Source organism: Saccoglossus kowalevskii, chromosome 7 (assembly GCF_978046115.1).
Source record: "Saccoglossus kowalevskii chromosome 7, keSacKowa6.1, whole genome shotgun sequence".
In the NCBI taxonomy this organism is placed as follows: Eukaryota; Metazoa; Hemichordata; class Enteropneusta; family Harrimaniidae; genus Saccoglossus; species Saccoglossus kowalevskii.
In genome coordinates this window covers 14,777,910-14,838,857 of record NC_140647.1, presented here as the reverse complement: position 1 = coordinate 14,838,857, position 60,948 = coordinate 14,777,910, and the positions used below count along the sequence as shown (strand labels likewise).

The 60,948-nt window shown below is 35.8% G+C and overlaps 3 protein-coding genes across 6 annotated transcripts; 2 read left to right on the top strand and 1 right to left on the bottom strand.

The window, feature by feature from the left end:
* Positions 1 to 1,414: 1,414 nt before the first annotated feature.
* Positions 1,415 to 7,134, top strand: LOC100377650 (ADP-ribosylation factor 1). 4 transcript variants are annotated; one of them, XM_002740919.4, is made up of 5 exons: positions 1,415 to 1,547; positions 2,462 to 2,665; positions 4,106 to 4,216; positions 5,044 to 5,168; positions 6,732 to 7,134. In XM_002740919.4, exons 2-5 carry the CDS (start codon positions 2,518 to 2,520, stop codon positions 6,891 to 6,893), a joined length of 546 nt encoding a protein of 181 aa, XP_002740965.1. In that variant the 5' UTR covers positions 1,415 to 1,547; positions 2,462 to 2,517; the 3' UTR covers positions 6,894 to 7,134. The 4 variants fall into 4 exon arrangements, with proteins under 4 accessions (XP_002740965.1, XP_006824295.1, XP_006824296.1 ...); XM_006824232.3 differs by having other exon boundaries at positions 1,472 to 1,618; XM_006824233.3 differs by having other exon boundaries at positions 1,490 to 1,618; positions 2,480 to 2,665.
* Positions 7,135 to 12,354: 5,220 nt separating this feature from the next.
* On the bottom strand, positions 12,355 to 20,498 carry LOC100370812 (uncharacterized). The gene is made up of 7 exons (XM_002736309.4): positions 20,317 to 20,498; positions 15,110 to 15,260; positions 14,390 to 14,435; positions 14,069 to 14,151; positions 13,674 to 13,805; positions 13,128 to 13,259; positions 12,355 to 12,897 (listed from the first exon to the last, which is right to left on the bottom strand). The coding sequence occupies exons 1-7, from the start codon at positions 20,408 to 20,410 to the stop codon at positions 12,384 to 12,386; spliced, it is 1,152 nt and encodes a 383-aa protein (XP_002736355.2). The 5' UTR covers positions 20,411 to 20,498; the 3' UTR covers positions 12,355 to 12,383.
* Positions 20,499 to 20,712: 214 nt separating this feature from the next.
* Positions 20,713 to 27,810, top strand: LOC100370665 (26S proteasome non-ATPase regulatory subunit 11A-like). The gene is made up of 11 exons (XM_002736308.3): positions 20,713 to 20,820; positions 21,377 to 21,478; positions 22,340 to 22,464; positions 22,635 to 22,764; positions 22,998 to 23,109; positions 23,213 to 23,295; positions 23,484 to 23,628; positions 24,103 to 24,226; positions 24,709 to 24,870; positions 25,653 to 25,704; positions 27,149 to 27,810. Exons 1-11 carry the CDS (start codon positions 20,727 to 20,729, stop codon positions 27,289 to 27,291), a joined length of 1,272 nt encoding a protein of 423 aa, XP_002736354.1. The 5' UTR covers positions 20,713 to 20,726; the 3' UTR covers positions 27,292 to 27,810.
* The last annotated feature ends 33,138 nt before the right edge of the window (positions 27,811 to 60,948 follow it).

Below are 60,948 nucleotides of genomic sequence, written 5' to 3'. Positions count from 1 at the left end.
GAACTTTGCAAAACACTTGGGTCTTTTCCAATCTAGACTTGATGGCGCCATTGTATTGGCACGCCCACAGTTGGGATCATTCCATTATCTTGCTAGATGCTACGAAGATGCGGGTAAAACGCTGTTTTCAAAACGACACGCGTTGGTTACCATACATTAACAGGTTGTATGTTAATTAAAAAGGGAAATTGTTTCACAAAAGTGAATGCGTGAAAAATTGACATTTTGTATTCGTGAAACCATTTCCCAGTACAATATAGAACATTTCATCACACACAAGAACAAAATCCACATATAAGCTTGCCATTGAAAAATGCCGTTGAACAGTAAACGAAGGACAGGCTATGATCCCACTGTAATGAAGTTGAAGATGAGGAACATCATTTAATATATTAACAATTATATACTAAACAAATAAATACAATGTTTTACATTATCAACAGTTCAAATGCAAATTTCGTGGATCTGGATAAAGAATTTAAATACATACATTTACTACAAACAAAACACGACGGACGATTATCATTCTCGATGTGTACTTAAATAACTAACTGAACAGGTATAAATACCTCCATGCTAACAGTAAATGAACAAAGAATAGAACGAGACTTCATATCATTATTGTTTTTTTTTTTAGTTTTGCCTTTTGTATATATTGAAGTTAATTACTAGTACATTGTATTAACCTTTTTACATTACCCATGCTGAAATATAGCTTTTCAAATAAGCTTCTAAACACGTACTTACTTTTATGAAATTATATCCTTTTCAAGTGCATAAACTTAAAATAGATACCCAATATACAAACTAAAATCACACTGTTTCCAAGTTGAGGTAACATGAATTCATGAGATTCATTTTTTTTCACACTTTATCACTATATTCTAAGTTACATCTAAAATATTCGACCCTAAATATGGTACACACATACGCGTCAAATGACTAAATAACACCCCATTTACGCGTTTTTTTTTTACTTCAGCTTGAGTACTGTATTTTATTCAGAGAACCCCCACCCCCGGGGTGGAATCACGTTTTTATCATCATTTATCTCTAGCCAGTTGCAAACAATTTGAAAAAAATAGGGTCTAATGCAACCTTATATAAAGTGTAGACAAAACAAAAAGTGTTACTTTTCGATTGTTTGTTCTAGAGACCCCCAGGTCGGCCCGGGCTCCCCCTGGTTCGACTCAAAATGTTGTCCTTCGAGGCTCAATTGTGCTTACTATTTGGGGTTTATGCGACCCTAATTATATTTGTATTGGTTGCATAGTACTAGTAAGACACGTGTTTATCTTAGTAATTGGAATTTAAGTGGGATTAATACACGTCACTTTCCCCGAACACAGTCCTTTTGTAGTGGAACAGGGCGACATACTGTGACGTCACTATGTTAATGAGGTTCAAAGGTTTGGATGACATCACTACGTGGACAAGGGAGGGTGCCTCATTTGAACATTAGTCAGTACCCAATTGCCTAGACATTGACGTGGCACATGTAACGTTACTGCTTCCACGTCCGCCATTTTGAAGTCATCGAGTGTGAGGTCAGTACCGAAAACACCATTGTATTTAGACTTTCACTCTGCCTAGACTCAAACATAAACATCTTGGACAGGTAAGACAACTCTTGTCGGTATTTATATACCCACAAATACTGACTTGTTTGTCGCGTTATAGGTGCTGACTGGAAAACCGGCTTTACAAATTTTAGTTCGTCGCCATTTTGTTTCCTGTGTACTTATCTGCCGAGATTCCGTATCGTGAAGTGACTATTTTCTGTGATATAACACTCTCATATTGTACCAAAACAACCGATCTGTGACATATTCCGAAAGGACATATACTGTATTAACGGTATTAAATTTTTTCTGCAATAAGTTATTTTAATAAGTACGTTTATAATGATACATTTGCCGGAGTGATTACCGCCATACGTACGAAGCTTATTTTTTCGGCTCGTGCACTTCCTACTACTGCGACTTTGAAGTCTAGCTGAGAGTTACACGGGTCATAATGTTGACGGGTTCATTTGGCAACAAATACAACCGTGTATTAAGCTAGTGAACGTACGACTGAAAAATGTCCAACATTGTAGCCCAGAAAGCGGTTCAAGTTGTTGGTCCAGTGTCTGAATTGGTCGCCGGCATATTCGGATTTCTATAAAGCCAACGCCTAGATTTTGTTTGGTTCAATCATAGCAAGAAATATCGTCACAAGTGAAAGTTACGTTGAACAGTTTGACAATAAGTTGAAATCTCCGCGGATCTTCACATTCTACCTTGAATATAAAAGCGAAATTCGTATCTTAAATGTGTATGCCACCAAAGCCGGAAACTCGTTCAATGGTTTCAAGAGAATAATTCTATAGTTGTATATTTGATAGACCCTTTGCATGTAATTTTTTTACTGGAGCTTTTTCAATGTTGGCTGATCTTGTGTTTTTTTTATATTTTTACAGGTCTAATTTTTGATTTAGTTTTTAGTGCCACAGTTAACACGAATACATAATTCATCATGGGGAGTACGTTTAGTAGCTTATTTAAAAGCCTATTTGGCAAAAAAGAGATGCGTATTTTGATGGTAGGACTTGATGCTGCTGGTAAAACGACAATTTTATACAAACTCAAATTGGGTGAAATTGTCACGACGATTCCTACAATTGGTAAGTACTAGTAGCATTATTTTTGTTAAACCACTTGCTAGAGTCAACTCAAAAATTTGAAATTTTACATTTAAAATGATCCTAAATTCTCTTTTACTCTCGTTTCAAAGTGACCCACAAGTTCAAGTATGTGGAAACCAGTTTCACTTTTATTGGCAAAAAACACACCGTTTTGTATTGATTACAAATTTTTTCATTATGACTGGTAGTTGGTAGGGTTTTTATAACCTCATGCTCATAAGCTGAGGATTATATTCTTTTTTATATGCCAGCTGTGCCGGATATAGTGGTAGTGGTTTCTGTTCATTTGCTTGTTTTGGCCCCATCATTTAGGGTGTTAATGTGTTGTACATTAGGCACCTGATTAAAAAAAATAGTTCCATTTATATGAATCAGTCTGGTGGTGAATTGATTTTAGGTCTAAAATATTGAAATTAGTTTAGTGGAAAAAGGTGCATTTTTGACATTAAGGTTGTCATGTTGAAATTTCCTATCAGCAGGTTAAACTTAATTGATAAGGAGTGTATTGCAGTTTACTTTTTGTTTGAAGTGTTATTACCACAGCTACATGTAGTAAGTAGTTTACAAACTGCAAGTTGCATGGACTATATTGCAATTGCAGCTAAATTGTGAGTGGTTAGGATAGTTGTCAGGGCACACTAGCATCCACACTTTGTATGTTAGTTTGATTTGGTCAAAACTATCCCATACCAGTGATTCACTTGTATTATATGCATAACAATTTGATAAATAGTCTTGCTCTAGAAAATCAATTTCTTCATGAATGTGTAAGGTGCATGCATAGAAGAAAATTTATTGTACATAACACTAATGTGCTTGGAATTGTTCATGCGATAAAACTGAACTGTTTAAATTAGTTTTTCAAAGTTGAACTTGAAAGTTTTGATTTAAATGCATCAAATTTCTAAGAACCCAAAATGGTCCAGAGTAATTTTTTTTTGTCTACCTTAACGATTTGATGAAGTGGTGAAACAAATGTAAAGTAGTGATTGGTTCAGTTCATCTCTAGGTATGTCAGGTAGAAAATAAAATTTTCGTATTCAGTTGTAAAATAGGGGCATAAAAAGCAAATAATTTATGATAGAAGCCTATTACTCCTAAATAAAAAATGGTGTACTTTGATATAAAGCTACATTATTGTATTCTTTTCAATATAGTTATGAACCTTTCATAAAAAAAATTTCAGTTTTGTTATCCCTCGTAGTGGTAAGAATTATATCTGACCAGAGTGAAAACAGTGGGAGGTACTGCACTTAAAAACTAGAATTTCATGTTGAAGCACTTGTCCAGATGTGTACTTAGTGTAATCCCCTACTAACAAATTTGATGATATAATCTGAAAAATTAACTTGAATCTGGTGTATGTTTTTCATGTGTTTATAACGCCTAATATGAATTGTTCTTTGCCATCGTTTGCAGGTTTTAATGTAGAAACAGTTGAATACAAAAATATCAGTTTTACGGTCTGGGATGTAGGTGGTCAAGACAAAATCAGGCCGCTATGGCGTCATTATTTCCAGAACACACAAGGTAAGTGAAAATCTTACTTCATGCTAACATTTCATCATCTCGTGCGTTAGTGGGATGCAACTCGCTTCAAGTGATTATGACAGTTGGTTTCTCAAAGAAAGCCAATTTCCTAGTTTGTCCAGTTGGTCCATGTTCACCATGTCCGGTTAACGTTGTGTGAACACTACCATTATTTATAATTCTTTTGTTATGGGTTGTGTGCAGACAACAGCTGTGACTGCAGTAAAGTGGCTCGGCACCACGTTGGAGTGTATTTAAATTAATAATTAACGTCCCATGATCAGGACGTTTGTGCACCAAATCAAGTAAACTAGAATTGAACTTCGCATGCCACGAGAGGGGAAAGTTGAAGCCCTATAAAAGAAACGTCTAAATCTATTAAAGTAAATTTTCTTTTTGTTTCATTTTCACTCAAATAGCAAATAGGATGTACATGTATTCCATATTTGCTTCGGGGATACATTTGGTCAAACTTTAGGCATTTGTGTGTAGCAGGTGTAACGGTTTGGTGCATTATTTTTGCAACTAGCACCACGATTGCCTTAGTATTTTCGTATAGCGAGTTCAGATGAATAATAAATGGAAAGGAAGAATATATTCTGTTTTGGAATGGGACCCTCCTCCTTGTACTAAAATAGGGGTTAATCGAACCCCTCCTGACTTTGTCAATCTTCACAATCTTGTAATAACAACTTTCTCTTATTTTTTCATCAAATTGTTCAATAACCATATTATGAATATGCCACATCATTCCTATTACTGGAGATGAATGTCAATCACTGGGAAACACAACATGGTAGTGAAAATATTCATGCTTTTGGTTTCAGGTTTAATTTTCGTAGTAGACAGTAATGACAGAGAACGTATCACAGAAGCAAGGGAAGAACTCATGAGGATGTTAGCTGAAGACGAACTTAGAGACGCAGTATTGCTTATCTTTGCAAACAAACAGGTACCACTTTACTTTCTTTGAGGTTTCTGCTTAAAGTTCGGCGGTGGTCGGGCCCGACCAGCACTCAAAACTAGCGACCCCCATGGGAATGCTTCCGACCAGGACTATTGTCAGATTGTTATAATTATGTACCGACCCACACGAATCCTGCCAGTCGTGGATTATAATTTGTAAACAATAGACCTAGTCGCACGATACGTAGCGACTAGTCAATTTTGTGAAATTAGCACCTCTTTGTTTGTAAGTAAATACTTTCTGTGATAGACAGTCTTTAGATTGAAAGCTAAAATTCTTTCAAAATCAATTCTTCCTCGATATAACATGGTCAAAGCGGAGTTCACGATCGGTTTACGCTACTCAAGAAAAAAATCAACGTGTTTATTGCGTGATTTGGTAAAGTACATTTGAACTGTTATCATCGCGAATCATGTAAAAACTCGTTTTTCAAGAACTATTTTACCTTTTAAAAATTGCTAATCTCCTCTTTCGAAAACCATCGTGCAGTTTTCAACTGAAATCGATGTCAACACATCGTGCTACAACATCGCTTTACTTCCGCAATGTAATCACAACCATTCGGAAAACTTTGGTTTCTATCGGCATTACCATGCGACATTCTGATTGGTTAATGGAATTATTGACCCGTCGGGTCAAAGAACACGTTCCGGTCAACTAATACATCACAAACATCATGGCGGGCTGTGTTTTTTACCGAAGCGATCGTGTAATAAAAAATATTCAATAAAATAAGTCAAATTTTACTTTTATTTCAAATAAAAAAAAGAAGTAAATTTTTTTGCTTGGCATCATGACTAAGAAGAATTATTGGTATAATCGGTGTATAACATCGTGAAGTAAGTTATGTCACGTCGTAACTTTGAGTGTTCGGAAGTTTTATTTGTTCGTTCATTACTGTGAATATATACGTTTTAGAAGTTGATGGTACGAATAATAAATTACAACAATACTTTTTTTGAAGGAGAATGCATTTAGAGTAAATAGGACCGTGAACATATTCCTGGCTGAAACGTTTCAAATGCGTTTTATTTAACTTTTTACAATAGACATTAATATTGCAACAATAATTTATTTGTTTCTGTTTTATAGTCTGCACCTTTCGCATTTCGAATATATTCAATTTTTAAATTAAAACTCTTGTGAATTGTGAAACATGTCTTAATTTCAAAAATATTTTGCACTGCGACCGAACTCATTAATATTCATTGCTAATTAATATTCATATAGCTAATTAATATTCATGACTGACAGGCACTCACGTTGGGCTGGCGAGATCCCTGGTAACAACTAATCATTAATGGTGTGCTCAAAATAGCAAGATTGCAATATGTCATTTGTGATTTCTACCCGATAAACATGTATGGGTTATGTATTTAGGTTAATGTGCTAAAGATAGTGTGCTCAGTTGTCTCAATAGTGAGAAAAATTGGACAGTTGGAATGTTCTTATGGTATTGCGAAAACTGACGAAAACTTGTTCTGCTTCCTCGAACACAAATTGTGTGTACTTGCTCTTCGATAATCAATTGCTCTCCATTTTTTATAGGATCTGCCAAATGCCATGAATGCAGCTGAAATCACAGACAAACTAGGTCTTCATTCACTTCGCCAGCGTAACTGGTATATCCAGGCAACTTGTGCCACCAGTGGAGATGGCCTTTATGAAGGACTTGACTGGTTATCAAATCAATTGAAAAATGCAAAGTAGAAAATGTTATAAGAAGGGAAAAAAAGCAATTTTGCCTGGCCTGCACCTACGTAAACCAAAATACTCCAGAGAAGAAATAGGTCTGTGTGAGAAGGTTCCTGAGATCCACCTGTTGTAGCTGTAGACACAAAACCTATCTAAAACATTACACACCACTCAAGCTTCTGTTTTTATTATTTTTTAAGTGATAATTTAATATTAATCTTTATGGAATTATATGTACAACAATGATTAAGCTACAGTCAGGAACTGCCTGGAGTCTCCCTGGGGGGAGGGTGGGAATGGGAGGAAATGTCCTGTGGGTGGGGGTGATTGCTTAAATGGGGGATAGGGAAACGCTCGGATGGCTATTCTGGTTCAACCAATTTGAGCACCTCTTTATTGTTACAGTATTTAAAATGGGGTGTAATCAATTGTATAAAGACTGAAGAAAGGCCCTGTTTAGTGAAACTTTTTTCAATGTACCATGTTAGTAGTCCATATAACTTGAGGAAGTGGGGTGGGGCTCTTAAAGTTAACTTTTGAGAACCTGCCGTATTTTGTGGGTTTTCAGTCCAATTTTATTGCATGTGTGGTGGCAATTTGGTACATTCCTTTGTGTAAAGTGTATTTTTAGGTAAACCAAAACAAACAAAAAACAAAGTTGGGCAGAAAGATTGACACAGCTTATTAACTTCATAAAAAAAATCGCTGTTCATGCAACAGCATTGTAGATAATTTAACGTTTGTTACTGTAGCCGTATTATTATATGGATGGCTATGTAAATTTTATGATTAGCATGTCTGGTCCACGTTCTTATTTGTTTTGGTTGCTTCGCAGTTTACGTGAACAAGCATGTAGCAATATATTGATAGTGTTTCAATATTGATTGTAGGCAGATTTAAACTCTGAATTGATTTTGATAGTACCCTGACTTTGTTTTATATGAAGCAGGTTAAATTTGGAAGACTAAAAACAGATGCAAGTGCAGTTGCGTTTAATGATCCTAATAAAATAATATACATTTAAACTTCATAGTTGGCTGTGTTAATTGTAGATTTGCTGGTGACATGAATTTCAGAGTTGATTCTTGGGAAAGTATTACAATAGACAGCAGAATAAACTGATAATGGAAACTACCATCTTTTTATTCAATTTTTTGGAATATATCCATTTGAATCTTATCTGCATTTGGAGTTACAATCTGGAAAGCTAGTTACCATTGTCATACTTTCCTTTGTTTACTTTCGAAGCAGTAACTACAAGTGCGAGATTGATGTACACAAATGTTCTTGTTAATTTATTACTAAGTTAAAAGATGTACAAATATGGTTATCCAAGAATGCTGCAAAGCATGCACTTGGGCATACAGGGACAAGCCTTTGACTTTGTGGCGTTCCTGTAATGACCCAAGATGTTTGTATTACAACTATCAACTAGACCTGTTCGGAGATTGATTTTAATGTCTTTCTGTGAAAACTGTTTGAAATCAGATTTTGAGCACAGGAATTGCATGAACAATTACTGAAATAGGGAATCTATTCATTACAAGTGTACAATTTAATTTCAAACTCCCTATCAAATACATTGGCATTGTAAATGTACAAAGGGAAATTGATTGGAATAGTTTTCATGATCAGTTTATTTTGGCTCTCACTTTAAAATGATGTGGCACTTCTGATTTTGTAAATGCATTAATTATTCACTGGGTTTTAATTTTGCTATTTTCGCTGATAAGTAAAATCTGCTAAATTAAATCTTTGTGAACATATAAAACTCATTGTTTCCTTGACAAATTTGTGAAATTAAAACGCTGAATATGCCCAAAACATCAAAATAGTGAAATTAAATGTCGTTGAAAATAAATGATTTTACAGTACCGGTAATGCGTATTTAATAGTGAACGATATCTCATTGTAATTCAGAGTCTAGGATAAAATCTTGCACTATTGGGTGTATCGGGTCAAGATGAAATTGTGGTCGCAAATCCTTTTATAAGAATTTATTTGAATTAAATTCCACTCTCCTAAATCTACAGAAAATTCTTTTAATTGCATTTAGAGAATCCAGTCAATTCTGCATGAGATTTGTAATTGATAGAGGGTCCATGCCCCCATTTTTAAATGCATTATGCTTTTACAATCCTAGCACGTTCAGTAAGGAATGCATCACATGAGAGCGTTGATTTTTTTTTTTGAATTTGCATCTTAAATTTGAATAATTGTGGCAGGTAATCTGTATAATGATCAAATTATAAAAATTAAAGTGGCAATAGCTGTAACTGATCTTTTTTTTTGATATGATCATCACCGAAACTGACAAAAAGCATAGCATGTATGCTATATACCGGCGTACATTAAATCACAAGTGAAAAAATATGGCTGTGGTGTTGAGCCCAGTTCGCCATCTATTGAATTCCAGTTTTGTCAGTGAACCTCTGAGATTACGGTAGATTACCGGCAATTAGTTTTAAAATTGTATATTATATGTGACAGGCCTTGTGTAGGGTCATTTTGCCCTAAATCCCAGCTATTGCTGCTTTAAGATCTAACTCTAAATATTGTATCCTCGGGGGCGGAGCTACGTCATGAGACGTTCCACGTTGCTAAGACGCGTACCACTGTACATGCATTACTATGGGCTCTGTGCACGCTGCTGTGGAACGCCGGTCGAGCCGGTGAAAATTCGAGAAAACAACACAAACTCAACTTTGAAGTAATCCTGAACAACCAAATTTATATATGTTACACACGTAGGGCTAATCTTGTTACACTGTTCAGAGGAGTCTCAACAATCATCCCAAAGTACCGTTTTCTGCGACTTTTGGGCCTTTGTTTTCACCGCCGCTGGTTGCCAGGCGGTGAAAATACCCGGATGTCCGCCCCCGAGGATAGCCCAAAAATCAATGATTTGACATTGTGTAGCAGATATTTTAATGAGCAGTCTGTTGTATGAACTCAGTTTGAACCCAAATCTTTGTCAGTGTTTCATCTTTGATGTCATGTGATCTATATAAAAGTCAGACAATGTGCGAGAAAGAAGATTCAGAAACAGAAAATTTAGTGTATAAAATATAGTGTATATGGATCTTTCTGATTGGTCGAGAAGCATGAGGTGGCTAGATCTACCGGTAGTACCGAGTACACCTAAAAACAAGATTTTTGTAGGGCTGATGAATGTAATAAGGATCACATCAAGTTCCCTAAAGGTGCCAGATTGTAGATTCTTATTTAATTGTGGTTGTAAACTCAAAGAGAGTGGAAACGCATCATACCATTCCAACTAGTCTTGCCTCCAATCAATGAAGTTCTTTTATTGGTGTAAGGGATTGACAATACCCTTCTGATTTGTTGTTATCCTTCAATCAAATTACCTTTGATGGTTTGGTATATATTCTGACTGACTACTGGAATTGTCAATTGACTTAATACCTGTTCAAGTTTTTTTGACATCGCAACACAGAATCGCTCCAACACTGGAGGGCATAACTTGCAGAAAAGGTACATTACCAGTCCTGCTAATAAATAGCCAATCTGCTTGCTGTTTCAACCTAAAAAGGGATCTAAATCGCCGAGTTTTAAAACAAGACAGATGAATCTGTCAGTGATGTTCACTCTGCATTCTACCCTTGAATCTATCCCTAGTGACAGTGATTCACACCTTCAAACAGTAGCCAACGTGCTTGCTGTGCAACCTAAGAATCTAAATCAATTATTTTGAAAAAAAACTAAAACTGAAGTACAATCATATTTATTTGATATATAACTACATATATAACTGTGATGACAGAAGTGTATTACTTGAAAATCAGCTCTCCTTCCAGAATAAACAATAGCAGATAAGTCTCTGAAACCGTCTTGAACAAGACATTGAGAATGTCACAGCCCCTCTGTTCTTGTACTTTAATATATGACAAATGAAACGACAGCATTTATATGCTCCTTCGTTTATGTACCAGTTTTACACTCAACTAATGGACTGTCAGACAATTTATATGTCAGTTTCTAATGTCTGTTGGCAAAAATGTAATGCAATTCCAATTTATAGTGCATTGTGGGATATTATGTCAGATAGTGGGAGCAGACGTGCTTTATGACTGGCATACCGGGTAGTTGTGTTTGTCACCCCACAATAATTTTGAATTGCAATATGGTCTATGGCTGCCAAGTCAACCATCTTGGATTGTATTGTAACACAAATCAATTGTTGATACGCTATAACACAATTGTCTGTAAACCAAGTTGCGACTTGCAACAAATTTGAGAGCTTGAATATGGAATATAAGCAGAAATGAGCAAAAAAAGACGAAAATTTTGATTTTCATCAGCCATATTTCATAGAATCTCGACAGAAAATCAACCTTCATCTTTGTAAAATAATATACTGGTACCTACTTCCTCTGAACGAAATCTGAATTAACATTAAGAAATGTATTTTTAAAACAAACAAAGTAGCTGCCAGTTTGTCAATTTCGAAAAAAATCAGAAAGACAATGGAAATGCCTCAGTATGCCAACAAGTGTTACCCATATTCTAAGTTTGAACAGGAATGGCACAACTTGGAAATAATGCTCTACACATATACCGGTGAAAAAAAAGGGGGCATATGTATATCATCATGTATCAAGTTTGGGGAATATCATTTCCATGAACAAATGGTTGGGTGAACAGATGGAACAAAGTCGATGGGTCCCCCCGACAGGACACAAAAGAATGAAGAGGAATGATTATATATGATTAATGATTTCACTTGCCACATTGCCATTGTTTTTCAGAAAAAGCTGCTGGCAGCAAGTATCATCAAAACTGTAATATAGTAATCAACTGTCACACATGTGAAAATGATTTGACAAATTTTAATATGGATGAGTGCATTAAATTTTATTAATAATATAGAGCATGTAGAAGTTACATCTACATGGCTATACTGATTCATTTGTTAAAACCAATGGTAATAATCCAGTCATACGCAGTTTGTTCACCTTTTAAAATGTAATATTTTTATTTTTATTTTCTCGCACTTGTATATATATATAAAGCATGTTGCGAATGAAAATTAAAAACAAAATTTTAAAAATGCAATTAGAATTAAACACAAGACATACTCAAAAAACTATATAATATTTTCAGAAACAAATTTTCACGAGTCATGAAAAATCATGATATTTTAGGAGTCAATGTGAAGCTGTTTACAGGATTGTACCTGATTGGCTACCCAACCCTAACAATCAGACCAATCAGAGAGCAGCTTGTTTGTCAACAGGTTTTTTCAACGTATCAAATTTTGCCTAGTATATATGCTTTGAATTTTATAGCAGTGACTCTCATGAAATTTCATTGTTACAAATGCTATGAAACTGTAAGATGGTGAAATTTTTCGTGACAAAAACCAAATGGGTTACTGTCACAGAACATCATGGTGTTGGTTCGTGCCAATTAACCAAAAGTCAAAGTTATCTCACAGCAAATGGTGGTTGATGCATTTTGTTGGATTAAAAACATTTGTGCACATCAAGAGTCATGTCTCGTTCTCTTTCTATGAGGCTCCTTTTTTTTGTATAATTTTGAGCGTTTTTCATTGCCAGATGAATCACTGTCACGCCTCCTCCTATGTTGCCTATGCGAGTCAGATCTTCTATAGGATTGAAAGTCTCTCCTGTCATTATCAAGCATGTCATTCGCATGTCTACCTCTGTCTCTACCACTACTTTGCAATTTATGCTTTTCCCGTCTCCGTAACTCTAGGCTTTCTTCTGAATCACTATCATGACGCCTATCTCTTTCTCGTTCCCTCATATTTTTAGTCTCTGCTGCCTTGTCTGTGTTATGCTGCCTCTGTGCATATCCCTGTCTGTCGGGGTGGTTGGTCCTACTACTATGGTCAACAGCATCTGACCCAGAATCGGAAGAATCAGAGTCATGTCGTGTTCGTTTCAATACAGTGTGTCTTTCCATTTCTGGTGCAGCATGCTTTGACTGGTGTTTCGATCTTCTAAAATTGTCATCTGAATCACTGTTGTGTCTTCTGTAACAAAACATAAAAATAGCACAGCATTCCTGATGAAACTGTTTACAAATCAGTTGTTTTTAAAGCATAATTAAAGTATATACTGAAAGAAATCAAGTTACATGTCTCATATGCTCAATGAAAGCCATGAATAAACAATTGGTCTGAACATTGACAGGAACAAAATGTATTGTAATTTCTTCTGTCTAGATTCACTTGACAATATAACACAAAAAAAAGGTTATTACCTCCTCCTTGAGCTGGATGGTGAATCAGTATCTGACGAACTTGACTCGTATTTCTTTTTCTTCTTCTTTTCCTTCCTCCTCTTCTTTTCCTTTTTTGACTTTTTGTCTTTCTTCTTTTTCTTTGATTTCTCCCTTGGGAAGCAAAAAGTGGGATATTTTGGTTGATGCAAATACATTCAGTTTTCTTGTATTCTACATAAGCATGTAGATTTGCTAAAGTTGAAACAGATGTATTTAATCAAGTAAAAATGTCATTGGTTGTAAATTGAAGTGTCATTGGTCAGATGTTATTTGGTGAACCAATGACAGGCAAACTTGTAAGTCACTGCTAAATCACTCACTCAAATATCATTAGTAAATGATAGTCTCGCCATCATTCAGGGGTGAAATGAAATGGGGGGGGGGGGTTATAGAAGTTGTAATAAATACTGGCTAGTTGCTGTTCAATATAATTTGTTACAAGGTCTTTCCATCATAAAAATTTAATGGCTCATCCCTTCATCCCACCACAGTCCCTCAACACTGTGATCCCACATATACAAGTACCTGTGAGTTTCATCTTCTGAGGAGTGCTTTCTTTTGTTTTCTTCTCTTCTGACATGTTCGAACACCGTGCTTCCACTTTTCTCAGCTTCCTTTATATTCGTTCTATTCACACCCATAGTTTGCATACGGGAACTGATCAAAATAAAAGAAATACCGTATAGAAAACCACTACACATGTTATCATACATGTACTTATTCAATCAACAATGCGACATGATTACGAGTTATAGACATGAATGAACTTTGACCTTCCATGATTTAATCTTAGATTACAATTACAAGTAATGAATTGAAAAAAAACACTCAAGTAATCCGAAGTTCAAGTTGTTTCAATTGCAAATCGGTAAATCTCAGACATAGCGAGCAATTGCCAAGATAATCTTTTATAAACATACCTTCCATATCCCATACCTTCCTTTCTCTCAATATCCCGGTCATCCCTCTCTGTTGTGCCTCGATGACAAACCTCTGCAAGTTCCTAGCCAGACATAAATAACGCATATGATTCAGTATTATTATTTCATTATTGATTCGCTTGTAGTGCATCAGACTTAATAACAGCTTATATAAAATATAATACGAGTGAAAGAAATTCAAGATTTTGACAAATCGTGTTTAAAATTTGATCAACAATAACACATGAGTCAGGGTGCGCTGAAGTACCTTCCATCTGTTTAGCAATATCAACATACAACAGGTAGCAATTGATGCAATACCTGTTTTGAGAGTCCACTTGCTTGTTTCTTAACAACTTTGTGTCCCCTTTAAAATAAACATAAAGAGAACTGAGGCAAATATCTCTACATAGCTGTAGATTGTGAATACATTACTACTAGTAGGACAAGTGTCAATTTCACATACTTTCTTATTTGTTGAAGCAGCACTTCTATGTAATTACATCTTGTTTCCATGTTGATCTTGACAAATGTCTATTCTGTGCGACCGTAAATAAGACGAATGGAAACGTTTTGCATTGTTTTGTTTTTTTTGAGTGAAAAAGATACATTTATGCATATCTTTGCATGAGAGTTCAGTCCACCAGAATGTGGGATTGCATGCTCCGATTCCCCCACTATTTCTTAATGTGTGCAAAATTTTAACACATTGTTACTAATTTTGAGTAATCAATCATAGTATTCGCAATTTTTCATGCAATTTGTGGTTTATTTCACATGTAAATGCTCTATTTATAACCAGAAATCATTGTTAACAGTCTTTGCCATCTAATCTGCAAAAATATGAGAGCTGGGACACTTGCAAAGATTAACAAGGTGAAAATATGATACATGTACAATCAAATCATGTTTTAAACTGTCCAATGAGTGATGAGGAAAATTCACTCTGTTTTTTTCAAATCTTAGATGAGACAGTGGGAGTTACTGCCAGGCCTAATTAAATAATGCTGCAATGTTGTGATAATCATTGAATTTACTTACAAGGCTGCCATCATGGCGTCTTTTTCAGCTTGTTTTATCAATGCTAATTCTTCTTCCTTTGTCAAAGGAGGGCCATCTTTTTTACCCTTAGCATACCAAGTCAAATCTTTACCTTTCTGCCATCTTCCTATAGGTGCTTTAACGGAATGACCTGGAATGACAAAATGCTTCGCTTAGGTTTCAGGTCACAATCTCAGAACATTCTTCATTGGAAATATAAATAATAATGTCAAAAGAACACTGAAATAGACTTAGTTACGAATAACAGCGAAAAGCATCATGTAATGTATAATTATTCATTAAAAAAAAAAAGATTGAAAAAAGACAAAATACATTAGGACTTCAGATTTATATTTTAATGGTGGGGACCTCAAACTATTCTTGACTTGCTCCGAGTTGATGGCTCTAAGTTACTATGCTCTCGCTGGCACAGTAGATGCAAACTACATGCCAGTCTGCCAGTGAGGGCGCACTAATTCATGCGGTCTATGTCTATGTTTATTACCAAACGCTTCAGCGTGGTATTAAAAGTTTGTTTTCAGGGGTGGGTGATACCAAGGTGGGAAATGGATGCACATATGGGGTTAATTCCTTGAATTGCAATATAGAGGGTTCAGGCTGAAATACAATATATAGTGTTTTCATGTTTCGTCTGATAATTCTGTGGTATTCTGCTGCTGTAAGTAATGCACGATTTGTTCCGAAATTCAGTATATTGTGTGTATTCCAGGGTTATTAGTTTTTTGCTGAAAACACCAGTATTTTTTTTAGTGGCAGAGTCGAATAGTTTCACTCCCACTGGGAAATCTGCATTGTTGCTTGAATGTGAGCTAATTAAACACATTTTCCAATTTTCCAGACCGGCGAAAGAGTATGCAACAGCCAATTCTAACAGCCTGTCACATGATTTTACTCTGAATGTCAATATGAAAAGAGACTAGTCCATTTTACGCAGGAGTAATTGGGAGTAGAATATGTGAGGGATAGTATCAACAGAGATGTGTATAGTGAAAAGTAATATCTATCCTTTTTTTGTATCTCTGAGCATTTCTGTTTTAGTATATTGGTTTGAAAATGTTGAACTTGCATGATTTGCAATGTGTTTTTTTACTGGAACTCCCCTATTTGATCGAATCCCGGGTTTGAACGAGAACGGCACACCACGTGATTCGTTTGAATACAATGCTGATGGCAAACATGCCGTGCTACTGCTGTACTCCACTGACGGGATGACTTACTAGTACTGCATGCTACAACTTTGCTTGTGATGTTGCTTGTTAGCCATGGATTAAATGAATCTTGATTACCAGTCAAATGTTGCTCATTTGACGTTGGTAATCTTTATTTGGAACTGAGTAACTGAGAACATACATCAAGTTCTCTCAATCGTAGTATTCCATGTGCTGTACACCTAATATGCCAAAAATGTTGCTGAACGATTTGAACTGAATAAAAATAGCAGACGAAAATTTGTTTACAAAATAAAAATACTTCGGTTGCCAATGAAAACCGGTAAAAAACAAGCAATATGTTTTCGGCTGTTATCATGGAAGGGACATGAACGTGAAGCTAACGTCTGTTTATAACTAAAACCGGGCACCTTATACGAGGTTCGCAAAACAACATTCAGTCATTAGAAGTTACTTTATTTTATTGTTAGGATGTATTCAGCCGTTAAATGTATTATTTCCAACCGTTTTGCAATAGTATTTTCTAGATTGGAGGCAGCATTTACATTTTATTCAAAGTTCAAAACTGCGTTGGGATTACGTTGACAGTGGTAACAATGTTGGCGCCGGTGATCTCTTACCAGTGTGCAACGTAGCCAGAATAAAAGGCATGATCATTTGGGCACTGCTATTACAAGACTGGTAGAAGGTAATAAATTTGGCGAAAGTATTCAAAAAACAGATTTTGGCTGTTGCCATGGTAGCGGTGGGTCAGGATTGTTTTTCCAATGAGTGATGGTACGACCTGCCTGTCAAGTATGAACAAAATCAGCCAAGCCAAAAAAAATCACAGAAGAGTTAAAAAGCCATTCCTGCTGAACAGTTACTCTAACTTCGGGGTCAACTTTCTCATTAATGAAAAAAGATATCAAAAATTCAAATAGTAACTTTGTGCCCACACTCAAGCCGAGTACAATGAGCTATGTCTGAGGTGTTGTATCACAGGGAATTGGACAAACTTATGTATTTTAATAAATTATTGAATAATATAATGTTATATAACTTTTTTTTACCCCCTCCTTTTCCTGGTATCTATTTCAAGTAATTACTATTTTTATTTTGTAAACACATTTCCGTCTGCTATTTTTGTCAGGTTCAAATCATTCACCAGCATTTTTGGCATGTTAGATGTGCATCACATAGAATACTAGGATTGGGAGAACTTAATGTATGTTGACTACCTGGAAACTGAGTTTTATAAATCTTGAAGGGCTCTCGGAAGATCCACCCGCAGTCTGGACCTGCAGTAAAATCTCTGATTAATATGGAGCCGCAACTATCAACATCGATATACCATGTGGTTTCTGCTGGCGACGTTACTCGGTTCCAAATAAAGATTACCAACGCCAAATTAGCATTTAACCGGTAACCAAGACTCAGTCTATCCACGACCAGCAAGCAACATCACAAACGAAGTTGTAGTGTGCAGCTCACGAGTCAGTGACGATCGATGTCAACGAAAGTCATTCCGTCAGTGGAGTACCGCAGTTACACGGCATGTTTGCCAATGCACAGATCTGTGGAGGAACTTTTAACTTCAACATAAACCGTGTATCGTAGTCGCCCAGTTTAAGTTCTGGTTCTGTCGTGGTCCCAACTAAAGGGCGACAGTCGTCGTGTCGCGTCCTGTTCGATTTGGTACTCATAGCGACGTATATAACGCGTGTAAAATACATTGTTTATTTACATAAAATTCGAACACGCGCTGCGCTACTAGGTCGCAGCACTGTCTTGGAGCATATTAATGGGCAATTTGGTTCCCCGACCTAAATTTCTATCCCGGTTTGTTGCACATTCTTTTTTTAATATGAAATAATCAAATATGGGACATATGTATAATAACAGAACCCCACACCCTCCCCGTGGCTTCGCTCGTGAAAGTATGGCAGCAGGATACACCACATCACTTGTAAAAATAACTTCCATACGCAATGAAAGCCACAGGGAGGGTATCTGTCATAATACTTCATTATCACTGAAAACATTTTTCCCCTGAAATAAATTCCAGTGAAAATGCCATTTCTCTCATACTCTATTGAGACACAGTGCAGTGAAAATTGGATTCACATGTAATGCTTGAAAACATGTCAGCAAAAATAAATTAAGTGAAATTCTACGTGACTTCATAATAGTTGGAAATGAACACATTACACCAACCCTACCACTCCATATACAATGTAAACTACACCCCAAAACATCCTTTCACCCACAGTTACTACCGTGTTTCACCAGTGTATTCTATTTGACGTCAGGAGAAATTGAAATAAACAAATTAATTATAATTTCAGCCTCTAGTTGACCACTGATTAAATAAACTACCTCGTCTTTATGTCAACTTGCAGTTATTCGTTGCCTACATCAGTGACTTCAAAATATATGTTTCAATCCCAGGAATTTCACTCGCTGTTAATTGCATGGGAGTGCCAGTTTTTAATGAATTTCTATTGTCATGTCAATTTCTTGCGATTACTCGGAACATTAAGCTGTAACCACATACCGCCTAGGTGCTGTAATTAAATCCTGGTGTAAGCACCATATGAACTATGCATGTGAAGCCAGCTGTGGGGTATATTCAATCCTATAGATTTCTCATTGTTGGTAACTATTTGCTGCAAATGCAACAAAAATCAATATAAAAAATATTACCCACACAGTATTCTACAGGTTACTTGTTCTTTTAAGGATGTACCCGGTACATACATTTCAAATCTGTAGAAAACAGATATTATGCTAAAATTGGAATACTGATTCTAATTAATTTTTAGAGACTAAAAGTATTAAGTCATGTGTTCTTGTCTCATAAACTTCATACATGTATAACTTGGTTTTTAAAACATTGTTTTTTTATTTTATTATCAGTTTTAAGCATTATATATGACTAGGTGGTTAGAAGCATGAAAAGCAACTGCATTGTAAACGAGTAAAATTATAGCGTTTCCAATATCCAAAATTACAACTTTAGATACACCAATTGTATCATAAATCACTAAAATACCACCACAAAGACTGAATATTGAAATGCGATGCCCCCACAGCTATTATTTGAGACACAGGACTAAGCGAGCAATCATAGAATTTCTGTGTTGATAAAATCCCAGAATTGAAAAATAAATGCCAAATGTATTAGTAATTACAAAAATACTGATATGAGAAGAGACCCACAGTCCTGAGATGTTCTGTTTCCAGAAAATCATTATTTTTTCATGATGACGTAATAAAGAGGTTGCTGTTAATCAATGTTTTTATATGTCTGCCTTAATATGCCTTATACCGGTAGATGTTGGAAATCTGGTGTTTTTCAGTCGTTGTGATCGGAAAAATACATCTTTATTACATCTCCAATAAAAGCGTTTTGGCTTAAATTTTCTGTAAATGGATAGGTTTTCTACCATAAACCTTCTACACCTCAGGTCACACGCCAGCTGAGTATTAATATGCAAGCTGCAACTCAAAAACACAAACTATAGGCTGTTGTTTAGGGTTATTAAAATCGAAAAAAAAAAGTATATATTTCGCAAAATAATAAGATAAATGCAAAATATCTGCTTCTCAATTTCTTTTGTGAATCTCACTGACAAATCTGCACCCTATTATACATGATGAAATTCAGAATTTCGGGGAACCCTCTAGCAAATTAGGGTTGGCTTTAGGATATGTTTTAATCTGAGTGCCCTCAGGCTGTGTATGGACCCACAGCTATTTACACATGATCCAACATTTATTTTTGGAGGTTAGGACAATTGCTATCGAATAAATTCAAATATAAATATGTCATAAAACTGCAATGCACCATTCATTTACAAATACGCGCCACAGTCAGCTGGCATGTGTACCACTGCGACACCACAGTCCCTATCATCATGGAGGGATTGTTATTTTTTGCAAAACAGTTGACAGTGATAGCACCGTTCACCGGCATTTTCTTAGCGCTTGTCGAATTGTTTGTCTTTGACATACCATTGTGCTATTAACGCTTACCAAGATAATTTTCTCTGTATTTATCAGCCTTGACGTCTTCCCAACTGAACTGATCTGTCCCTCCCCTCACGCCGCCACGAGATGGATGATGCATAACTCTAAAACGTTAGTAATCGTCAGTAATGGTACAGCGACCACAGTATATTTTTGTTGCCCGAGTTGTCAGGTCAGGTCAGGTCAGCCTAGCCTCGTTGTACAGTTTATTCTAAAAGGAAACTAATTATCTTTCAAAATAACTTGTATATAATATAATGATTAAATTATTGTTTAATAGATTCTTTTAAAACTACAAAATAAAAAATCTTAACTTTTTAAATGAAATTACTATTAACTATCTGAATATTTAAATGAGTCGTAAGTGAACGAGGATGGGGTCAAAGTAAAATTTGTAAAGCATTCTGGGAATACACATGGTGAACAAAATGGCGGCTGCTGATTTTGAGAAAGCCCAAGCTTTGTCAGCAACTGATCCTAATGCAGCAGTCGGTATTTTACATTCAATTGGTAAGTATGAGTAAACTGGTTTAGGGGAAAATAGAAACACCCCTGATACTAAATTTCTTGTGCAAAATTATGTACGGTTCGCGAACTTGTCAGTAGTTCTACCAGCAGAAGACTTCTCAAAAGTGGCTGACTCACTATGGTAAAATCGTACGGTGACACAGCAATGAGGATTGTTTGTACGGCATCTTTATTGTTTTGTTCTATTCTATATTTGACACAATTTTTTTTCGCATGTCTTAATACTTTTCATCACTTAATTAAGTTTGTCATCGAATTCTTCAGTTTGATTAACCTGCAATTAGTGCATACACCGATCCCACGAATCATTGTGTACAACATTGAAAACTCATGAAATAAAAACACACACACAGGCGAAACTGTGTGATGCTTGTAGAGTCTCAGTAATGCCATAACAATCACTGGGGCATGAGATCTAAGTATGATTAATACTAGGATCAACTTTGTAACGCATCTCAACTGAAATTAAATCTGAATTCTTAAGCTACTTAGTTTGTTCCGAAACACTGTTTCATCTTTTGATTGGTTGATTTTTCAGTGAAAAGAAATGTGGCAACTGATGACGATGAAGGAATACGTATCAAAGAGCAAGGTATCTTAGAGTTGGGATCACTGCTGAAGAAGACTGGGCAGCCTGAAGGTATTACTATATTAGAATCTGGCATCTTTAGTATAACATGCCTCTCTCCATAAACACTCATTGGGGCCTGCACTCTTGTCCCACAAATTTGTAAGTTATACAGCAGAAAAGCAAACAAACAATCTGGCACTGGCAAAATGAACACTGCAAGACGAGTGTGAAGACAGCATACAATTTGATTCGAGTGTGATTCAAGTTTGATTGATACTCCCATTGAAATGCATATAAATCACACAAATGTTTATAATTTGAGCCAATGTAACAATATTTTTCTGGGGGGGGGAATGGCTGGGTTGATAACATTTGCAGGATCGTATGCGGTCTTCATACTCATACACTCCTTAGCAAGTCATCAAATATGATATTTAAGGTTTTCATCAGTGCATACATTTTTGGCACTCTTTAAAACTGAACAGAGTAAAATCCATACTCAATCCCAAACTTCTATTCATTGAAATTGTTTTGTTTATTCAATTTTATGCAAATTAGCCATGTTCCAATCACAAAGATGTGTTCATTTTAATATTTTCTTTTGTATAGTGAATAACCATATTATGACTGTAAGGAAATTCACTATTATGATTAACTGGTTGGTCATTTGTAATATTATATAATGTCTGTAATAAATTCATGACTGTGATAGAAATAACTTAAATAAATGGGCAAAGTAAATTAAAGAAACCTATCTGCCATCCACATTATTTTGTTAGCTCGTTCCTTGTAACACAGACATTTTTTACTTGGTCTTTGTTATTTTCTTTGGTTCCCCTACATAATATATAAACCTCAAATATTTTGTTACCATTGGATCCTATTTCAATGTGTACGGTAGTATTAACTACATTTCAATGTTTCTCATAGAACTGGCTGGCTTGATAAAATTCACTAGACCATTCCTGAATTTAGTCAGTAAAGCAAAAGCAGCTAAAATGGTGCGAGCCTTGGTTGATATGTTCTTAGATATGGAGGCTAGTACAGGAAAAGAGGTAAGAATGCTGTGTTTTTTTTTGTTGTTGATCATATTCATATTTTTCATTGTCACTCCGTCAGATATTTCATGTTTTGTCGTCCTGTTTGCTTACATCACTGAAGAAATTTCAGTCTTCTACATATTTTTGCTTAGCCTTTCCTGTCTAATGCATTTTCTTTTCTTTAGGTTCAACTTTGTAATGAATGCATAGATTGGGCCAAAGATGAAAAGAGAACATTCCTTAGACAAGCACTTGAAGCTAGATTACTAGCTTTATATTATGATACAAAACAGTTCCAAGAAGCACTGTTGATAGGTAAAGTCCATTCACATTCTTATTTCAAATTACTGTGTACAATGTTTTTCTGTTGGAACAGCATTTAAAAAAACAAACATTTCATTTGCCTTGTGTTGACTATTCTAGAGAATTATATCGAGTATCATCATATGACAGCAGTTCATGTTCATTGACAGTTGTGAAATATCACTGTTAAAATGGTCGCCATGTTATTGTTGTCATTTTATGTAATATATATTGTTTATTTTCAGGTTCAGCATTGTTAAAAGAACTCAAGAAAATGGATGATAAAGCTCTATTAGTGGAAGTACAATTGTTAGAAAGTAAAGTATATCATGGCCTAAGTAATCTCCCAAAATCTAGGTATGTAATAGTATTTTGATAAATTTTTATGTCGTCAATGATTCATCAACTTTGATAAAGAATAAAAGACCAGAATGGATGCTTTACTGTTTTTATCTGACAGGGCGGCATTGACGTCAGCACGTACCACTGCAAATGCTATCTATTGCCCACCTAAATTACAAGCTGCTCTAGACATGCAATCAGGTGAGCTTTGAATCATTTGTGTACACTTACATCATACTGAGATTACAGTTCATAAAATTTACATCAATTGTAGCAAAGTGTACAGAAAATACAGTAACAATCTCCTATGTGTACTCTTTCTGTCTTCATTGCTTTTTTTCCTTGTATCACGCTACAGCTTTTTTAACTTAATGTTTGTCCCTTTCTAGGTATTCTGCATGCGGCAGATGATAAAGATTTCAAGACTGCTTTCTCTTATTTCTATGAAGCGTTTGAAGGTTACGATTCAATAGATAGTCCCAAAGCTGTTGTTGCCCTCAAATATATGTTGCTTTGTAAAATTTTACTCAATAAGTAAGTATGCAATGTTGAAAAATTTTGATTTGAAAAAAAAAATGCCCGTTTCCTATATAAATTGAGAATATTCAAAAAATATTGCTGTAGCAGTCTCGTCTGGAAAAGAAACTATTACATCATCTAATTGTTTTGAAGTATCTTGGGAATGATATTGAGTATTTAAAAAAATAAACTGAGGATTTTTAATCATGTTATACAATTGTGTTTATTCATCTAGTCTGTGTGACAACTTTATGCAATGTACTTCAGGAATTGTCAACAGCTCCTCCTCTATACTATAATACTCTGCTGTTAATTTCATTTAATTGGAATGTAATCTTCTTAACATCCTGCACAATTAGTAATAATGATTGCAAGGTATAGAGTCTAAAATGTCTGATGGTGACGATGTCAGTAACATTTTTATTGTCGAATATGTTTTCCTGTCTTCAAAATAAAATCTTCATGTTCAATTTTGTTGTTGATTTTCAGTCCTGATGATGTGCAGTCTATCATAAGCGGTAAATTAGCCTTGCGTTATGCAGGACCTGAAGTAGAAGCTATGAAAAGTATCGCATCAGCTTACCAAAAAAGATCACTATCTGAATTTAAAAAGGTACTTACAGATGCACATTGATCAACAATGTGTAAATTGAAATGTTTATCCATTGACAAATGTATAAATATTTGTAAAATGAGAACAAGGTAGAGTGAACCAAGTGAGTATTGGTCACCAAATCCGAGAGGAGAATAACACACTGGAGAGGAGCACTTGTAGCCAAGGTGTTTATTGCTCAACTGCTAGGCCTGGAACTGAGTCTAAATACTCACGAGATGTTCCATGACAATGTGGTCAATATCATTATGCAAATAACTAAAATAAACGTCATAGCCTCAAATCATTACAATATTCTTCTTGAAATTATCCTCGACTGTTGTTCTTGTTAGTGTTCTGATCAGAACTTTCATGCATTCTTGAGATGTGAACAAGATCTAGTCAGTGCTAAAGATGCTCTGGATAGCTTTAATGCTTCAGTGAATTCAGAATTCAGTATCCATGGTTGACAATTTATAATCAATTTTATTGTTACAATACAGACTTTGGCAGTATATAAAGTGCAGCTCATAGATGATCCCATTATCAAAGCTCATTTAGACTCCTGTTACGACAATTTATTGGAACAAAACCTTTGTCGAATTATAGAACCATTCTCTAAAGTACAAGTACAACATATAGCAAATATAATCAAGCTACCTCTGGTAAGTTTACTTATGTTATGACAAAACAGCTCTGGACTTTTAACAGCACCATTGCCCTTTTCAAAACACACATACAGTGTATTTTTAGTCCCCGTTCATACACATTTTTTGTGTTTCGAAAGCTACCACTCAAAGCAATGGATTACTTCAGTATTGCAACATTGGGATTCATCCTGAGTAAATAACGGAATAGAAAGAGTGCAAACCATGTTGCGTACGTTGGTCATGCACTCAGAAATGAATGCAAGTTTTCTCTTAAAATCACGTACCAAACTACTGAAACAATCGCGATTTTTATGCAATGTAATAAAATTCATTGACGCCCAGTGAAAACACCCTTGGCCTATAATTGGGGATGCACTCAACTCGTTAAATGTCAAAAAATAGAGAGGTGGGCTTATACTCGGGGAGTGGGGTGGGTTTCGCTTATGATCAGGGAAGTATGGTACCATGTTTACATTGAGCAATTGGGCTCATTTACCTGCACATGTTTACAATGGGAGCACCCCCAAAAAAGTTCACTAAAATATGGCTCGATCTGACTATCTGAGGTTTATACCATTAACATTTTGGCTACCTGACTCGTTCAAATATGTCTTTTTAACGTGTTTACAGTAAGCACATCAATTGATAATCTACATTTAAGGTGGTTTTATCTCACTGTAAATTCCCCCTGCATCGTGAAATGTTGGGAGTTGCAAACTTTAAGTTGTATTTTAGAGAAGGCCATATAGTAGGCTGCAATTACAGACACGGACATTTTATCTCTTCTATCTTTGCAGAATTTAGTAGAAAAGAAACTTTCCCAGATGATTCTCGACAAGAAGTTTCATGGTAAGTGTCGCTGTCTAAGACATTTATTACATAGCAAACATAAGAACAAACCTAATATATCCTGCAAATAAATAACATTTTTGCAGGTCACCAGTTACATATTTGTTGATTTAAAACTCCAGTTCTTGTGCATTTTATAATGTAAATACTGTAATTATACTGTAATGCATTAATTATTCACTGGGTTTTAATTTTGCTAATAAGTAAAATCCCCAAAATTAAATCTATGTAAAATAACAATAAACTCATTGTTTCCTTGACAAAATCAAGAAATTAAAACACAGTGAATGCGCTCAAATCAATTAAATAGTGAAATTAAATGGTTTTACAGTAATGTATTTACACCATTCTATGTTGCATAAGATTTGTATCAAACCCAACTCGGCACGTTCCAATGATTGTCTCTTTAATTAGTCCCCGTTCGAACACAGTCCGAAAACGGGGACTTATGTTTTGACCTCCGTGTGTCCGTGCGTGCATGCGTGTGTGCGTCTGTGCGTCCGGACCTGTATCTTAGAAATGCCTGTACAAATTGCAATCAAACTTCACTCATACATCATACATGATATTATACATATGCACGTCAATTTGTTCCACGATCTGATCCAAGATGGTCGAATGGCGGCCATTTTTGTGCTAAAAATCATAAAAATCAAGCATTTCTTGGCTGTTTACAGATGGATTTTGTTCGAACTTGAGATTACATTAGACATTATGGGACCTTGATGCAAATAATTTTGTTTTTCAGATAAGATTCAAAATGGCCAACTGGCGGCCATTTTGTATTAATGAATGTGGTTCTCGTGTCATATCTCTGACTTGCTTTCACTGATTATGTTCAAATTTTAAATATTCATTATACATCATGTCATAGATAAACAGATATATTGGTTTGACTATCCTATTCAAAATGGCCAAATGGTGGTCATTTTTGTGCTAAAAAATCATCAAATATCAAGCATTTATGGGTGGATTTCGTTCAAACTTGGTACATACATTAGACATTATGGGTTCCTGATGCTAGTCATTTTATTTTTCAGATTGGATTCAAAATGGCTGACTGGAGGCCATTTTGTTTTAATGATTGGGTTTCTAGAGCCATATCTCTTAAATGCTTTGACTTATTATATTTAAATTTTATATATTCGTTATACATCATGTTATATATATACATGTATTCACAATGGCTGATGTTGAATGCTGTTCCAGAGCAATATCTCTCAAGTACTTGTTTGACGATCAGATACAAATGTCAATCATTTTAATGTTAAAAAATCATATTCCTGACATGGTTATATTCCAGCTATATTACTATAAACAAAACTATATATCTTAAATTTGATAACTAACGGGGACTGTGCCATGCATGGCTTGTTATATAAATTGTCCAAGTTATGCTTTCATTCCCATTCATTCGTGAACTATGCATTGTTATCACCAACAGGTATTTTGGACCAAGGAATGGGTGTGCTTGTGGTGTTTGATGAACCAGTGGTGGACAAGACATATGAAAATGCTCTAGAAACTATCCAGAACATGGGGAAAGTGGTGGACTCTCTATATAACAAAGCCAAAAAATTGTACTAGAAACCACCAATAATGAACAGTGCCCTCACTTTTGATTCATATAAAACTTTCGTTTTGTACAGTTTCTCTTAATATTCTACAGAGGGCGCTTTAACCCTCATCTGTAGTAGGTTTTTTCCAGTCGCCTGAAACCTGTTCATGAACAACAGTGATAATGATGAATAAAATTCCAGCACGTTTTTGAGCATTGGGGTGTTGACATATAGCGGTCAATCTTAGACTTTTAGAGTCTAATAACACGTCATCATATTTTAAAGTAATTATACCATGTCATCAACACTAACATTTTTGCCATCAAGTGTAAGGCTATAAAATAATATTTTATATTTTCTCTGAAATCATCAACTGTTTGTGAGGTATTTTTGTATATTCATTTTTTGTTTCCCTTGCTTCCTGATTGTTTAGCATTGTTATCTAGCCTGCCATGTCAGTCAACTGTTTTGTTATCCACACTATAGTATTACAATTTATGTTACTTGTAATATTAAAAATCATATTAATTAAAAAAAAATTAATGCACATTTTGCACTATGGTTTTGGAGTGTTTCTTTATTCCTTTTTATTATTACTTTGGTCAGCTGTTCATAACTCTGCAAAATGGCTAGTGCTTTTTGAATTTGCTGAGAATCACCACCTGGCTCACTCACAAACATACTGTAAAAAACAGAACTGTTGACCATTGTTCTGGAGCATGATCTTACTGCCATATTTTTTTACATTCCTACAAATCTTGTATCCATCTCCGCAGCTGACAATGAAACAAATAGCGCCATCTGTGTTTGTGTCGTGACAGGTAACTTTCTGTAAATTATTTTTTCACCCAAACACAATGACGAAGTGTGATTCGCATTTAGAAGGAAAGGAAACAATAATAAATTCACACTATTACAGCTGGTTGTCCCTTTCAAAAGATCGGCTATTTTTAGTCCCCGTTCAGACTTGGTCTGAAAACGGGGACTTGTGTTTTGTCCTGCGTGCGTGCGTCCGTCCATCCGTGATCACCTGTATCTCGAACATGCATGGACCGATTAAGTTCAAACTTCACTCATACATCACACATTATATGGGACATATGCACATGCATTTTTTTCATGATCCGATTAACGATAGCCAAATGCATGCAAATGCATCAAAATTGCACATTTTCACCATTCCGGACCCGGATCTCAGTTATGCATGGACGGATTTTGTTTAAATTTGGTACATACATTAAACATAATAGGACCTTGATGCACGTCGTTTTTTTTTCCGGATCAAGTTCGAAATGGCCGACTGGCGGCCATTTTGTTTTAAAAAATTCAGTTCTGGATCCGTATCCGAGACATGTCTGGATTGATCAAGTTCAAACTTCACACACACAAGGTACATCATGTCACAAATAGATATGTGCAATTGCTTCATGATCCGCTTAACAATAGCTGAATGATGGCCATTTTAAGGCCGAAAATGCATCAAAATCATGTATTTTCACAATTCCGGATCTCAGTCATGCATGGATGGATTTTGTTCAGTACAATGTGTTGTACATATGCAGGTGCATTTCGGATTAGACCACTGAAAGTGGTCTGAGATTTCGGTCATGATCTGCTTTGAATGTATATGTCACTCAAATATGAACGGAACGGGACGTGTCATTGACAATGACTTGTTAATTTAATGTTTCACCTTAAATGAAGCAGTCGTCAGGAACTGGTAATCGGTGACACGCCCTTTGAAGGGTCTTATATGGAGTGAATTTATCAAACTTTTACAGCATTTAGAAAACGTTTATATGTAAAACATAAATCCAAAACCTTTCAGAGTTAGGTGTTCTAGAACTCCTTATATGGATTTGAGAATACATCTATTTGTTAAAACCACACACTCCTAAATTATATTTTTTGTGTGAAAATATGGATTTTATAATTCAAGATAAAGAATGCACAAAGAAATTATAACTGGACCGCTGTTGGACAACTGGTGTATACATTAACACGCTTGTTTCTCTACTTCCTAATAAGAATATTCATAATAGCATCAAATATATTGTCATGCCATTCGTAGTCTACAAATTACTGGCCACGTTTGACAAGAAATTAATGACCATGCTCATTCAGAAATTCAATGTTTTATTAATACGTTTATCTGCTGAATATGTGACTTGCATTATAAAAAAGATCAATAAAATTATTTGACATATTTAGGAATTCCTTTCTCAAATTCGAGGGAACTGCCTGGGACATAGCCTGACAATTTGGCGTAGGTGGCGCCCTAAACTGCTGCGAACCCTACCCAGCAGTTCGCAGCAGTCGAGGGCACCACCTGCGCCAACTTGACAGGCTACCTGGGACACCATTTGCACCTCTCCTTGTAATTGGGTATTAGCTTTCCGGAAATTCTGACCCAGTCACGTTTGGTGAATAAATCAAATGGACCCACGGTTACTAAAAAATCCGTTGTGGACCACAATATCTTTGATTAACGTTGCAGTCCTAGATATTAGAATGTCCTTTTCTGAATGTACATACTGTAAAATGACCAACTTTCACTGGGTTTAAATTTCGCTGATTTACCATTTCAGACATATTCAGTTGGTTTTAAATTCACGGTTTTATCATTTAGATAATGAGTTCTATGCTAAATTTTACATATTCACTGGGTTTTAATTTAGCGCATTTTCCAGTCAGCGAAATAAGCAAAATTAAAACCCAGTCAATAATTAACCCTTTTACAGTATTAGAATGTCCTTTTCTGAATGTGCTCATCTTGGCTAGATATTGTAAATAAAGTTATCGTTCTTTCTACCGGCAGTAGTTCATCTACTTGTTCCAGCTCTAGGATAGCGTCTCTTTGTCACTTTATATCGGCTTATGAAATGTACAAATAAACAGAGATCAGTGCGTGTCAGTCAATGCGTGCCAAACATTGATTTTCTCGATTTAAAATTTGTCGCTATTTGCAAAACGTGCGATGGGATAACCTATTAAGCTGGCTGGTTAGTTCAATACATTTCTGTACATTATGCGAATTCGTGGGCATTCACAGCCTTGAGAGAAAATATCACATTCACGCTATTAAAATTTCGTAGCACTGTCACAAGTGGAACGTCCTAAAAAAGAAAAAAAAAATGCATTTTTTTAACGCTTTGTATCAAACATGGTGTTAATTACGCCTACTCTATAAAAAATGTAAACTTCAAATTCAATGGAAACAAACTCATAGGTTCAAGATTGAGATCATCCCACTAATTAAATAACCAACCAACACATCACGTGTGCCTTATCTTAAAATGCAGACGTTTTTTGTAACTAACTGTCTTCAAAATTATATATTCAATCAGCCAATTTTAACACACTTTGAACTTTCGGAAATGAAATGGATTTTACATTTTAGTTTTTTTTTTCAATATGTGCCACATGTGGCAGAGCTCCGTGTGTCCCAGACCTGCATATATACCTCAATGCACAATGCTAGTGAATGGCATGATGATGTGATATGACTGTTACGTGGTCTTTCATTGTTGTGTACAGTATCAATCCAAGTTCAGCAGCGCCCTCACGATACTCCATGCCTTCAGTTGCATCATAGTATCCTCGGAGGCGGACATCCGGGCATTTTAACCGCCTGGCAACCCTCGCGGTAAAAACAAAGGCACAAAACTCGCAGAAAACGGTACTTTGGGATGGTTGTTGAGACTCCCCTGAACAGTGTAACAAGATTAGCCCTACGTGTGTAACATATATAAATTTGGTTGTTCAGGATTACTTCAAAGTTGAGTTTGTGTTGTTTCCTCGAATTTTCACCGGCGTTCCATAGCAGCGCGCACAGAGCCCGTAGAAATGCATGTACAGTGATGCGCGTCTTAGCAACGTGGAACGTCTTTTGACGTAACTCCGCCCCCGAGGATTGAGCAATAATATTGGGATGAGATGTCTATCGGAGCAGGATCAATTCCGACGAGACGTATAAACTGTCTAGGAAGTCTGGCGTCATCGCACTACATGGAACATGCAATTCACAAAATGTGAAGTTAAATTTATTGAACTCAAATACAGGACGGGTTAACCCAAAGCAAATCCCAATACTACGAATATATGAAAAGTAGAAAGACCATACCTAAACGATATCAAATTAAATTCACAAATCATATGGAATCCCATGACATCATAAATTTTCACCGCAGACCCTGTTATTCCAAACGACCCTGACATGACTGTCCGAGATCTTTAGAAAAAGGTATTTACTGAAAAATATACATATACGTTTCGGCTATGCGTAAGCCCCTTACTAATTTTAACACATGGTCTTATATAGTGCGACACGAACACGTCTTCGTATAAGTCTTAATCAGGTTAAAAAACAAGGTTATGTAATTGAAACAATATATCACCTTTTCTCGTGGAAGTATCAATAAATTTAACATCCTAAGATTAGTAAGAAGCTAGAAATTTAACTGTAAATCATGTTAACAGCGGTCGTCGCTGCACTGCAATGCTTACGTATAGAACGATTCATATTTTACAGTGAATGTTTTTTCTCCACATGTCGGACAGTCAGTACTATGGTGTGTAGGCATATTCCTGAAAATATATAAGTAGCCGCAGATTAATGTGGCCCTAATAATTACACAGAGTATCACCCACAGTCCATCTGTCACGTGACTGTAATTTGACAATGCCTTTCCCCATATCGTGCGCATGACGTTCCATGTTTCTGGCAAATGTGCCAGTCCAGAGATTTTAAAGTTTCTGAGCAATGTTGAGAGGTGGTAAGGCTGTGGAAGTGCGCCCACACGCGACACAAAATAGATATAAATAAAAGTCAATGCTTTGCAGATAATGCCAATATATTAATATGCAACACTATTAAAATCACGGTGATCACGTGTAATTAAAGTCAATCTTTATACAGTGATTTACGCAGTAATTACTTGTTTTGTTGAACACCATATCAACTGAACGTCAAAAGTTATTATATTTCCCTTTGGTTTTCAAAGTTTCTGTACTTCTATTCTCGAACCATATTTGTAATCTTTCGCATATGTCTGCATTGCTGTAATCAGATTGTTCATTTTCTGCAATCTCTCCGTTTCAAGTTGCACGCCCACGCGACCTATCCCGCTTGCTCACGTAGCGGTATTCACTGTAAATACGAGAACATCTTCTCTATAGGATGTACGGTTTCAGCTTCTCTCAACTTACAAATTGGAGAAGTGCTTCTATTATCGAATGGAGTTGCAGCTAATTTAATTTCACTCGGTCTGTGTGGGTTTAGTATTCTGAAAAGGCAGAGTACTAAGTCACTTAACTGTGCAGAGTCGATGTGCCCCAGTTGTCTGGGCATCCACGATATACTAAAGCAATATTAATTGTATCCTTTAGTGTAAGATGTTTATTATTTCATCTAACGGTTACATGTGTGACGTTGCTGATATGTATAGCTGGTACATGCTATACGGAAGTCCTGCCAGTTAGGCAAAATCAAGACTCCAAAATGCAATTGATCTAAATATAAGCGAAAATAGAAAATAACAACATACCCAGTGGATATCAAAAGAAATTCTCAAATAATATGAAATCCCATGACATTACAAAGTTTCACCGCAGATCCAGTACATAGCACAACGGCTATATGACCCTGAAACGAAGATCTTCAGAAAAAAGGTTAAAAAAGGTATTTACTGATAAAATGTGAAAATGCACTTACGCTTCACATATGCGTCTATTTTGACGTTAGATTTTCGTGGCAGACGTTAGGTCCGCGTTTTTCAAGTAATACGCAAGATTATGCAGTGAAAGAAAAATGACATATCACACCGGTCATGTGATGATTTCTTGCAATAATGAGAAACGAACCACGGTGTTTCTGGCCATAATCCTCCACTGCAAACTTAAAATCAGCGAGCCTGAAGGTTTCAGGTGTGTGTTATTAATTGGGTGGGGTTTATTTTATAAGCAGTGAAGTCGTAAAGCAGGTGTGGTCATACTAATTCAAATTAAATTAAAATAGCAAGTGTATAAGTACCTAAACCCACGGGTCGTCGGGACAATTGTTTCGGGCTAAGCCCTCACAACAAATCTGTTCCACGGTGTTTCCGACTCTTAATCTTAATTGATTTGGTTAACTGCATTATGGCATTTTTTGTGAAAATAAATAAAAATAACAGGAAGCGAAATGTCGCTTCGTGAAAAGTGTCAAAACGATGATGAATATCATTCGTAAGCTGGAATGTTATTGTATTCCTGCGATTGAGATACGAAAATTGAGATTATGCGGGGGGGGGGGTGATACTCTCTAGAAAAATGACACCCGAGTTATTGAACATACGTCTGTTAGGCCATTAAAAAGGTACGATCCCAAAATCTTATCGGAGTATGTCGATCTAAAACCTGGAAGAAACGATTTGACACACTTGGCAAATGAGACTTAGCGATCACAAGCATTGTAAAATCGATTTAGCGACTTTGCATAGGGGAAACATTGATTATAATATTGGGTTCGTTATACTATAGACTACGTCATAACTGTCCTTCAATTCACCCTAAGTAGGGACAGGTTGGTGATACCATTGTCAGCTTCGAAACAAGAGAGGAGTGATCTAATGAGGAAAGTTCCCCCACACAATTATTGCAATCTTCATATTTCTGACAGCTCTGATGCTCCAACGAAGGATATTCTGTAATATAGTTTCGTCATGTTCCATATTGGTTTCACCGTAGGCCCACCCTACCACATCGTATGGTATATGTTCTCGCGCGGCGTAAGCAAAGTGTGCTATGTTTACATGAAAATCTAACGCGTATGGCGTCAGTGACGTGTTACGTAAAACAACGTGTTGAAATGCTACATATTTACCCAATGGTTAACGTAACAGTTGTGGATGACGTCATCTGAGAATCAATGGCGATCATTGGCATGTCATGGAAGTCGAACGACCTTAAATTGGAAATATGAAAATGACAATGTAGATGAATAGTGATTGAGTGCAAAGGTCTCAAAAAAGCCAGTAAAGTTATTGAGAACACGAATATGTCACGCAATTTACTATGTATCTGGGGGAAACCGGACGAGGCGAAGATTTAGTCTGACGTACCTTGGATAGTTAGAGTTCATTTCAAGATTTGTTATTCATACACTTTCCCTGAAAGATTTGAAATGTGAAATTATTTATAGTTTGGGGATATTGTTTTAAAACGTATATATGTACGTATATATGTATCGAGTAATAATCATGGAATGAGGAGATGTCTATCGGGGGAGAGTCAATTCAGACGAGACGTATGAACCATGTAGGAACTTCCGAAGCCTGACGTCATCGCCACCACATGGAACATGCAATTCACAGAATGTCAAGATAAAATAAAAACGAGGAAATAAGGAGGTCAATGCAAAGTAATACCGGCGGGTATTGAACTCGACACAGAATTGGGTTGACCCAAAACAAATCCCAATACTACGGATATATGAAAACAAGAAAGAACAACATACTCAAACGATATCAAATGAAACTTCCAAATCATGTGAAATCCAATGACATCCTAAAGTAACACCGCAGACTCGGCCAAACGACGGACTCTGACATAACTGTCTGAGATCTTTAGAAAAAAAGTATTTACTGAAAAAATGTACATACATCTAAATGTGCGGCTCAACGAATGCCTAATTTTAACAGATAGTCTTCTATAGTGCGACACGAACACGTCTTCGTATAAGTTAAAAAACAAGGCTATGTAATTGAAACAAATATATCACCTTTTCTCGTGGAAGTATCAGTAAATTTAACATCCTACAAAGCTAGAAATTAACTGTAAATCATGTTAACAGTGCTTACGTATAGAACGATTCATATTTTACAGTGAATGTTTGTTCTCCACATGTCGGACAGTCAGTACTATGGTGTGTAAGCACGAATATACCGTACGGAAAATATATAAGTAGTGAGAGGTGGAAAGTGTGCTGTGGAAGTGCGCCCACACGCGACACAAAAGAGATAAAAATGAAAATCGATTCGCGAAACTTTGCAGATAATGCCATTATTAATATATTAATTCGAAGTTTTCATATTGATTGCAGCTTTAAGTGTCACTAATTTAATTTCACTCGGCCTCTTATTTAGTACTCTAAAAAGCTTTGCAAAATAGGTAGTTTTTCAATAATTTCATGAAATGTGATTTAAATATCAGTAAAAAATAACGCAATATTGTGTATTACACTTAGTTAATAATTAATACTGCACACCTGTGGGGTTTCTATGAACACTTCTTTCCCACTATCCTCTCAACTATCTGTCTTTTTTCAGACTTCCATTTATGTCACGACAGAGTACTAAGCCTACTAATTAACTGTGTAAAGTCAATGTGCTCACTTGTCTGGACAAAGACATCCTTTATCGTAAGATGTTTATTGTTGCACTCAACGGTTACATACTTGTATGTGACGTTACTGATATGCATAGCTAGTACACATACGACAGTCCTGTCCACAACGGGACATAACAATTAGACAAAATCAAGACTCTGAAATGTAATTGATCTAAAAATATGCGTTGTTACCAACATAGATGGGATGGGCAAAAAGACGATTTTTTGTAATCATTTTACTTTAAATGGGTCACTGTGATGTCTTAAAAAGACGAGACTTATAAAATATTTAACAGCTTAAGTCTGACGTCATCGCCACTACGTGGAATGTGTATTCCCAGAATGGCAAGATACTGAGATCTAAATTACAAGAAAGACAAAATGATGAAAGTAAATTCGCAATGCAATGTATTGCTGATGGGCGTTCATGTAGACATATGTAGGGCGGGTTGAAATCTTCTTTCTTCTCTTTTTTTCGTAGATATATTTATTTGGTAATCATCTTAGTAGAACGATCACTATTTCTCAATGTTCTAATTCCTAACTGCTTACAACACGCATTTTCTAGGTTATGAGTTCGCTGGAATCTCGCTTTTACGTGTTTATGTGTTCATAATATATCCTAATGCTTGCAGGACAAACATTAACACAAGTTTCAGCGTCCTAGTGGTGTCAAAACATCGCGTGGGATTCGGCAAAGTATTTTCGGATATTTCGCTATACAAAATTGACCATGATTCATTTTGATGAAGTAAGGTCATCACAAAGCCATACTTCCCTCTACAAGATTGGTATTTCGACATTGAGATATAAGTTTAAGTTCAAAAACAAATCATTCAATTCTCATGGTAGACGTACGTTCGGTCCGTGCTTTTCAAACAATACGCAAGATTTTGCATTGATCGGAAAATCAACGATTACACCGGTCATGTGATTGACAGTGTGAGCAGCCAATCAAAAAGCATGTTGCAGCCGAGCTGATGAATTCTTATATTAATGATTGACGAACCTCGGTGTTACTGGCCATAATTCACCTACTGCAAACTTAACAGCAGCGGGTCTGAATGTTTTGAATGTGCGGGGTTATCATTGTAAACAGTGAAGTGGTAAAGCAGGTGTACCTGCGACACCCTCACAGCACTCCTCTGTTCCGTGTTGTTTCCTACATATATTTGTTTTTTTCTAGTTCTTATATGTCATTTTAGTGAAAATAAATGAAATTAACAAAATGTGAAATGACGCTACAAAGCGTAAATTTTTTCAAAACGACGATGAACATCATTCGTAAGCTGGAATGCCATTGTCAGTGAATTTCTGTGGTTGAGATACGAAAGTTGAGATCATGCGAGGGTTGATACTCTCTAGAAAAAATGATACCCGAGTTATTGAACATACGTCTGTTAGGCCATTAAAATGTATGATCGCAAAATCTTATCGGGGTATGTCGATCTAAACCCTGGAAGAAACGATTTGGCACACTTGGCAAATGAAACTTAGCGATCACAAGAATTTTTCTGGATTGTAAAATCGATTTTAGCGACTTTGCGTCGATAAACGTTGATTATAATCTGGGGTTCGTTATACTAAAACCTACGTCATCACTGACCTTCGTTTCACTGTGAGGAGGGACAACTCGGTGACAGCTTTGTCAGTAATCGAAACAAGAGAGGAGTGATCTAATCGGAAAGTTCACCGCACAATTATTGCAATGTTCATATCTTCTGACAACTAAACATATTTGGTAATATTGTTTCGTCTTGTTCCATAACGGCTTCACCGTAGGCCCACCCTACAACATTATACGGTTTATGTTCCCACGCGGCGTAATCAAAGTGTGCAAATCAATCATTTGTTTACATGAAATTCTAACGCGTATGACGTCAGTGACGTGTTACGTAAAACAACGCGTTGAAATACTACATATTTACCCAATGGTTATCGTAACAGTGGATGATGTCACCTGAGAATCAATGTCGATCATTCGCATGTCTTGAAAGTTGAACGACCTTACATTGAAAATATAAAAATGGCAACGTAGATGAATAGTGATTGAGTGCAAAGGTCTCAAGGAAAACCAGTTAAGTTATTTAGAACACGAATCTGTCACGAAAAAAACGGACGAGGCGAAGATTTAGTCTGACGTACCCTGGATAGTTCATTTCAGGATTCGTTATACATGCACTATCGTGCAAAGATTTGAAATGCTAGATTATTTATAATTCGGCGAGATTTCTTTAAAAACTTACGTATGTAGTTACAATATTTGTGCTACACAAGTTGATAATATTTAGGAGTCACACTGTTATTTAATATGACGTGTTTGCTAGCATATGGTCATTGATGGTGACTTTTTTATCTATGTTCATAGAACATATTAAAACCTTGCCCACTGTGAATTATGAATTTCATAGTGATTGATGAGAATTCAAACTTGGTCGAGATCCCAAACTGGCTAATTTAATAAGTTTGAAAGAAATTTGATAAAAACTGTTACTGTAACGACAAGAATAAGTTTCACGACGGAGTCATCAACAAAAATAACAACGAGGTCAGACATTTCCTCCTTATATACTTCAACCTTCATTTATGATGATAAGGTAAACATGATTAGAAAATGGAGAAATGTGAAGATGGTTAGCAGGTTCTTTTTATTTACTTATTTAAAAAAACACAAAGACAAAAAACTCCATATGATTACTCCAAACTGATTTTAATTGCGAGAAAGTCGCAAAAAAATGGCTAATTTACATATGTAAATTACCCAATAGTAATATTGCCTGCAGATATAAGTATTCATATTTCTTTTCAAATGTCTCCCGTTTATCTTTCTTTTAGGCAACCTCAGAAAGTGAAGTTTGGGTGTAAAACGCCTGCATTTGCGGTGAGCAGGCAGTAACATGAATTACATATGCTAAACTTCTGTTCATTGGGACATGTGTGCTTTTTAAACGTAAGAACCCTTTGAACTCTTAACAAACGTCTTAGCGTATTCTCATCGCCGTATGCCACGGCCTCTACATGGCAAGCTTTTACGGTAAGCCTACAAAGAGGTATCGAGGCGGAAATTATATGTAGCTTTGACAGCAAGAATGTAAAATCTGGGGGGTTCTACAATGGATACCATAGATCACTTAAGGAAACACAATGTCACTGCAGAAAAAAAATATCATGTACATATGTATGTTTATAACCACTTTCAACGTTTCTAACCATCACTACGGGTATTACCATGCACGTGTTCAAGTAGCTTGCTTGTAGCCATAACGTTCGTCAAGGCAGAATAGTTCACCATTTGTGATGTTACGTTTAACGCAGGGCCATCAACTTGTTTACAAAAGTTAAAAGTATTTTAACTTTTATCCAAACAAGATGACACATGAATAAAAAAACTCTAGGACTACTGTATTTCAAAAGAATTGATTGAAATCTGACATCTTGGCGTATTTAGGGGATAATGAACGCCTCGCATGACGCAAATCTCAGACCCCTTGCAACTGATGTGACGTCAGTTGATGTGAAATCGACAGCTGCAAACGACATACAACTCTAACTACAACCCTATTTACATGCAGTATACATAACGGAAAGTGGAATAAACTGGAATGTGTTCAAAATATGACTAAATAATGGAAACACTTGTCAATGTGTGTTAATTCTTAAAGTCAGTTGTCAAGCAGCGCTCATTCGAATTTTATGCAAACTATGTATTTTACGTTGTATGAGACCCACATCTAACACTGTTTATTTATTTCAAGAGTGACACGTATTTAATACCTATTATGTTTTATTTGCCATTTTCTATTTTGTGATTATTTCAAGTTAAGACGGTCCAAGTCGCTGTGATATTGATTATAGTGTTTGGAAAGGTCGAGAATGAGAGTGCGGCAAAATCGCCAAAATCGAATGGTAACTAATTTTTAGGACTGATGTACTTAACTGACGACTGCAACAATTAGTTAGAACTCTGTTAAAACATGCACAATATCGAATATTCTTGTGCCGTGACCCGGGCCTTGACATGCAACACTCGTGACGTGTATACCTGACAAAGTTTCTTGGTATTTATAACTTGTACATTACTTCCTGCTACTGTCTGCGTCATTCTCCTCCTCGTGGGGTTGGACTCGGTTGTCATGACAATCACCAATTCCTCCTTTATACTCCGGGATGTAAGATTTTCATATAACGTCGTCAAACATTTAAGTTTGTATGCATACACTCGTTAGATGGGTATTGTTAATATAGGATACTTTATCGAATTATTGAAACTTCCCAATTCTCATTATCCTCTGATTCAATTTATATTCACGTAAACGTATACATTATCACCCACGGGGATTCGATTAATGATCCTGTGTCTCTTTGCAAATATACTTCGAGGTTTAACCACAGAAAGGTGCCTGAACAAAAATCAAGTTAAAATCTGTCTAAACATAGTAATTTTCTATTATCTTTGCCGACACATCCGATACTGTCGTCATTGAGTAATATTTGTGGAGGATTCGTGCTTTCTTGAAGTAGAGTAACATTGCGCTATCTTCTATCTATGAGTAAGTCGTTGCTAGGAATAGATAGTTCATTGCCCACTGTAAAATATCTTATAGTGTTAATAAGTATGGGATTATTCACCGGTTAATGTAAGACGTGACTAGTTTCGTTCAAGTTCAAGTGACTATACTGTCATAACAACAACAAAATATTGTGCTACCACGTAATGGTCAGCTATATATGTTTTTATTATGCCACTTTGGAACAAAATGCATTCTTTTGGGTATCAACGCCGTAAAAATGTCAAGTATATTCAGACAAGAAAACATATAAATACAAATACAAATATCCATTAAATATACACTAGATATTTGAAAAAAAAAGTTTCAGTTAATTGTCACATATGCTGTGTGACGTATTAAGTAGTTTGAACAAATGCCTCTCAAGTTGCGGCGCTCTGAGAAGAAGTGGAAAACAACCAAAATGCGACATTTAGCTTCATTTTTGGATTTAGATTTATTCAATTATTTTATTTATTCATGTATTAGGCTTGGTTTAGAGGCTTGGCCGAATAAACTTAGACCTTGGCTAGCGAAGATGACCGCTAGCGTGCATATTGTGTCCGATGCCACCTAGTGTTGTATTGTGAATTACATGTGCTGCAGTAAGTCATGCACAGCGATAGACGAGACAGGGGACATCCAAGGAAATATGCATCTAGGTCTTTTATAAATAGTACAGTTTTATTCCATAGAAAATAAATTTACAAAAAACAGAATATTTTGATTAATTATTTCTATCTTTAAAATAATTAATTTATTTTAACAGATAGTCTTCTATAGTACGACACGAACACGTCTTTGTATAAATCTTAATCAGGTTAAAAAACAAGGTTATGTAATTGAAACAATATATCAATTTTTCTCGAGGAAGTATCAATAAATTTAACATCCTAAGAAGCTAGAAATTAACTGTAAATCATGTTAACAGTGGTCGTCGCTACACTGCAATGCTTACATATAGAACGATCCATATTTTTCAGTGAATGTTTTTTCTCCACAAGTCGGACAGTTAGTACTGTGGTGTGTAGACATATTCCAGAAAATATACCGTACCGAAAATATACATGTAGCCGTAGATTAGTGTGGCCCTAATAATTACGCAGAGTATCGCCTACAGTCCCTCTGTCACATGACTGTAATCATGCAGATGCGTTCCATTTTCCGACAAATGTGCCAATCCAGACGTTTCTGGACAATGTTGAGAGGTGGTAAGCGTGGAAGTGCGCCCACGCGCGACACAAAATAGATATAAATAAAAACCGATGCTTTGCAGATAATGCCAATATAAATATGCAACACTATTAAAATCACGGTTATCACGTGTAACTAAAGTCAATCTTTATACAGATTTACGCAGTAATTACTCGTTTTGTTGAACACCATAACATCTGAACGTCACAAGTTATTATATTTCCCTGTGGTTACAAATTTTCTTTACTGTTACTCTCGAACCATATCTGTAACCTTTCACATATGTCTGCATTGATGTAATCAGATTGTTCATTTTCTGCAATCTCCCCGTTTCACGTTGCAACACGCCCACGCGACCTATCCCGTCAAAACGACGATGAATAGCATTCGTAAACTGGAAAATACCCATTGGAATGAATTCCTGCGGTTGAAATAGAAAAATTGAGATAATGCGGGGGTTAATACTCTTCAGAAAAATGACACCCGAGTTATTGAACATACGCCTGTTAAGCCATTAAAAATGTACGATCACAAAATCTTATCGGAGTATGTCGATCTAAAACATCGTTTTACCTGGAAGAAACCATTTGACGCACTTGGCAAATGAGACCTAGCGATTACAAGCATTGTAAAATCGATTTTAGAGGTTATGCATCGGGAAACATAGATTATAATCCGGGGTTCGTTATACTATAGAATACGTCATCACTATCCTTTGTTTCACCCTAAAGGGACAGGAATGTGACAGCTTTGTCAGAAATCGACGCAAGACGGGAGTAATCCAATTTAGAAAGTCCAACGCACAAGTATTGTAATGTTCATATCTTCTGACAGCTTTGATGCTCCAAATAAGCTTATTCTGTAATATAGTTTCGTCGCGTTTCAGATTTGCTACAACATTGTAGGGTATATGGTCCAACGCGGCGTAAGCAAAGTGTGCAAATCAATCATTTGTTTACATTAAATTCTAACGCGTATGACGTCAGTGACGTGTTACGTAAAACAACGCGTTGAAATGCTACATAATTACCCAATTGTTAACGTAGCAGTTGTGGATGACGTCACCTGAGAATCAATGAAGATCATTCGCATGTCTTGAAAGTTGAACGATCTTACATTGGGAATGATGAAAATGGCAACGTAGATGAATATTGATATAACGAAAGGTCTCAAGGAAAGCCTGTGAAGTTATTGAAAATACGAATCTGTCACGTAATGTACTATGTATCCGGGAAAAAACGGACGTGGCGAATATTTAATCTGACGTACCCTGGATAGTTAGAGTTCATTTCAAGATTTGTTATTCATACACTTTCCCTGAAAGATTTGAAATGTGAGATTATTTATAATTTGGAGAGGTTGCTTTAAAAACGTATGTATGTAGGTAGTTATTTGTGCTACCCAAGTTGATAATATTGGGAAGTGTCATACTGTTTTTTAATATGACGTGTTTCATAGCATATGGTCAATGATTGTGACTTTGTTATCTATGTTTATAGAAATAGTGTAACTATTAAAACCTTGCCCACCATAAATTATTAATTTCACAGTGATTGATGAGAATTAGAAAAAGATGATCAGATGAAAATTGTTTGAATAACCTCAAAAATAGCACATATAGAACACGTATCAAAATCGAACTTGGTCGAGATCCCAAACTGGCTAATTTAATATAGAATTGTTACTATAGCGACAAGAATAAGTTTCACGACGGAGTCATCAACAACAAAACAACAACAACCAGATCAGACATTTTCTCCTTATTTACTTTGACCTTCATCTACGATGCTAAGGTAAACATGATTAGAAAATGAAGAGTTGTGATGAATGGTTAGCAGGTTCTTTGTATTTACTTATTTAAAAAACAAAAAAAGATAAAACAACTGATTTTAATTGCGAGAAAATCGCAAAAAGTACATAAATGTATAACAATGACGGCGGTACTGTAGAGCTGATAGAACATTGGCATCTTAGCGTATTCTCATCGCCGTACACCACGGCCTCTTCACGGCAAGCTTTAACGGTAAGCCTACAAAGTAAATAAGCTCTGACAGAGCTTGCTAGTCATCAAAACGTTCGTCAAGACAAAACATTTAACCATCTGTGATCAACTGAAAGCAGGATCATGAAGTGTTATACAAAAGTTAAAAGTATTTATTTCAAAAACCTATTATCCAAACAAGATAACAAATGAATAAAAAAAACCTCTAGGACTATTGTATTTTAAAAACAGCCAGAATGTGAAACAAACACGACGTGTGATTGAAATCCGACATCTTAGCGTATTTAAGGGATAATGGACGCCTCACGTGACGCAAATTTCGGCACCCCTTGCAACTGATCAACTGGTCATTAGCTGTGACGTCAATTGGCGTGAAATCGACAGCTGCAAACGGCATACAACTCTAACTACAGTCCCATTTACATGCAGTATATATCGGCAGTGGGATAAACTATAAATTATATAAAAATCACTTGTGTTTTCACGTTTCAAATACTCACTTTAATTATGTGAGTTGTCATACATAACGGACAGTGGAATAAACTGGAATGTGTTCAAAATATGACTAAATAATGGAAACACTTGTCAATGTGTGTTAATTCTTAAAGTCAGTCGTCAAGCAGCGCTCATTCGAAGTTTATGCAAACTATGTATTTTACGTTATATGGGACCCACATCAAACACTGTTTATTTATTTCAAGAGTGACACGTATTTAATACATATTATGTTTTATTTGCCATTTCTTTTGCCATTTCTATTTTGTGATTATTTCAAATTCTGACGGTCCAAGTCGCTGTAATATTGATTTTAGTGTTTGGAAAGATCGTGAATGTGATCGTGTGGTAAAAATCTCCAAAATCAAACGGTAACTAATTTTTAGGACTAATGTACTTATCTGACGACTGCAAAATTTAGACAGAACTCGGTTAAAACATGCACAATATCGAATACTCTTGTGCCGTGACCCGGGCCTTGACATTCAACACTCGTGACGTGTATACCTGACAAAGTTTATTGGTATTTATAACTTGTACATTACTTCCTGCTACTGTCTGCGTCATTCTCCTCCTCGTGGGGTTGGACTCGGTTGTCATGGCGATAACGAATTTTTCCTTTATACTTCGGGGACGTAAGTTTTTCTTCCGACTTTGGTAAAAACGTGACGCTTACCTAGCATGTCTCATTATCTTCAGACATTTAAGATTGTATACATACACTCACCAGATGGGTATCCTTAATAAGGATACTTTACAAACTTATTAAAACCTTCCGCCCAGTTCTCATCATCCTGTGCCTCTTTGCAAATATACATCGAGGTTTAACCACAGCAAGGCGCCTGAACAAAAATCGAGTTAAAATCTGTCTAAACATAGTAATTTTCTGTTATCTTTGCCGACACATCCGATACTGTCGTCATTAGTGGTATTTGTCGAGGATTCGTGCTTCCTTGAAGTATAGTAACGAGGCGTTATCTTCTCTCCATGTGTAAGTCGCTGCTAAGAATAGATAGTTCATTGCCCACTGTGAAATATCTTATAGTGGTAATAAGTATGGGGTTATTTACCGGTGAATGCAATACGTGACTAGTTCAATTGACTATACTGTCATTACAAAACAATTCTATTGTGCTATCACGTAATTGTCACTTATATATGTTTTATGCCACTTTAGAACAAAATCATTTTGTTTTTGAGCATCATGTTTATACAGACAAGAAAACATACGAATACAAATATAAGTATCCATTAAAAATATACTAGATGTTTGAAAAATGTTTCGGTTAATTGTCACATATGCTGTATGACGTATTGAAATAGTTGAAACTAATGCCTTTCAAGTTGCGGGAGAAGAAGTGGGAAATGAACCAAAAATGCGATATTTAGCATCATTGTCGGATTCAGATTCATTCAATTTATTTAGTTTTTCATTCACTGCGCACAATGACAGATTTAGAGGGTGTTCGTTTCAATATGCGTACCTTATGTTCATTTACGTATTGTAAATTGTTATTACTTGCACAAAATGCGAATGATAATGTGAAAAATTAAAAACTCTATCCTTAGTAATACAATTTCCTATTAACAATAACTTGTATTCATTGTTTATGCATTTCGATTTGTAAGACTAACGCACATGATCGTCTCCTTCGTGTATTCCCATGAACGTAACGGACACCATGGACAGAATCGCGCAGTTTCACGAACTCGTTGTAAACGAACCATGTGTGGTATGCGTATTATTTACCATGGGGAAATGCGCCACCACGAGTTGAAAAGTTGACTATACAAACCGCTAGCGTGCATATTGAGTCCGGTGCCACCTAGTATTGTATTGTGAATTATATGTGCTGCAGTAAATCATTATGTATGCACAGCGATAGACGAGACAAGGGACATCCAAGGAAATATGCATCTATGTCTTTTATAAATAATACAGTTCTATTTCTTAGAAAATACATTTCCAAATAAAAGGATGATGATGATGAACATAACGCTATAACAACTCATAAACGATATGTTTCTGTTCAAACCAATATATATTTCTGAATGTGCTGATGGGACAGGAAATGCATTCAGATAATTATTTTTTCCAATGATGATTGTTAAATTATTACGGCTCATCACTATGCAAGTATGTAATTATTCGAAGAATTTGTACAATTAAACTACCTTGCCAATATCAAATGGGTTGTTCTAATTATCAAATACATTTCACTATTTGACAATGTCTTTTCCGGTATCGTGCAGATGACGTTCCATTTTACGACAAATGTGCCAATCCAGAGATTTTAAAGTTTCTGGATAGTAATTTCTGGTCAAAATTCTCGATGTGGTTCCCAGAATGCATTTCAACGTAGAGTCTCCCTCGTGTTCAAGATACTCGGTTCAATGGAATTGTCCCAACTCACAAATCATCTTCTCATTCTTGGTAAAATACACTTATATAAATGAAAACTGCAACTAATCATTCCAAATTTGAATATTTACATAACCATGGTCAAAGATATAAAAGAGATTGAGGAACATATTGCAACGAAGAATAATAAAATCGAGGTACATAACAAAAATAAGTCAATCTTACAAAAGACTCAGGCTTAATAAATTTAAAATAAAATAGTCCAATGGCATATTCATTTATGTATTTATTTACTATTTAGCTAGATCTTACCACACACAGTTTCTTTTGAAATCATATCTTGAGATTAAGCCTTCTGTAGTGTACATGTTTTGTTTTTCCATGTTTGTTATATACATAAAAGTAAATAAATAAATAAAAAAAGTTTCTACATAGATAGTGTTGATTGAGAGGTGGTAAGCGCGCTCACACGCGACAGAAAAGAGGTAGAAATGAAAATCGAATCGCAAAGGTTTGTAGATAATACCAATACATAACTAAGTTAAATCGGCGCTTTCATACTGATAGTAATTGTAAGTTTCTTTTCCAGTGCCTTTCCAAATGTGTAATATTATTACAATCGCAATGGTCACTTGTAACTAAAATCAATCTTTATACAGAGATTCACGCAGGAATTACTCGTTTTGTTGATTATCTTATCAGCTGAGCGTCAAAAGTTATTATATTTCCCTGTGGTTTCAAATTTTCTTTACTTTTACTCTCGAACCATATCTGTAACCTTTCACATATGTCTACATTGCTGTAATCAGATTGTTCATTTTCTGCAATCTCCCCGTTTCACGTTGCCTCACGCCCACGCGACCTATCCCGCTTGCTCACGTAGCGGTATTCACTGTAAATACAAAAACATCTTCACTAAGATGTACGGTAGTTCGCTCTCCGATTCTCTCAATATACAAATTGGAAAAGTGCTTCTATTATTCAACGAGATGCCGCTAATTTAATTTCACTTGGTTTGTGGTTTAGTATTCTGAATTGTTTGAAAATATTTAAACGTCGTATTCAAAAGGTGTGTCGGTAAAAATAGATCATTTTTCAGTCATATTGTAAAATGTGATTTAAATGTCAGGAAAAATAACGCAATCTTGTGAATCACACTTAGTTAATCGTTAATGCTGTACACCTGTGGGGTTTCTATGAACACTTCTTTCCCACTATCCCCCAACTTTCTGTCTTTTTCCAGACTTCCATTTATGTCTAGACAGTGTACTAAGCCTACTAATTAACTGTGTAAAGTCAATGTGCTCACTTGTCTGGACATCGACATCCTTTATGCAAGTTGTTTATTGTTGCACCCAACTGTTACATACATGTATGTGACGTTACTGATATGTACAGCTGGCACACATACGGCAGTCCTGCCCACAAAATCAAGACTCTGAAATGTAATTGATCAAAAAATAAGCGTTGTTACCAACATAGATGGGATGGGGCGAAAAGACGATTTTTGTTAATCATTTTACATTAAATGGGTCACTGTGATTTCTTAAAAAGACGAGACTTATAAAATATTTAACAGTTTAAGTCTGACGTCATCGCCACTACGTGGAATGTGTATTCCCAGAATGGCAAGGCAAATCTCCATTACAAGAAAGACAAAATGATGAAAGTAAATCCGCCATGCTATGTATTGCTGACGGGCGTTCAGGTTATGAGTTCGCTGGAATCTCGCTTTTACGTGTTTATGTGTTCATAATATACCATAATGCTTGCAGGACAAACATTAACACAAGTTTCAGCGTCGTAGCGATGTAAAAACATCGCGTGGGATTCGGCAAAGTGTTTTCGGAAATTTCCACGCTATACAAAATTGTACATGATCCATTTCGATGAAGTAAAGTCATCTCCAAGTCATACCTTCCTCTGAAAGATTGGTATTTCGACATTGAAATATAAAACAGAAGTTTATTAAGTCCAAAATCAAATCATTCCATTTTCATGGTAGACGTACGTTCTGTTCGTGCTTTTCAAACAATACGCAAGATTTTGCATTGAATGGAAAATCACATATTATACACCGGTCATATGATTGACAATGTGAGCAGCCAATCAAAAAGCATGTCACAGCTGAGCTGATGAATTCTTATATTAATGAGAGACGAACCAATGTGTTACTGGCTATAGTTCACCTACTGCAAACTGCGGGTGTGAAGGTTTCAGGTGTGTTATTGAGTGGGCAGTGTTATTTTAAGCAGTGAAGTCGTAAAGCAGGTGTACTTGCTACGCCCTCACAGCACCCTTCTGTTCCGTGTTGTTTTCTACATATATTCTTAAGTGATTTGGTTAACTCTAGACTATTTCTTTTATGTCATTTTTAGTGAAAATAAATAAAATTAGTAGCATATGAAATGAAGCTCTAAAGCGTAAATATTTTCAAAACGACGATTAACATCATTCGTAAGCTGAAATGCCCATTGTCAGTGAATTCCTGCGGTTGAGATACGAACTTTGAGATCGTGCGGGGGTTGATATTTTCTACAAAAATTATTGAGCATACGTCTGTTAAGTCATTAAAAGGGAACGATCGCAAAATCTTATCGGAATATGTCAATCTAAAACATCGTTTTACCTGGAAGAAACAATTTGACACACTTGGCAAATGAGACTTAGCAATTACAAGCATTGTTCTGCATTGATAAATCGATTTTAGATTTGATTATAATCTGGGGTTCGTTATACTATAGACTACGTCATCACTGTCCTTCACTTCACTCTAAGTACAGGTCGGTGACATCTTTGTCAGAAATCGACACAAGAGACTGATCTAATTTGGAAAGCTGACCACATAATTATTGCAATATTCATATCTTCTGACAACTGTGATGCTCCAAATAAGCTTATTCGGTGATATAGTTTCGTATTATTCCATATTGGTTTCACCGTAGGCCCACCCAACAACATTGTAGGGTCCATGTTCCAACGCGGCGTAAATAAAATGTGCAAATCGATCATTTGTTTACATGAAATTCTAACGCTTTGACGACAGTGACGTGTTACGTAAAACAACGCGTTGAAATGCTACATATTTTACCCAATGGTTAACGTAACAGTTGTGGATAACGTCACCTGAGAATCAATGACGGCCATTGACATGTCTTGAAAGTCGAACGACCTTACATTGGAAATACACAAACGTATTTACGAATCTGTCACATAGTGTACTATGTATGTTAGATTATTTATAATTTGGAGAGATTGCTTTAAAACGTATGTTTGTATGTACGTAGTTACAATATTTGTGCTACACAAGTTGATAATATTGAAAGGTGTCATGCTGTTATTTAATATGACGTGTTTGCTAGCATATGGTCATTGATTGTGCTTTTTTTATTTATGTTTATAGAACATAGTATAACTATTAAAACCTTGCCCACTGTGAATTATGGATTTCATAGTGATTGATGAGAATTAGAAAAATATGATCAGATAAAAATTGTTTGAATAACCACAAAAATAGAACATATAGAACACGTATCAAAATCGAACTTGGTCGAGATCCCAAACTGGCTAATTTAATATCCAAGTTTGAAAGAAATTTGATAAAAACTGTTACTGTAATGACAAGAATAAGTTTCACGACGGAGTCATCATCAACAATAACAACGAGGTCAGACATTTCCTCCTTATATACTTACTTCATTTTGGTAAGGTAAACATGATTGGAAAATGAAGAAATGTGATGAATGGTCAGCAGGTTCTTTTTATTTACTCATCTAAAAAACAAAGACAAAACAACTCTATATAAATACTCCAAACTAATTTTAATTGCGAGAAAATCGCAAAAAATACATAAATGTATAACAACGACGGCGGTACTGTAGAACTGATTGCAGAACATTGACATCTTAGCGTATTCTCAGTGTCGTCATCACGACAAGTTTTTACGGTAAACCTATATAAGGAGGTATCGATGCGGAAATAAGCTTTGACAGCGAGAATGTAAATTCGTTGGTGTTCTACAATGGATACCATGTATCAATTAAGGAAACACAATGTCACTGCAGAAAAAAGACATAAACATTTTAAATTGTCCTGTACACATGTATGATTATAACCACTTTAAACTTGTCAACCACCACTACGGGTGTTATCAAACACGTGTTCAAGTAGCTTGCTAGTCACCATAACGTTCGTCAGGACAGAATATTTCACCATCTGTGATCATACCATGTTGAACCCAGGGCCATCAACTTGTATAGGAAAGTATTTATCCAATCTTGGCGTATTTAGGGGATAATGAACGTCTGGCATGACGCAAATCTCGGTGCCCCTTGCAACTGATCAACTGGTCATTAACTTTCGCTGTGACGTCAATTGGTGTGAAATCCACAGCTGCAAACGGCATACAACTCTGACTACAGTCCCATTTACATGCAGTATGTATCGGCAGCGGGATGAACTATAAATTATATAAATATCACTTGTGTTTTCACGTGCCAAATACTCACTTTAACTATGTGAGCTGTCATACATAACGGAAGGTGGAATAAATCGGAATGTGTTCAAAATACGACTAAATAATGGAAGCACTTGTCAATGTGTGTTCATTTTTAAAGTCAGTTGTCAAGCAGCGCTCATTCGAATATTATGCAAACTATGTATTTTACACGTGATATATACGTTGCATGGGACCCACATCAAACACTGTTTATTTATTTCAAGTGTGACACGTATTTACATGTACTACCAATATCATGTTTTATTTGCCATTTTCTATTTTGTGATTATTTCAAATTCTGACGGTCCAAGTCGCTGTAATATTGATTGTGTTTGATAAGGTCGTGAATGAGTACGGCAATAATCGTCAAAATCGAACGGTAACTAATTTTTAGGACTAATGTTGTCGTAAATGCTTATCCACTTGTGTTTTTCCTCATTGATTCTATTTGTTGTTGTTTATTCAGATTTATTCATTCTTGCTCGATCATGTTAGATCATATTTTGCTTTATCTATTCGTCTTTATTTTGTTCAATTACAAGCAGTATTAGCTGAGATATAACCAGTAGAAGTTATTACATGTCAAGATTTCACACTTCAATACATGTATCTCTATTATAAATTAACACAGATTCAATTTATACAAGTCAATTAATAATAATCAATAGACAGCACGAACGCAATAGGAATCAGTTGCAAGGTCGATTTTAAGACGATGTATCAATATTGAAAACCTATCATTGTGTTTCCCTCCTATTTTAATCCATAGGTGTGAAGCCTACTGAACCCTATAAAAGGGGCATTCTATCGTGTATTCATCAGTTGCCTTCTTGTTACATTGTACATTCTTTGTTGTAACATCGCCATAATAAACAGTGTATTGTTTAAATGTACATGACGCTTCCTTTATTGTAACTCTACGATCCAATGCATGCAGTTTGAACCTGATCGAATGTGAGCGAATATCGACCACAAATGTACTTATCTGACGACTGCAAAATTTAGACAGAACTCGGTTAAAACATGTACAATATCGAATACTCTTGTGCCGTGACCCGGGCCTTGACATGCAACACTCGTGACGTGTATACCTGACAAAGTTTATTGGTATTTATAACTTGTACATTACTTCGTACTACTGTCTGTGTCATTCTCATCCTCGTGGGGTTGGACTCGGTTGTCATGGCAATCACCAATTCGTCCTTTATACTCCGGGGACGTAAGATTTTCATCCGACTTTGGTGTCTCATTATCTTTAAATATTTAAATTTGTATGTATACGCTCACCTGATGGGTATCGTTAATAAGGATACTTCATCGACTTATTGAAACCTCCCAATTCTCATCATCCTCTGATTCGATTTATATTCACGCAAACGTATACATTATCACTCATGGGGGATTCAATTAATGATCCTGTGCCTCTTTGCAAATATACTTCGAAGTTTAAACACAGCAAGGTGCCTGAACAAAAATCAAGTTAAAATTTGTCTAAACATAGTAATTTTCTATTATCTTTGCCGATACATTCGATGCTGTCGTCATTAAGTGGTATTTGTGGAGGATTTGTGCTTCCTTGAAGTAGAGTAACGAGGCGTATCTTTTCTCCAAGAGTAAGTCGTTGCTAAAAATAGATAGTTCATTGCCTACTGTAAAATATCTTATAGTGATAATAAGTATGGGGTTATTCACCGGTGAATGCAAGACGTGACTAGGTTCGTTCAAGTTTAAGTGACTATAATACTGCCTTTACAAAACAATTATATTGTGCTGCCACATAATGGTCACTTATATATGTTTTTATTATGCCACTTTGGAACAAAATGCATTCTTTTGAGTATCAACGCAGTCAAAAACGACAAGTATATTCAGACAAGGAAACATATACATACAAACACAAGTATCTATTAAATATGTACTATATGTTTGAAAAAAGTTTCAGTTAATTTTCACATATGCTCCATGACGTATTGAAGTAGTGAAACAAATGCCTCGCATTCCCATAAAGGGACAGAATCGCGTCGTTTCACGAACTCGGTGTAAACGAACCTTGTGTGGTAAGTGTATTATTTACTTTGTGGCAATGCGCCACCACGAGTTCATTATGATGATGATCATATCATATATGATTTTGTATTTATTTTATTCAATATATTTCACTTCTAATTCGCCCTCACTTTTTTTGTTGTCGCCCATGGACTATAGAAATATAACTTAAGACATTGAGTTTTGTTTCGTGCCATAATACAGCTATCCCGGATGGATAACTGCTTCGGGAAGTTTTGTAAATTAAGTTTAAATTTGCGGGAAAGTCGGATCCATTCACATCTTGGTGAACATAACGCTATAACAACTCATAAACGATATGTTTCTGTTCAAACCAATATATATTTCTGAATGTGCTGATGGGACAGGAAATGCATTCAGATAATTATCTTTTCCAATGATGAATGTTAAATTATTACGGCTCATCACTATACAAGTATGTAATTATTCGAGGGATTTGTACAATTAAACTATCTTGCAAATTTCAATCGGGTTGTTCTAATCATCAAACACATTTCACAATTTGACAATGTCTTTTCCGGTATCGTGCAGCTGACGTTCCATTTTACGACAAATGTGCCAATCCAGAGATTTTAAAGTTTCTGGATAGTAATTTCTGGTAAACATTCTCGAGGTGGTTCCCAGAATGCATTCCAACAGATGGCCCACCTAATTTTCTAATTAATTGTAAGTTTTTTCCCCGTGCCTTTCCATATGTGCAATTATTTTATTACAATCGCAATGGTCACGTGTAACTAAAATCAATCTTTATACAGAGATTTACGTAGGAATTACTCGTTTTGTTGATCATCTTATCAACTGAAGGTCAAAAGGTATTATATTTCCCTGTGGTTTCAAAGTTTCTATACTTTTATTCTTGAACCATATCTGTAACCTTTCACATATGTCTGCATTGATGTAATCAGATTGTTCATCTTCTGCAATCTCCCCGTTTCATGTCGCACCACGCCCATGCAACCTATCCCGCTTGCTCCTGTAGCGGTATTCACTGTAAATACAAGAACATCTTCTCTAGGATATTCGGTAGTACACTCTCCGATTCTCTTAATATACAAATTGGAAAAGTGCTTATATTATTCAACGAGACACCGCCGCTAATTTAATTTCACTCGGTTTGTGGTTTAGTATTCTGATTTGCTTTGCAAATATTTAAACGTCATTAATGCAGCACACCTGTTGGGTTTCTATGAACACTTATCTCCCGCTATCCTCCCAATTGCAACTATCTATCTAAACTTCCGGATATGTCTAGACAGAGTACTAAGTCACTTATAACTGTGCAGAGTCAATATGCCCCAGTTGTCTGGACATCGACGTTATACTAAACCAATTGTATCATTGAGCGTAAGATGTTTATTAATGCACCCGATGGTTACATATGTGACGTTGCTGATATGTATAGATGGTACATTTACGACAGTCCAGTCAACAACGGAACATAACAGATAGGCAAAATCAAGACCTTATAATTTCACTTCAAATTAGCCACAGTGGTAACGTAGAATGACGAGATGTATGTGTGGGGGTGAATTTTTAACCACGAGTTCATGATGATGATGATCATGTATTATATGATTTTGTATTTATTTTATTCAATATATTTCACTTCTAATTCGCCCTCACTTTTTTTGTTGTCGTCCATGGACTATAGAAATATAACTTAAGACATTGAGTTTTGTTTCGTGCCATAATACAGCTATCCTGGATGGATAACTGCTTCGGGAAGTTTTGTAAATTAAGTTTAAATTTGCGGGAAATTCGGATCCATTCACGTCTTGGTGAACATAACGCTATAACAACTCATAAACGATATGTTTCTGTTCAAACCAATATATATTTCTGAATGTGCTGATGGGACAGGAAATGCATTCAGATAATTATCTTTTCCAATGATGATTGTTAAATTATTACGGCTCATCACTATACAAGTATGTAATTATTTGAGGGATTTGTACAATTAAACTATCTTGCAGATTTCAATCGGGTTGTTCTAATCATCAAACACATTTCACAATTTGACAATGTCTTTTCCGGTATCGTGCAGATGACGTTCCATTTTACGACAAATGTGCCAATCAAATAATTATCTTTTCCAATAATGATTGTTAAATTATTACGGCTCATCACTATACAAGTATGTAATTATTTGAAAGATTTGTACAATTAAACTACCTTGCAAATTTCAAACGGGTTGTTCTAATCATCAAACACATTTCACAATTTGACAATGTCTTTTCCGGTATTGTGCAGATGACGTTCCATTTTATGACAAATGTGCCAATCCAGAGATTTTAAAGTTTCTGGATAGTAATTTCTGGTAAAAATTCTCGAGGTGGTTCCCAGAATGCATTCCAACAGATGGTCCCCCTAATTTTCTAATTAATTGTAAGTTTTTACCCCGTGCCTTTCCATATGAGCAATTATTTTATTACAATCGCAATGGTCACGTGTAACTAAAATCAATCTTTATACAGAGATTTACGTAGGAATTACTCGTTTTGTTGATCATCTTATCAACTGAAGGTCAAAAGGTATTATATTTCCCTGTGGTTTCAAAGCTTCTATACATTTATTCTTGAACCATATCTGTAACCTTTCACATATGTCTGCATTGATGTAATCAGATTGTTCATTTTCTGCAATCTCCCCGTTTCATGTCGCACCACGCCCATGCAACCTATCCCGCTTGCTCCTGTAGCGGTATTCACTGTAAATACAAGAACATCTTCTCTAGGATATTCGGTAGTACACTCTCCGATTCTCTTAATATACAAATTGGAAAAGTGCTTATATTATTCAACGAGACACCGCCGCTAATTTAATTTCACTCGGTTTGTGGTTTAGTATTCTGATTTGCTTTGCAAATATTTAAACGTCATTAATGCAGCACACCTGTTGGGTTTCTATGAACAATTATCTCCCGCTATCCTCCCAATTGCAACTATCTATCTAAACTTCCGGATATGTCTAGACAGACTACTAAGTCACTTATAACTGTGCAGAGTCAATATGACCCAGTTGTCTGGACATCGACGTTATACTAAACCAATTGTATCATTGAGTGTAAGATGTTTATTAATGCACCCGATGGTTACATATGTGACGTTGCTGATATGTATAGATGGTACATTTACGACAGTCCAGTCAACAACGGAACATAACAGATAGGCAAAATCAAGACCTTATCATTTCACTTCAAATTAGCCACAGTGGTGACGTAGAATGACGAGATGTATGTGTGGGGGTGAATTTTTAACCACGAGTTCATGATGATGATCATCATGTATTATATGATTTTGTATTTATTTTATTCAATATATTTCACTTCTAATTCGCCCTCACTTTTTTTTTTGTCGTCCATGGACTATAGAAATATAACTTAAGACATTGAGTTTTGTTTCGTGCCATAATACAGCTATCCCGGATGGATAACTGCTTCGGGAAGTTTTGTAAATTAAGTTTAAATTTGCGGGAAATTCGGATCCATTCACGTCTTGGTGAACATAACGCAATAACAACTCATAAACGATATGTTTCTGTTCAAACCAATATATATTTCTGAATGTGCTGATGGGACAGGAAATGCATTCAGATAATTATCTTTTCCAATGATGATTGTTAAATTATTACGGCTCATCACTATACAAGTATGTAATTATTTGAAAGATTTGTACAATTAAACTACCTTGCAAATTTCAAACGGGTTGTTCTAATCATTAAACACATTTCACAATTTGACAATGTCTTTTCCGGTATTGTGCAGATGACGTTCCATTTTACGACAAATGTGCCAATCCAGAGATTTTAAAGTTTCTGGATAGTAATTTCTGGTAAAAATTCTCGAGGTGGTTCCCAGAATGCATTCCAACAGATGGTCCCCCTAATTTTCTAATTAATTGTAAGTTTTTTCCCCGTGCCTTTCCATATGTGCAATTATTTCATTACAATCGCAATGGTCACGTGTAACTAAAATCAATCTTTATACAGAGATTTACGTAGGAGTTACTCGTTTTGTTGATCATCTTATCAACTGAAGGTCAAAAGGTATTATATTTCACTGTGGTTTCAAAGTTTCTGTACTTTTATTCTTGAACCATATCTGTAACCTTTCACATATGTCTGCATTGATGTAATCAGATTGTTCATTTTCTGCAATCTCCCCGTTTCATGTCGCACCACGCCCATGCAACCTATCCCGCTTGCTCCTGTAGCGGTATTCACTGTAAATACAAGAACATCTTCTCTAGGATATTCGGTAGTACACTCTCCGATTCTCTTAATATACAAATTGGAAAAGTGCTTATATTATTCAACGAGACACCGCCGCTAATTTAATTTCACTCGGTTTGTGGTTTAGTATTCTGATTTGCTTTGCAAATATTTAAACGTCATTAATGCAGCACACCTGTTGGGTTTCTATGAACACTTATCTCCCGCTATCCTCCCAATTGCAACTATCTATCTAAACTTCCGGATATGTCTAGACAGAGTACTAAGTCACTTATAACTGTGCAGAGTCAATATGACCCAGTTGTCTGGACATCGACGTTATACTAAACCAATTGTATCATTGAGTGTAAGATGTTTATTAATGCACCCGATGGTTACATATGTGACATTGCTGATATGTATAGATGGTACATTTACGACAGTCCAGTCAACAACGGAACATGACAGATAGGCAAAATCAAGACCTTATCATTTCACTTCAAATGAGCCACAGTGGTGACGTAGAATGACGAGATGTACGTGTGGAGGTGAATTTTTAACCACGAGTTCATGATGATGATGATCATGTATTATATGATTTTGTCACAACTCATAAACGATATGTTTCTGTTCAAACCAATATATATTTCTGAATGTGCTGATGGGACAGGAAATGCATTCAGATAATTATCTTTTCCAATGATGATTGTTACATTATTACGGCTCATCACTATACAAGTATGTAATTATTTGAGGGATTTGTACAATTAAACTACCTTGCAAATTTCAATCGGGTTGTTCTAATCATCAAACACATTTCACAATTTGACAATGTCTTTTCCGGTATCGTGCAGATGACGTTCCATTTTACGACAAATGTGCCAATCCAGAGATTTTAAAGTTTCTGGATAGTAATTTCTGGTAACAATTCTCGAGGTGGTTCCCAAAATGCATTCCAACAGATGGTCCCCCTAATTTTCTAATTAATTGTAAGTTTTTTCCCCGTGCCTTTCCATATGTGCAATTATTTTATTACAATCGCAATGGTCACGTGTAACTAAAATCAATCTTTATACAGAGATTTACGTAGGAATTACTCGTTTTGTTGATCATCTTATCAACTGAAGGTCAAAAGGTATTATATTTCCCTGTGGTTTCAAAGTTTCTATACATTTATTCTTGAACCATATCTGTAACCTTTCACATATGTCTGCATTGATGTAATCAGATTGTTCATCTTCTGCAATCTCCCCGTTTCATGTCGCACCACGCCCATGCAACCTATCCCGCTTGCTCCTGTAGCGGTATTCACTGTAAATACAAGAACATCTTCTCTAGGATATTCGGTAGTACACTCTCCGATTCTCTTAATATACAAATTGGAAAAGTGCTTATATTATTCAACGAGACACCGCCGCTAATTTAATTTCACTCGGTTTGTGGTTTAGTATTCTGATTTGCTTTGCAAATATTTAAACGTCATTAATGCAGCACACCTGTTGGGTTTCTATGAACACTTATCTCCCGCTATCCTCCCAATTGCAACTATCTATCTAAACTTCCGGATATGTCTAGACAGAGTACTAAGTCACTTATAACTGTGCAGAGTCAATATGCCCCAGTTGTCTGGACATCGACGTTATACTAAACCAATTGTATCATTGAGCGTAAGATGTTTATTAATGCACCCGATGGTTACATATGTGACGTTGCTGATATGTATAGATGGTACATTTACGACAGTCCAGTCAACAACGGAACATAACAGATAGGCAAAATCAAGACCTTATCATTTCACTTCAAATTAGCCACAGTGGTAACGTAGAATGACGAGATGTATGTGTGGGGGTGAATTTTTAACCACGAGTTCATGATGATGATGATCATGTATTATATGATTTTGTATTTATTTTATTCAATATATTTCACTTCTAATTCGCCCTCACTTTTTTTGTTGTCGTCCATGGACTATAGAAATATAACTTAAGACATTGAGTTTTGTTTCGTGCCATAATACAGCTATGCCGGATGGATAACTGCTTCAGGAAATTTTGTAAATTAAGTTTAAATTTGCGGGAAATTCGGATCCATTCACGTCTTGGTGAACATAACGCTATAACAACTCATAAACGATATGTTTCTGTTCAAACCAATACATATTTCTGAATGTGCTGATGGGACAGAAAATGCATTCAGATAATTATCTTTTCCAATGATGATTGTTAAATTATTACGGCTCATCACTATACAAGTATGTAATTATTTGAGGGATTTGTACAATTAAACTACCTTGCAAATTTCAATCGGGTTGTTCTAATCATCAAACACATTTCACAATTTGACAATGTCTTTTCCGGTATCGTGCAGATGACGTTCCATTTTACGACAAATGTGCCAATCCAGAGATTTTAAAGTTTCTGGATAGTAAGTTCTGGTAAAAATTCTCGAGGTGGTTCCCAGAATGCATTCCAACAGATGGTCCCCCTAATTTTCTAATTAATTGTAAGTTTTTTCCCCGTGCCTTTCCATATGTGCAATTATTTTATTACAATCGCAATGGTCACGTGTAACTAAAATCAATCTTTATACAGAGATTTACGTAGGAATTACTCGTTTTGTTGATCATCTTATCAACTGAAGGTCAAAAGGTATTATATTTCCCTGTGGTTTCAAAGTTTCTATTCTTTTATTCTTGAACCATATCTGTAACCTTTCACATATGTCTGCATTGATGTAATCAGATTGTTCATTTTCTGCAATCTCCCCGTTTCATGTCGCACCACGCCCATGCAACCTATCCCGCTTGCTCCTGTAGCGGTATTCACTGTAAATACAAGAACATCTTCTCTAGGATATTCGGTAGTACACTCTCCGATTCTCTTAATATACAAATTGGAAAAGTGCTTATATTATTCAACGAGACACCGCCGCTAATTTAATTTCACTCGGTTTGTGGTTTAGTATTCTGATTTGCTTTGCAAATATTTAAACGTCATTAATGCAGCACACCTGTTGGGTTTCTATGAACACTTATCTCCCGCTAACCTCCCAATTGCAACTATCTATCTAAACTTCCGGATATGTCTAGACAGAGTTCTAAGTCACTTATAACTGTGCAGAGTCAATATGTCCCAGTTGTCTGAGCCACAGTGGTGACGTAGAATGACGAGATGTATGTGTGGGGGTGAATTTTTAATTATCAACGTAGTAGCAGGGCAACTAATTCCGAATTGATTACAGTTGCGAGGCTTATTTTCTAGGTTATGAGTTCGCCGGAATCTCGCTTTTACGTGTTTATGTGTTCATAATACCATAGTGCTTGCAGGACAAACATTAGTACAAGTTTCAGCGTTCTAGTGTTGTCAAAACATCGCGTGGGATTTGGCAAAGTGTTTTGAGATATTTCCACGCTATACAAAAATGACCATGATCCATTTTGATGAAGTAAGGCCATCTCAACGCCATACTTCCCTCTGAATGATTGGAATTTCGACATTGAGATATAAAACATAAATTTAAGTTCCAAAATCAAATCAAATCATTCAATTTTCATGGTAGACGTACGTTCAGTCCGTGCTTTTCAAATAATACGCAAGATTTTGCGTTGAATGGAAAATCGCCTATTTTACACCGGTCATGTGATTGACAGCGTGAGCTACCCATTAAAAAGCATGTTGCAGCTGAGCTGATGAATTCTTATATTGATGAGAGACGAACACGGTTTTACTGGCCATAATTCACCTACTGCAAATTTAAAAGCAGCGGATGTGAAGGTTTTAGGTGTGTTATTGAATGGGCTTGTGTTATTTTAAGCAGTGAAGTCGTACTGGTGCACCTGCTACGCCCTCACAACACCCCTCTGTTCCGTGTTGTTTCCTACATATATTCTTAAATCCTTTGTTGTTGTTTTTCAATTTTTGGTGAAAATAAATAAAATTAACAGT

Coding starts and splice junctions, on each gene's coding strand:
- LOC100377650 (XM_002740919.4), top strand. CDS start 2,518: ATGGGGAGTACGTTTAGTAGCTTATTTAAAAGCCTATTTGGCAAAAAA. Junction 2,666..4,105: donor CACGACGATTCCTACAATTG/GTAAGTACTAGT, acceptor CATCGTTTGCAG/GTTTTAATGTAGAAACAGTT. Junction 5,169..6,731: donor TTATCTTTGCAAACAAACAG/GTACCACTTTAC, acceptor CATTTTTTATAG/GATCTGCCAAATGCCATGAA.
- LOC100370812 (XM_002736309.4), bottom strand. CDS start 20,410: ATGCATCATCCATCTCGTGGCGGCGTGAGGGGAGGGACAGATCAGTTC. Junction 15,261..20,316: donor ATACAGAGAAAATTATCTTG/GTAAGCGTTAAT, acceptor TTGTCATTCCAG/GTCATTCCGTTAAAGCACCT. Junction 14,436..15,109: donor GACGCCATGATGGCAGCCTT/GTAAGTAAATTC, acceptor TTTATTTTAAAG/GGGACACAAAGTTGTTAAGA.
- LOC100370665 (XM_002736308.3), top strand. CDS start 20,727: ATGGTGAACAAAATGGCGGCTGCTGATTTTGAGAAAGCCCAAGCTTTG. Junction 23,296..23,483: donor TGCTCTAGACATGCAATCAG/GTGAGCTTTGAA, acceptor GTCCCTTTCTAG/GTATTCTGCATGCGGCAGAT. Junction 25,705..27,148: donor TCTCGACAAGAAGTTTCATG/GTAAGTGTCGCT, acceptor TATCACCAACAG/GTATTTTGGACCAAGGAATG.